The sequence below is a fragment of the Coffea arabica genome, chromosome 4c (genome assembly GCF_036785885.1).
Source record: "Coffea arabica cultivar ET-39 chromosome 4c, Coffea Arabica ET-39 HiFi, whole genome shotgun sequence".
Classification (NCBI taxonomy): domain Eukaryota; kingdom Viridiplantae; phylum Streptophyta; class Magnoliopsida; order Gentianales; family Rubiaceae; genus Coffea; species Coffea arabica.
The window spans coordinates 43,995,001-44,067,089 of NC_092316.1; the positions used below are offsets into that span (position 1 = coordinate 43,995,001).

A 72,089-nucleotide genomic window follows, 5' to 3' on the forward strand; every position below is an offset into this window, starting at 1 on the left:
ATTTTCCTTGAGCAACTCTCGATAATTTCACCAAAATCTGCATCATTCGCATATAATTCCTTGAGCAATTCAAATCCAAGTAATTTAGCGTCAAGAGTAGTTAGTAACCAATACCTGCGTGATAGTGCATCTGCCACTATATTACTCTTACCCCTTTTATACTTAATGATGAATGGAAAAGACTCAATGAAGGCATTCCAACGTGCATGCCTCTTGTTAAGACAATGTTGCGCCCTTAAGTACTTGAGAGACTCATGATTGGTATGACCCATGAACTCTCTAGGCCTTAAGTAATATTGCACGTAGTGCTCAAACCAATGCATATAACTCCTTGTTATAGGCTGAGTATTTTAATGTTGCTCCATTAAGCTTCTCACTGAAGCACTCAACTAGTCTACCCTCCTGCATCAATACAGCTCCAACTCCTATCCCTGAACCATCACATTAAATTTCAAAAGTTTTAGAAAAGTTAGGTAGGTTTAAAACTGGTGCATGCATCAACTTATCCTTTAACGCTTGGAACGCTTGCTCTTGTTCCTCTTCCCAAGTGAATTTCTCATTTTTATTGATAAGTGCGGTGAGCGGGGCTGCCAGGGTGCTAAAGTCCTTCACAAATCATTTATAGAAGCCCACAAGTCCATGAAAGCTACGTACATCCCCAACTGTCGTAGGGGTTGGCCACTCTTGAATAGCCTTAACCTTGGACTCATCTACTTGCATTCTCTGCACACTAATCACAAACCCTAGAAGGACAAGTTGGTCAGTGCAAAATTTGCACTTCTTGAGATTAGCGTATAGCTTGTCCCTTCGAAATACATCCAAAACAGCCTTTAAATGTTCAAGATGCTCTTCAATGTTACAGCTATAGATAAGGATATCATCAAAATAAACTACTACAAATTGTCCTAAGAATGGTATCAAAACATGGTTCGTTAGCCTCATAAATGTACTAGGTGCATTGGTTAATCTGAAAGGCATCACTAACCATTCATATAAATCATACTTAGTTTTGAAAGCAGTTTTCGACTCATCACCTTCCTTAATTTGAATTTGGTGATATCCGCTCTTCAAATCAATTTTGGTAAAAAATGACTACACCATATAATTCGTCAAGCATATCATCTAACCTAGGTATAGGGTGACGATAATTTACCATAATTGCATTCACAGCTTGGCTGTCAGTGTACAACTTACCAGCACCGCAAAAGGGTTCAAACTCTCTCTCGCCCATCCCTTATTTAGTAACTCGGCCACTTGGCATTGTAGCTCTTTTGTCTCCTCGAGGTTGCTCTTGTAAGTTAGACAGTTAGGTATGATTGTTTCAGGTATGAACTCTATCTGGTGTTCAATCCCACGAATAAGTGGTAAATCACTTGGAATATCCTCGAAAAAAACATCCTTGTAATCTTGCAAAATTGGGGCAACAATAGAAGGAAAGTTAGCAAATGTATCATCATTGGACAACCCTGCTTCATTGCACACAAGTACAAGAAGCGATTGTCGTTCACTTAAAATTCGCTTCACTTGTTTGGCTTTTACAAGCATCAAATGCTTTTTCTCATTTTTTTTTTCATCTTTTCTTTTCCTTTCCTCACTAGCCGAATTCACAATTGCCTTTTTATTTTCATTTTTCTTGGCTCTAATTTCTTTCTTTTTCCTCTCACTCTTTAGTTCGAACTCTTTTTGTAGACTTTCTTGGTCTGCTCGAACTAGTTTAGGTGATAGAGGTGCAAGAGTGATCTTGCGATCCTTGTACATAAAGGAGTACTTATTACTCATTCCTTCAAAACTCACTTGCCTGTCATATTGCCACCGTTGCCCAAGAATTATGTGAGTTGCATGCATGGGTACAATGTCACATAGAATCTCGTCTCCATAGCTACCAATCTTGAAAGATACCAACACTTGCTTAACTACTTGAACCTCCCCACTGTTGCTAAACCATTGAAACTTATATGGTCAGGGGTGCTCCATAGTTGGCAAGTTCAACTTCTCCACCATAGTGGCACTGGCAACATTCGCACAACTGCCGCCATCGATGATAAGGCTACATAACTTCTCCTTGATTAGGTAACGTGTACAGAAGATGTTCTCACGTTGCATATCATCCTCTTGAGGTCGTGCAGTTAAGGCTCTTCGTGCAACGAGACCGAACCCAACCTCACCCTCAATTGCACATTCTTCTTCTTCATCTGAGTCGTCCTCATCTTCGACTAATGGTGGCATGTCTGCGTATTCGGTTTCATCTTCTGTAACAATCTCCCCATTAGGCAAAACTAGCATGATTCGTTGGTTAGGGCAATGCTTTGCAATATGGCCACCCCCTTGACATTTGAAGCATCGATTATCTCTTCCTCCCGTTTTGGCTTGGTTGGTCACCATTTTCCCCTTATTGTCACCCTTAGGTGGTTTGATTTTTGCCTTGGTAGAAAAATCAGGTTTGGTTCGATTGAAGCTGCCTTGATCCGTGCTTCTTCTTTCACTACCTGGAGCGAATTTTCTTCAGTTTGGGACAGGATAGGGATAACTAATCCGTGTGTTACCCCTCCCCTTAAGATGGTGCTCCACTTTTTCAGCTTTTGCTACCAATTCATGAAACTCCAAATAATGCTCCAATTCTACCTTCTCAGGGATTTCGGGTTGCAGTCCATTTAAGAATCTTGCCATAGTCACTTCCTTGTCTTCTTGTACATCGGCCCTAAGCATGAGGATCTCCATCTCCTTGTGATACTTATCAATACTCCTAGTGCCTTGTGTAAAAGTTTGTAACCGTTGGTACAAATCTCGATAATAGTGGCTCGACACAAATCGGGTTCTCATCATGCCCTTCAACTCGATCCAAGACGTGATTTCCGGTAGCCTATTCCTTCACCGAGATGTGGTAAGTTGGTCCCACCAATGATAGCATAGTCATTAAACTCGATCATGGCCAACTTCACCTTTTGTTCTTCCGTATAGTCTTGACAAGTAAAAATCATCTCAACCTTTGATTCCCATTCCAAATATGCCTTAGATCCGACCTTCCTTTAAATTTTGGAATTTTCATTTTGATGCTTTTGAAAAGATCAGAAGAACGCCCTCGGGTCCTTTGTTGAGACTTAGGACACCTAATGAGTTCCTCCTCATCATTTGAGCTTTCAAACTCCATAATTTTGGACTTCCCGCTAGAATTATGAGGTGTACTTGGAGAGCTTTTGTTGCGATAAATCTCACTATGAATTGGTTCCAAGGCATCGTCCAACATCTTCTTGAACTTTGCCTCCAACGCCTCCGTCAACAATTTCACGTCAAATAGTGGGGTACTTGGTGGTGGATTACTCCTTTCTCCTTCTTGTGACATGATTGAATAACCTGCAATTCAAGCAAAGACAAGAAAACAAAGTGTTTGTCCTCACTCATTCCCTCCTGTGTATGCACTCGCGCTAGTGAATTCACTCAAATTTTTCCTCAAATAATTCTCACAATTATGTTCTCAAGGTCCTACTTCCTTCCCTTGAAGAAAGTAGAAAATTTTCCCGAAAAGTTCAACTAGTTTCGCACAAGAATCTACTCAAATGTGGCTTGTTATAAGCTGGAAATTTGAGAAGATATAAGACGAAAATGACTCAAAGAATTGGAAAAATCTGCTGGAATTTTCTGGAAAAATTGTGTAGATGCATGACACAAGGACTACTAGTTACGCGACACAAACACTTGGCAAATGACTCAACAAAAGAGCTGGAAATTTGGACACTAATCTAGACTTTAAGGATGAGTTTTATGGCTAGAAATTACTGGAAAAATAAGCTAAACAATTGACTCGAGAAAGATATAAAGATTTGACTCAAAAACAATTGCCTAAAGAGTGTACCGACACTTGTTCTTTTTGTAGCAATTTAGAATTAATGAACAACGGAAAATTCTTGGATTAATTCGGAACTAACCCCATTTTCCTATCCCAATAAGGATTTAAAAGGCTGTAAAAAATGAAATTTTAAAGAAACTTGGATAGCTTCATTCAAATTGGACTAAACTAGTCAAATCCAACTTGGACTCTAGAGTAGGATTGGTGGCTGTTTTGTTGCTTTTTTTATGTCAGCTGTTTGGAAAGCTTTGATCACATTCAATGCTCAATTCTAGAGGTTTTCAAGAATCAAATTTCGTGGCTGAATTTTTTTTTTATTCAATCAGCCAAGAGCTTGAAGAACTAGGGTTTTCGGCGGCTGGAATTTTTTGCAGTTTTGTTTTTGAGCAAGAATACGTTCCAAAATCTAGAAAAACTTCAAGATTCTGTCAAGAATTCAAGAAGTTAATTTCTAGATTTCAAGAAACACAAGATTGAAGGTGATTCCCCCCCCCCCAAACAGTCCAAGATTTCACGATTTGATCAAGACAGATTTTGGTTGGCTTCAAAAATCTCAACTAAAGTTCCAAGAACTTCAAGATAGTGGTTTTAAACAATCAAGAATTTCAAAAAACCTAAGTTTTGATTTCAGATTTCCAAGAATTTTGTAACGTCAGCCCGCTTTTTTTTTTTTTTTTTTGCAATGCAAACAACAAGAACACAAGGTGACGGCCAGATAACGACTCCAAAACCCTAGCTACAAGCTGATTTCTTTTTCTTTCTTTTTTTTGGACTAGACACAGAACACAAAAAGATAACATACAAATAGATTTTTTTTCGAATGAACAGTAACAGTGAATAGCAACGATGAACAGTGCCTATGAACAGTACCGATTTTTTTTTGTGGATTAGAACCGAATAGAAACAAGACACAAATAGAAACTAAGAATCAAGAATAAGACACAAAAAGCTGGAATTAAATGGATATAACCTGAAAACCATCAACTAGCTTTGATGCCAACTGATGCGAATTCCTCCACGATGGCGAAATTCATCCCCCACGACTCCACGGTCTTGATGGAATTTTTCAGGTTTCAAATTGCGGAATCCCCTTTAGACCCAATCTAACCCTCTAAGTTGCAAACAATCTTAAAACGATCTTAACCCGTGGCTTAACGAATTACCGAACCTAGGAATTTGGTAGAACGGCGCCACAAACAAATGCGATTCTTATTTGATAAGCCAAGATGAACTCTTAGGAAGTTTCTAAGATATTCAAGGGTGCTTGTAAGAAGCCAAAAGAATCTCTCTTAATTATTGAGAAGTAAAAATCTGCCTATTGTTGTTGGTTATGAAGTTATTTATAATTTTACATAACTCAAACCCTAAGAAGACTAGGAATTTGGAATTCAGCCCACAAGACTCTTTATGACTGAAAATAATAACCAAAATTATGACTAAAATAACAGCTAAAAATGGCTACTTTGCTTAAGTCACTTGCTTATTCTACTAATTCAAACGACAAAAACTTGCTAGACTTGAACACGTGAGGCTTGAATCAACTCGTAAATCGAAATGATTCATTCACGAGTCTTGATCCTCAAGTTGGAGTAAAGTCACGAACTCCGAGCTACCTTCAAACATCGAGCTACCTTCTTTAGCCTCTTGTATAGAGCGTACCACACATTCAATTGCTCCTTCATCCTTTTGGCACGAGCTCGGGTGATTGGTCCGAATGGTATCACCATGCCCTCTGTAGTAGATTGGATGACCACATCAAAAATATTATAAAAAAATAAATTTTAACATCATAAATATTCTTGTTAATATATTAAAATTAGTTGCTAAAATTTTTATACTAATAAAATTCATTCTTTGTAATATTTTGATTACAAATTTTTTAATTATTTGTTGTTAATTTTGTTTGACAGTGCATTCTAATACAATTATTGAGAAAATAATAAGAGAAGCAAAGAACTAAACTTTATTATTTTGTAAAGCTGATGCACTACTCATAGTATGAAACTGCTCTATTTATAGTGGTCAAAACAACGGATAAGTATTTAAAACCAGGAAGTCTAACTACTGATAAAGTGATTAAATGCAACAAACTCCACTGACTCCACTAGACTAGGTAATACAAAACAAACTAATAATAAACTCCTGTTGACATGGTCAACTAAAATCAAGTGAATATTTCTAACAATTCCTTCCTTAAATTGAAAGTTTTCAAAACATTCAATTTAATTGGACTTAGCAACTGCACAGACTCCAAATAGTTTCCTTAGTTTCTGAAATGTAAATAACTTCAATGGTTTGGTCATTATATTAGTAATATGATCTTCACTTTTGCAGTGGAAAAAATCAATTATTTCATCCCTTATGAGCTCTCTTAGAAAGTGAAATCTCACATCTGTGTACTTGATTCTTCCATGTAGAACTGAATTTTTAAAGATGTTGATGACGGAACTATTGTCACCATAAATTGTAATAATTCCTTGCTAAAAATGCAACTCCTCAAGAATATTTCTTAGCCAAATTACTTGACAAGCAGAGGCTATTGCAGCTATGAATTCTATTTCAATTGTTGATAAAGTAAAAATTAGTTGCTTCTTTAAACACCATGAAATAGCTGCTGAACCCATCATATATATATATATAATGGTTTCCTGAAAATATCAAAGAATCCTCTTCGCAGTTAGAAGATGTCTCCATTGAACTTTTCATGTATCTACTACTAAGACTTACAGCATATATAATATCAGGCCTTGTGGTTATCAAATACATGAGATTTTTCACAATTTATTTGTAAAGGGTGCTATCAACCCTCTTTCTTTCATATTTTTTGATGATCTTTAAATCCATTTCAACTGGCGTACTAACAAAATTACAATTCTTCATTCAAAACCTGTTCAGAATTTCTTGCACATACTTCCTTTGAGAGACAAAAATTCCAGTAGCAGATTGCACCATTTCAATACCCAAAAAGTAATGCATCTTTCCAAGATCAAACATATTAAATTCAGTTATCACAAATATTTTAAATTTCTCAAACATAGCGCTATCATTTCCAGTAAAAATAAGATCGTCAACTTATAAGCAAACAATAAACAATTTACCTCTATCTCCAATCTTTATAAAATGTGTATGCACATATGGATATTTTTAAAATCCCTCTTTAGAAAAATAAGTATCTATACAACTATACCAACCACGTAGGGCTTGTTTTAACCCATATAATGCTTTTTGAGTTTGTATATTTTATGTTTACTTCCAACCTTCACATAACCAGGAGGTTGACCAATAAATACTTATTCCTGTAGATCACCATGTAAAAATACTGATTTCACGTCCAACTGAAAGATAGGCCATGAATATTGAGCTACAAATACAATTACTATCCTAATCATATCATGCCTTGTGATTGGAGCAAAGACTTTTTCATAGTTCACCCCAAGCTCTTGCTTATAGTCTTTAGCTACTAAAAGTGCCTTGTATTTGTCAACTTTTCCATTCTCCTTCAATTTTATCTTGTACACCTACTTGACGCCTCTTGACTTGTATCCTTCTAGAAGATTAGTTAACTCCCATGTGTTGTTTCATTCAATAGCTGCAATTTCTTCATCCATCACCTTCTGCCACTTTAAATTTTTAATAGCCTCTTCAAAAACTGTAAGATTACAATAAAAAAATCGAGCAAATATGTAAGTGAGTCCTCAAATTAGTCAATTCCAGTTACCTCATAATCGATCATCCATGTAGATCTTTTTTTAACATGTTGAGGTCGTTCTTCATCTTCTATTACTATTTGGAAACTTGGAACATCATCTGAATCATCTGGTGAAATTTGTTCTGTTGGCTACTGCCTATTTTCTTCATCAACTCCATCAAAGTTAGTAGGTATTTGTTATTTAATAATATTGTTACTCCATGGACAAAAATTTCTCATCAAAATTACATCCCAACTGATGACAATTTTCTTAGTGATAGGATTATAAAGTTTATAGGATTTTGTTTAATCACTAACACCAAGAAAAATGCATTTATCTCTCTTATTATTTGGTTTTGTCCTCTTTTGGGCTAGAATATGAGTATAGGCAGTGCATCCAAAAATTTAGAAGTGATCCACTATTAGTTTCCATCCATTCCATGCTTCCTTAGGTGTCATATTTTTAATAGCAAGTGTGGGACTTCTGTTCAATATATGAATGCTCTAGATGACAACTTCAAGCCAAAAACTTTTTGGAACACCATTTCTTGTCAAAATGGTCCTCACTATGTTTAAGATTGTACAATTCTCTCTCTGAAACACCATTAAGTTGTGGCGTATAGGCTGTTGTAAGCTGCCTCTGAATTCCATGCTCCTCACAAAAATTTACAAATTCTTATGAGTTATATTCTCTACCATAATCACTGCGAAGAATCTTTATAGACTTGCCTACTTCCTTTTGACAAGAGTCATGAATTTTTTGAAGGCTGAAAATGATTCAGATTTTTCCTGCAAAAGATAGACTCAAGTTTTTCAACTATAATCATCAATAAACGTCATAAAATAACATTTTTCACCATCAGATGGTGAATTTATTGGTCCGTATTGTTAGGAAATTGGCTTAAATTCTTTTAGGTAGATTTCTTATCTTGTGTGGAAGTAACTAGTTTCCTAATTGGTTTTAGTTACTTGAAGTAGTAGCCAAGAAATTCTATTTAGTTTAGAAAATAGTATTGATTTTCAATTGTTATTTGGTTTTTTGGCAGTAATGTTCCCTATAAATAGATGGGTAGGCATACTACACAAATGCACACAAGGGGCATTATGTAGCCTTATACATGGGGTGTGAGAGAGGGTTCTTGGGAGATGAGAGATGGTATACAAGGGTTGGACTTGGGTTCAAGTTGTATTCTTGTATAGGGTTTTCCTCTCATAATAAAGAACAGGTTTCTCTCCGTGGACGTAGGCTCAATGGTGAAGCCGAACCACGTTAAATATTGTGTATCATTTATCTTTCATGCTTGTGGTTTGTTCCTCATTAAATTGTTGTTGACTTGATATCTCAATAGTTGTTTATTCCGCATTTGGATCCTAACAAGTGGTATCAGAGTTTGGTTGTGAGATTAGGCTGCTCAAGGTTCGTAGTTGGATCCTAGTTAACTATTGAGATCAAGTGGATTGATAGTTGTTACTAATTGAACAATTTAATGAGTGGTATCCTTGTTTTAATGATTTGGCAAAAAACATTGATGGTGAAGGATGAAAAGTCAAAAAGCATGGAGATGCTTGATGGTGAATCCAGGCAGGTGATTCAAGAGTCAAGGAAAAGGTGGAGTCCAATGTTGATTTTGGACATGAATCGTTGGAAACTTTCTCACACCTCCAACGGTTGATACTTCATCCCGGTGGATTTTAGATTTTGGTTATATTTTTTGGGTGGTGTGGCACGTGTCCCAAAGAAACAAAGAGATCTAATTTCCATACGCCAGAAGACTCTGACAGTTACGAGTTTTAAGTTTTAGGTGGAGTTTTGGAAACCACACGTGGCGAGACAGTCCTGAGGATGGGAAGAAGTTTGGTGAGTTTACCACTTGATTGCCTCAATGGTTAGGATTAGAGCTCATAGAAGGGGATCCCAGATTGCAAGCGGTTGTGAGAAGAAATCCTGCAAAGGGAGATGGTGAATTGAGGCACCTTCTCACGAGTCAACTGGAGGTTAGATTCGGGGTAACTACACATGTTCATTTGCCGATTGAATCAATTTGGTGTCAGGACTGTATTGATTCGGGTGTGTAGTTTGGTACCATATTATTTGGTAATTGAAAGCAAATGATTGCTAAAAGAAATTTTCGCCAAGGTGGAGATTTGTTAGGAAATTGGTTTAAATTCTTTTAGGTAGATTTCTTATCTTGTGTGGAAGTAACTAGTTTCCTAATTGGTTTTAGTTACTTGAAGTAGTAGCCAAGAAATTCTATTTAGTTTAGGAAATAGTATTGGTTTCCAATTGTTATTTGGTTTTTTGGCAGTAATGTTCCCTATAAATAGATGGGTAGGCATACTACACAAATGCACACAAGAAGACACAAGAAGCATCATGTAGCCTTACATATGGGATGTGAGAGAGGGTTCTTGGGAGATGAGAGATGGTATACAAGGGTTGGGTTTGGGTTCAAGTTGTATTCTTGTATTGGATTTTCCTCTCATAATAAAGAACAGGTTTCTCTCCGTGGACGTAGGCTCAATGGTGGAGTCGAACCACGTTAAATATTATGTGTCGTTTATCTTTCCTGCTTGTGGCTTATTTGCTATTAAATTGTTGTGCACTTGATATCTCAATAGTTGTTTATTCCGCGCTTGGATCCTAACACGTATAAATCATAGTGAACCAGTTCCAATACTTTCTTTGCTCTCCACAATTTTTCTTTTAAAAAGTGATCCCGATGTTATTTGCAAATGACACACTCCTCACAAACTTCTAAAAAAATTGTAATCTGAGATAGACTAGCCATCATATTTTTTTGCTACCATGTCTTTAATCTACTAAAATTTAGGTGTCCATAATGAAAATGCCATAGCCATGCCATATCTTTCGATTTTACGGAGAAATATGAATGAGTTTAATTCTGTAAATAGAGTGGGAACATACGATTTGCCGTCATGTTAACTTGAACAATTAAGCCCAACTTTGCATCTTGAACTCGACATACTCCATTTTTGATAGAAATCTCGTACCCCTTTTCTAGCAAATGACCCACTAAGCAAGTTTATCTCTAAGTCTGGAGCAAAAAAAAACATCAGTGATAGTTTGAGTAGAATTTCCTTTAGTTTGGATAGTTACACTTCCTTTTCCCATAACAAAAACTATGGAGTTATCACCAAACTTGACAATATTACGGAATGACTCGTCTAATTTTGAAAATGCCTTCTTATCTCCACACAAGTGGTTGCTGCAACCAATGTCTAAATACCACGTCTTGTTGAGTTTCTTCATTCATGTGACACATCATACAAAATGACACTTCTTCTTCTTTTTTCTACAATTTTGTCTATTCAAATTAGTTCGATATTCTAACTGATAATGGCCATATATATGACATTTGTAGCATTCAATATTAGATTTGTCTACTAACTTTGGCCTATGAGTTGCTGATTGATGGCCTCCTCAGTCTCTTCCTCTTCCTTGAACTTGATTTTCTTGATGCTAGTGTCGTTGTTGTTGGTTGCTACGATCATTGCTTACTCTACCTTTGACTCGATGTTGGATGACTTTTTGTTGAAGCTTTCAATGCTTGCTCTTTTTTCTCTTGCTGGTTAATTTTTTGCTCAGGAACCAGCAAATAGCTCTGCAACTCATCAATTGAAAGTGCATCAATATCTGTTGATTCCTTTATAGAGTATACAACAAAATTAAATTTTGGTGTCATTGATCGAAGAACCTTCTTGACAATGGTGACGTCCTCCAAACTCTCTCTATGGATCCTCATCTTCTTAGCGATTGCCATCATTTTTACGAAATAATCTATGACCGACTCGCTTGACTTCATGCATAAAGTTTCAAATTCGGTCTGAAAACCTTGAAGGTGCACCCACTTTGCCTTCGTATTCCCTTGATACTTCTTTTTCATGGAGTCCCAAATCTGCTTAGAGGTATCTTTCCTAAGAATTGTTTCTAAGATGGCTCGATCAATAGCTTAAAAAAGGTAATTCTTGGTTTTAAGATCCTTTAGTTTCAATGCTTCCAACTCCATTTTCTGTACCTCTGACAATATTACTCTGGCTTTTGGTTCTACTACTCCAGATTCGACAACCTGCCATACTCATTGGACTTCAGAAAATTCTCCATTAGCATGCTTCAATGATCATAGTGACCATCAAAAGGGGAAATTGCTGGCTACACAAAATTATCGGTGGCCATTGTGACTAGGAGTGTGCAAAATCGAAAAAAATTCGATTTACCGGCTGAATTCGAATTGAATTCGAAATTTCGAATTCAGTAATTCGGAATGGAAATCGGAATATCCGATTTCAAATTGGTCGAATTTGGGTCGAATTCGATAATAAGATTTTTATACATGGCTGGTTCGACCATATTTCAATTTTGTTTTATAATATGTATATTATATATATTATATCAATTGAAATAAATATTATATATTTATATATAAATATTAATGTTTTGTTTAAAATATATTTATAAATATATATATTTATATAAATTTATAAATATGTTTATTTCAAATTTTTTATAATATGTATATTAAAATATATTAATATGTTTATTTCAATTTGTATATTTCAATTATGTATATTATATTATATATATATATTATATTACTAGTAATATGTATATTTCAATTATGTATATTAATATGTATAGTATATATATTTTATCAATTGAAATAAATATATATATATTTATATATAAATATTAATATATAGAAATAGAGCCAGCATATATTTTTAAAAAATTTCAAAAAAATTGTAAATTATAAAAATACTCAAAAATATAGCTTAAAAATACCTCTAAAAACAATCTAAAAAACATCTATAGTAAAAGTTTTTCATATATACAGGTACAGTAAAGTCTTTAAAAAACACTTCCAAAAACAACTAATTCAAACGGAGCCATTGTTTTAGTTCTTATATCTAGGTATATACAACTCAAGTTAGTTTAATTGCTAAAAATAGATCACTTTCTTATGAAATATTGTGTATTTGAATCCTGTAGAAGAATAAAGCATAAGAGGAACAAGTAAAGAATTAAGAGGAGGAAAGTATAAAAGTTAGGAAGTGGGTCGCAGCCGGACTGCCACTAAGAAATATCCAGCATTCAAAATGGGAGCCAAACATCATCAAATCAGAATCAAACTAATTGGGAGTGGATCCCCGAGGAATCATCTTCAAACTGGATAGTAAGACTGGCAGTAGATTTCCATCCAACAGATGAAATTAATATATTTTAGATACATGACTACTCAACCTGACGGGTAGAGGATACTAAGATATTTATAAAGTTGTGGTTAGCTCTGATACCATTTGATTTAATTCTACTTGATGGATATTGTGTAGTTGATTATAGTTAATATAATCAAACTAGTTTTTAGATTTTTAGTTTTTAGTTTTCATCAAACAAAGGAGCTTGCACACAAGCTTCATATCCTTGTAAGTTCTCTTTTCTTTTCTGGTATTCTAATTCAATCAAATGGTCGGCTGAGCCGCCTTATATCCATTTTCTTATTCTTATTTTATTCGTTTTGATTATATTAACCATACATGGCTGGTTATACCGCCTGAGCTAACACTAACTTGTTTTTACATTCTGTTATTTACATTCTGTTTAAACATGACTGGTTCTACCGCCTAATCTAACTAGTGGCAGTCCGGCTGCGACCCACTTCCTAATTCTTCTAAACCAACATTCTTATCTTTTTTATTTTTTGAAAACAAACAAATATAGTTTTCCAGCATGGTTCGTGGCATGGTGGAAAGCACTTGGACCAAATCTGGAAATCCTTCCTTCAGATATCCAACAAAGCTACAAACAATTCAAAAAAAGGTTTGAACCCCCAAACAAATACATACCAATCAGCTTATTTCCATCAGGAAATAAAAATGTTTTATAAGAATGTTTTTGCAATAGTGAATATTAAGATTGCTATCGCATCTGAGATAGTGTCTCCATCTCGAAGAATTGGTTCACCATTAGTATCCACCTTGACGGCACTGAGAATGACTACTCAACCTGACGGGTAGAGGATACTAAGATATTTATAAAGTTGTGGTTAGCTCTGATACCATTTGATTTAATTCTACTTGATGGATATTGTGTAGTTGATTATAGTTAATATAATCAAACTAGTTTTTAGATTTTTAGTTTTTAGTTTTCATCAAACAAAGGAGCTTGCACACAAGCTTCATATCCTTGTAAGTTCTCTTTTCTTTTCTTGTATTCTAATTCAATCAAATGGTCGGCTGAGCCGCCTTATATCCATTTTCTTATTTTTATTTTATTCATTTTGATTATATTAACCATACATGGCTGGTTATACCGCCTGAAATTTCTTTTACTTGGTCATACCTTCATGATTATTTCCCAATTTCTGGGTTAACATATGATGGAACCATACAAACACTAGGTTCCATCATATGTTTTGATCTTTTGTCAAAACATTGATGGTGTGACCTCCTTCTTCTTTATCACTGATGGGTTGTGAGGAAGAAGATGTTGAAATATCATCCTCCAAATGGTTGAGATAATCTTCTTCTTCTCTTTCAGAATCAGTTTCTGAATCGATTAGAAGGTTTGAAATTTGAATTTTGACCTGTTCATCTAAATCCAAGGTACTAATCCTTTGGTTGAGTTTACAATAACGAGCTATATGCCCAGGTTTATGACATTTGTAGCAAACTGGAGAAGAGTTTGGGTTTTGAGGAGACTGTATGGGTAAAGGTTGTTTGGGTTGATATTTCTTTTTGTATATGGGTGGTTTTTCAAGATGTTTTGCAGGCTTGGGCCGTTTGTGGGGTTTTTTGTAACAATTGGGTAACCCAAACTGTTCACAAAAGGATCCAAGGTTTTTTCTCTTTTGGGCTCGATCCTTTGCTATTTGTCTGAGCATCTTGTCTTGTCTGCATACTTTGAGTGCAACTTGTTGAATCTGACTGGTTAATTATCCATAGGTTATTTCTTCCCATGGTACAGTTTCATTGTATTGAGTCCTTAGTTCTTCTCGAACAAGGTCTCGTAAAGATTTTGGAAGACCATCAAGGAATTTTTCTTTCCAATATGCCTTGTTGCCATCTGTCCTGGAATATATCCTGGTTAAGAATGTATATTTATACCATCGAAAGTCCGAAAGACTTTTGCATTTGAGATTGTTTAATAGTTCCGATGATTTTTCCCTGAATATTCCTGGATCACCAACGAATGTTTTTGCAATAGTGAATATTAAGGTTGCTACCGCATCTGAGATAGTGTCTCCATCTCGAAGAATTGGTTCACCATTAGTATCCACCTTGACAGCACTGAGAATGTTATCTTTATCTTCTGCAGTGAGGTGTTCATCCCACCAACCTTTTAATTGCCCAGTAAATCCTGTTATTAGGATATGGGCAGCTAATTGGTCAGTACAGCCATGTGATGTCCTGTAAATTGTTGCCACCATTGTCATTTGTTAAAGGATTGTAAGAATGTTGTATTCAGAAATCCCATCGATGCTCCATTCATATATGTTATTAGCATTATATGAATTTTGCAAGATGTTGTGTTTTTCTTCAAGAAGAATATCTAGATAAGTGGCTCTGGAATAATATAGTTTTTGTGTATTTTTCCAGTTGGTAATTTGGTTTTGTGAAGAAGAGGGTTGATGTAATTTGTTTAAGGTCAAAGACTCTTGAGGTTCTCCTTTGGTAATGGTGCAAGTTGTTTGACTAACACTTGCAGAACCTTGGTTATTTGACCCTTGTTTAGACAATGGGGATTGTTCTATTTTGGCTATTCGTTTTTCTAATTGGGTTAAGGGTTTGTTTTGAAGTTCTTTTTGAAATTTGGTTGGTATTTCTTGGTTTGAAAATTGGGTTTGATGAAGAAGTGGTTGTAGAAGGATTTTTGGGAATAGGCCGGGTTAAAAGATATTCTCCAAGTGTTTGGAGGTACTTGTTGGTGTAGTTGTTTTGCTCATAAATTCCCTGGATGTCCTTGCTATTGATTGCTCCTTCATCCTGGATATTTTTGAGCTTGAATGGCTTGGCATTAATCTCCGTTGACTTGTATGTGAAGGTGATTGACTTGGATGGTGGAAGTTGAGCTTGGATTTCTCCTTCAGCTGTTTGCTACCTTGTTACCACATTTGTTGTTTGCGAAAAAGGATAATCAATCCCTTTTCTTTGTGAATATACTTTAAACCAGTCGAAGAACTGAATATGTTGTTTTGTTCTTCTAAGAAACCCATAGAACTCTTCTTGTACCTTTTGTCGATACTGTCCCTTGTATTTGTCAAAGAACCACATTCTTTTTGAATAATTGTTGTCAGCATAAAATTCTGTTCTGATATTTTGTTTATCCAAAGAAATCACCCTTAACTCATCAAGTTGAGGATGATTTTCTATTATTGATGAATATGTAGGAGATCTAGAAAGTCCTTCTTGTTCCGCATCATCAGAGGATTCATCTTGGGCCTCTGAAGGAATAGGTTTGCTGGCTGCATACCTTGCCTGTGGAATCTTAGAAGAAAGATCTAGATCTTGTAGTCTGGTTGAAATGGAAAGACTCAGTGGTCTGTCTGAAACTGACCTTCTTCCTGTTGAGTATCTAGGCATATCTATACCAGTTGTTGATGAAGATGATGCCCTGAAACTCATAGATCTGTTGAATTTGATTTGAACGGCTCCAGAAGCAAATTGTTGAATGCTTGAAACTGATGTATTTTGTATTGGATCTGCCGGAGCTACTTCGGGAAGAACCCAGATTTCTAGTAGTGAGATTTGGTTCCAGGTGATAGAGATTGGAATTGTAATCCTAGATCTGGCCAAATCTGTTTGGAATAGGACTGTTTCTCCTTTTTGTAATGTCTTTAAGGCTCCTGTCCTGAATGCTGAATTCATAACTTTGTATTGAATTCTATAAATGATAGCCACAGGAAGAGTCCCAGTTTTGACTCTATAATTGGCAGTTTTTATGTTTAAAGTTAAAGTATCTAAAATATTTTTGTCTTTTAAAGAAACTGTAAAGTTTCTGCCATACCTAGGATGAAATCATTGAATTCTAAAAATCTGCTATCTCTAAGACAAAGGAGTAGGGATGTGTCAAGTCCTTCTCTTGTCAAAGGTTTAGCTGCAATTTGTACTAATCCAAAATGAATATAATTGTATTTTTCTTTATGTTTTTCTATTGTTCTTTTGGATGGTAGTTTAATTTCTTCATGGTCAGCATCTAAAGCTATAGTTTCTTCTACTGTTTTAATTGTATAATTCGAAGTAGAAAACATCCATTTTCTATCTCTTTCATATATATCAGTTTGAGTATATTTTGGAATTTTCCAATTGTCTATATCTTGATTGACATCTTGTATATGGATTTCTTCTTTTAGTTTGTTGTTTGAAGAAGAACTAGAAGATGCAGAATTTGTTCTGAAAAAGGATGCCATGCATAATGATAGGAAAAAAAATAAAAATAAAAATAAGCTCAAATAAATGAATAAACTTTTTATTCCTCTTCCCTTTGGCATAGAATCCTTCGGGATCCATGGAGGATAAACCATTTTTTTTAATCAGATTATGAAGAATAGTGTGAAACCTACAAGAAAAGATCTAACCTTTTGAGGAGAATTAACTATACATGACGACCATATTTTCATCATAATAAAGATAGTAAAATAAAACTACAAGAATAGATCTAAATCTTTTGAGAAAGATTAACTATGCATGACGACCATATTTCCAAACAAAATCATAAGATTGATAGTAGAAACCCATTTTTCCTGGATCTGATCTTGTGACACTTCCCCGTCCTAGAGTATCACACCCTAAGAACCTCAACGCCCCTATAGAGCCAAATCCCTCATGGTCTTACCTGGACCGGACGTTGGCACTTACTGGATCCATGTCATTCAATCAAATCCAAAGTCATGAAATCAAAACTATCAAAATTATAATAAGCTTGAATACATTATATGGTAATCACGAAGTTAACCAGTCTCATTCAATAAGATCTAAACTTGTAGATCTACACTATCAGTAGCATAAATAAAGAAAGATGGTAATCACGAAGTTAATAAATCTCATCAGGAAGATATAAGCTTGTAGATCTACACTAACAACATCATAATAAGCAAAGAAAGATAGCCATCACCCCACTTCCCCCTCTGGCTCTGATACCAGACGGGTAGAGGGTTAGCCCCTTAAACCAGGAACAAGTAAAGAATTAAGAGAAAGAAAGCATAAGAATTAGAAAGTGGGTCGCAGCCGGACTGCCACTAGTTAGTATAGGCGGTTGAACCAGCCATGTATAAATAGAAAATAAATAAATGAATGTAAAAACAAGTTAGTGTTAGCTCAGGCGGTATAACCGACCATTGATTGTTAGTATAAAGGAATGTAAAAACAGAAAGTAAAAACACGAATTAAATGGATATAAGGCAGTTCAGCCGACCATTTGATTGAATATAAGAATGTAAAGATAAAAGAAAACTTACAAGGATATGAAGTTTGGACAAGCTCCTTTGTTTGATCTAAAAACTAAAATGTAAAAACTAAGAAACTTGTTTGTAGAGAGAGGGAGGAGGATTCTTCCAGCTAGAGAGAGAATGAGACTTGAAGAAATGGTGTAAGAATGGCCTTGGGTTTGAGGGGTATTTATAGCAAATTTTTTCGTAGTGCTACAGTACCCGCTACAGTGTTTGCTACAGTACTGCTACAGTGCACGCTACAGTGCTTTATTTGTCTTTTGTTGCCGTGCATGCACAGTACTTGCCGGACTGCTACAGTAAAAACGATTTTTTCTATATTTTGTTCTGATTGAGCCAGCTTGAATGTTTCCAGAAGCATTTGTTCAGCAAATCATTGCTGACAATTCTTCTGATGCTTCTTTGATCCATTCCTTGTAATGCTGTGTATTGGCTCCCTATTTCTCAAGTAAGTACTTGTTGAGAACCATTCTTTGTATATACCTTTTTTGCATGAAGCATTGTTCCTTCAAAATTTGTACGGAATAGTTTGATTCTTTTACTCCGACGTGATTGTACCTGTGTATATGGTAGATAGGTATTCTTTCACCAGTGTCTTGGTTAAAGAATATACTATTAAAGTTTCTGATCCTGGACTCTTTATGCTCGTTTTCCAGGTAGTGATATTCTGTCCAGAGGTGTGAGAATTTATCATCTCTGAGTTTGATCTGGAAGGATTGAGTAGTAGAATCTTCAGGAATTAAAAATGGATTTTCATCCTTTTTGGTTTCCTGAATCCAGTTTATTGTTGAAAGCTCGTCAATTCCATGGAATTGATCTGAGATTGTTTCATTGGGCATCCAATTTGAAGTAGATTCCGCAGGTATCCAATTTGAGGATGATTCCTCAGGGATCCACTCCCAATTAGCTTGATTCTGTTTGGATGATGCTTGGCACTCATTAGTTTGATTGTCGGATACCCCTCCGTGAGAGGTTTGTTGCCAAGTAGAGTATCCATCAAAGAGATAGTTTTTCTCTTCTGGATTGTTTGATGATGAACTTCCTTCACCTGCCATGTTTCTGCAAAAAGAATTGGTTAGTTTAAAAAGTTGGGATATCATCCCTTTGTAGGTAATTTGGAAAGGAGTCAATTGGTTGAGGAATGATGCTTCTAAATTGATATGGTTAGTCAAATACTTGGTCAAAAAGGAAGGTATTGTATTTTTGAATTCAGTATCAAGTATAGGATTATTGGTTATTATGAGAAATTCTAAAAGTTGGATTGGAATAAGGTTTTCAGGTATATAGTTTTGATCTGACCCTATATCAATTAGGGCTTTTGTTTCGATTACATAATTACCAATAATTAGTAATCGTATTTGGATCGAATATTCCTGAAATAACTGAGAATTGCTATTCAGGTTTTTAGGGTTAATGGTTTCTTTTTGTAAGGTCATGGGTTGAATGAAGAATTTGTGAAGAATATCCCGGAAACTATAAGTTTTTGGTTTACAAGAATTTTGTCTAGGAATTTTTTCTAGAATGTCAAAGAAAAGTTCTTTCAAAGGATCCAAAATTTGGTTTAAATATGATTGTTTTGTTTCAAGAATGTCTTTAGTGATGCTGAAAAGAAGGTTTTGATTTTTGGTCATCATATGTCCTTCTTTTTCATCTTCATCACTAATGATTGGGAAAGAAGATATTGATATGTATTTGTCATAATCTTCTCTTCGTTCAGATTTGATAACATCTGATTCGATTAGAGGATTTGACAATTGGGCTGCTAGTCTCAAAATATTGAAATTTTGGTTGTATTGGAAATGTTGGGTTGTGTTTCTGGGTGGATGAGTTTTGGGAATAAATAAGGTTAGCTATTTTGTGGAAGAAGAAAGGGTTTTAAGACTCAAAGGTTTGGACTTTTTATTGGGCCTTGTATGGTAGTTTGATAGCCCAATCTGTTTGTAAAAGGGTCCAAGATTTCTCTCTTGGGACTGTTCTTCTTCAAGTTGTCTGGGAAACCAGCCTGCTTGTTGGTCCTGTTCACAAGTTGTTTCTTCCCAAGGCTTATCGTTCACATATTGTGAACCAATACGGCTTTTGGAGAAATCTTTGTTGTGAACTTTGTTTCCGTCTGACCTTGCCAGGAATATATGTTGATATCTTCTGGAGCTTGGGAATAGCTTTGATGAATCCCCTTCGGTATTCCAGAATCATCACCAGATGTGAATATACCTAGGATATATCCACTTGATGTGATATTGAATAACATTATTTCTGGCAGGATGTTCCCATCTTGTAGATCAGATTCATCCTTGTTAGTTGTGACTAGAATGTCATGAATAATATTTCTGTCTCCAATGATGAGATGTTCTTCCCACCATCCTTTGAATTGCCCAATAAATCCTATGAATAAGACATGAGCAATTAGTTGATTGCAGCCATGTAATGTTTGATTAAACATAGCTGTGGTTGTCATCTGTTGAGATGTTATAGGATGATTGTATCTGAATATTTCATCTATGCTCCATTCATAGATGCCTTCCTTATTGTATGAGTTTTGAAGGATATTGAATTTTATTCTGAAAATATCAGAATGAATTATTTGGAGGTGGTATAGTTTTTGGATGTTTTCTCGGTTGAAAGTATAATTTTGTAGAAAATGATTTGAATATGATTTATTTAGGGTAGAAAACACTTGGAAATTTTGTATGGTATTGATCAAGGAAGTTCTTTGAATTCCGAACTTTTGTTTGGGTAAAGGAATTGGGAAGTATTGTTTAATCCAAAGCTTTTGGTCTTCCAAAGGTTTGAAAAGCAAGTTTGAGAAGTAGGTATTTGGAAGAGAAGTTTTTGGGATGAATTGGGTAAAAAGATTGAAAAGGTATTTTTCTGGATAGATTGTAAGAATCTTCTTGGCAAGGATATAGGCTGCTTCTTGGTCAATCCTGATTTCAATTTCATGAATAACCAATTTTGTTGAAGCAGGTTCTGTGACTGATTTTGCCGAGAAAGATTTTGTATGGATTTTCCGTTTGATTCGTCTGATAGCTTGCCATTTATTTCTTGTTTGAATAGAAGGATGATTAACTCTATTCTTCCAAGAATATAAAGGCTGGATGTATTTCTTCTTGGATTTCTGGATTTTCTGACTCCCTTTGCTGGGTCTGATAGATCTTGGAATATTGATTCGAGATCTAGCCAGATTTGTCAGATCTGATTTTTCAGGTGCTCCTTGTATTTGAGGTTGTTCCTTTAATTTATTGAAGATCCACGTCTCCTCAGTTTGTCCCTTGTATTTGCTGGATAACCATGTTTCTTCTGTATAAGATTCCGCCTTGAGGCTTGGGTACTCGATACTAAGTACCTTTAGCTTATCAAGCTGCAACTGTTTGTAAGTTATAAAAGAATATATAGACAATTTAGGAATTTCTTTTTGATTATTTGCAGGAATTTCTTTTGAATTTTTCCGAGAAATATGTTTATCATTGGAAGGGATATTAAAATCACGAAATAAGTTTGAAATAAATATTTGTAAAGAATTTTGAATTATATCTTTAGTTGACTGGGTTTCAACTAACTGGTTTTCTTGTTTAGAAGAAATAATATTTGTTGGTGAATTTCTAATAACCATTGGTTTGGGAAAAGATTGAGAAGGAATTCCAACAGTTTCTATAGTAATTGTTTTCGAGGAATCAATATTTGTTTGAACATTTTTTATCAGTTATAGGTTTGATACTAGGTTGCTTTTTATTTAAGACATTTATTGAAGAATATCCTATGTCTTTTTCAACACTAGTAGAATTAACAGAATTATCAATCAAAAGTTTTGAAGTTTTAATAGATTCTTGGTTTGGTAAATCTACTGGGTTTGATAAATCTACAGGAGAATCTGGTAGATTTATATCTACTAGATTTATATGGTTTGATTTTGCTGGATCTATGGATTCTGAGAGTTTATGAGAGGATTGTAGTGTTTGGGTTGTTTGAGGCAGATCTATGGATAGATCTAAAGGGTTTTGAGATAGATCTATGGCTTTTGGCTTAGTTTGAACCTGATCTATGAGATCTGGTGTAGAAACTTGTGTTTTTATAGTTTTTGACATAGAAGATGCAGTTTTTGATATGGTTGTTTGGACTGGACTTATGAGTTCTGGTGAGGATGACTCCGGAGATGTTTGGGACTCATACCAGTCATAGAAATAAATATTTTGTTTTGTTTTTGTTAAAAAGTCATAAAAGTTTTCTTGTATATTTTTCCAGGCTTCTCCCTGATATTTGTCAAAAAATTGTTTTCTTTTAAAATGATTGTGGTTTGCAAAGAATTCAGATCTAATGTGTTGTTCATTAATCTGGAATTTAGGAGGTTTGTTTTCTAGTTTTCTTTGTATAAGGATTGATTGTTCAATTTGAGCAATTCTATTTGAAGTTTATTCAAAGATTTATTGTTTGAAGAAGAACTAGAATTTATGAAGTACGCTTTAACTGGAGAAGTCATTGTAAAATAAAACAAGAAATTAAATAAAATAAACAAACACTTAAATGATTTTGAAAACTTATAATCCTCTTCCCTTTGGCACAGAATCCTTCGGGATCCATGGAGGATAAACTATTTTTCTTAATCAGATTATAAAGGATAGTGTGAAACCCACAAGAAAAGATCTAACATTTTGAGAAGAATTAACTATACATGACGACCATATTTCCATCATAATAAAGATAGTAAAATAAGCCTACAAGAATAGATCTAAATTTTTTGAGAAAGATTAACTATGCATGACGACCATATTTCCAAACAAAATCATAAGATTGATAGTAGAAACCCATTTTTCCTGGATCTGATCTTGTGACACTTCCTCGTCCTAGAGCATCACACCCTAAGAACCTCAACGCCCCTACAGAACCAAATCCCTCATGGTCTTACCTGGACCGGACGTTGGCACTTACTGGATCCATGTCATTCAACCAGATCCAAAGTCATGAAATCAAAACTATCAAAATCATAATAAGCTTGAATACATTATATGGTAATCACGAAGTTAACCAGTCTCATCCAATAAGATCTAAACTTGTAGATCTACACTATCAGTAGCATAAATAAAGAAAGATGGTAATCACGAAGTTAATAAATCTTATCAGGAAGACATAAACTTGTAGATCTACACTAACAACATCATAAGTTAACCTTCCAAGTTGTGGTTAACTTATAATCATAAGTTAACCTTCCAAGTTGTGGAAGAGGATATATCAAAATTCCTGATGAGGATTTCCAAGTAGAATAAAGAGAAGGAAAGCATAAAAGTTAGGAAGTGGGTCGCAGCCGGACTGCCACTAGTTAGTTTAGGCGGTTGAACCAGCCATGTATAAACAGAATGTAAATAATAGAATATAAAAACAAGTTAGTGTTAGCTCAGGCGGTATAACCGACCATTGGTTGTTAGTATAAACAAAATAAAATAAAACAAATAAATGAATATGAATGTAGGTGGCTCAGCCAACCATTTGATTGAATGATATTGAATGTAAAAATAAAAGAAAACTTACAAGGATATGAAGCTTGCACAAGGCTAGCTCCTTTGTTTGATCTAAAACGAGAAATATAAAAACTAAGAAACTTGTTTGTAGAGAGAGGGAGGAGGATTCTTCAAGCTAGAGAGAGAATGAGACTTGAAGAAATGGTGTCAGAATGGTCTGTCTAAAGTGTTGGGTTTGAGGGGTATTTATAGCAGATTTTCCGTAGTGCTACAGTACCCGCTACAGTGTTTGCTATAGTACCGCTACAGTACTGCTACAGTGCACGCTACAGTGCTTTATTTGTCTTTTGTTGCCGTGCATGCACAGTAACTTGCCGGACCGCTACAGTACTTCCGGTGCTATAGTAAAAACGATTTTTTCTGAATTTTTGTCCCGATTGAGCCAGCTTGTATGTATTCTTAGCAGATTGTTGCGGATAACTCTTGCTTTGTTTCCTGAATCATTTTGTCAATCTCAGGAGCTTGTATTCCCCCTTGATGCTTGATCCAATGTTTGTGAAGAGTAAGCCTCTGAATTTTTCTTCGCCTCATGAAGCTTTGGTCCTTCAAGCTGCGAACTGTATTGTTTGTTGGTTTTGCCACAATATTGTCATGTTGGTATTGAAGACATGGAGGAATCCTTTGTCCAGTTTCAGTGTTGTAGAATACAATATTGTAGAATCTTATCATGTCTTCCCTGCATTGTTGTTTGTAGGAATAATATTATTTTGCAATAGAATTATTAGTAAGGTAACCGGGTATCCATTCGTTGACTGGTGCTGAGTTTGTCATTGTTCCTGCAAAACAGAATCTGTTAGTTTTTTAGAAAAAGGTAGGAGGGCATTAGGATCAAGAAGTTGGGGTATTATACCCTCATTTGTAGTGAGGTAAGGAATAAGTTTACGAATGAAGGGTATTCCCAGAATAACATTATTGGATAATTTTTTGGCTAGAAGAAAGGTATTTTGAATGGATAAGGAGGAAAACTGGATTTGGACATTAGTTAACTTGAAATTAATTTCAAATTTAGATCCATTAGCTCCTCTGAGAATTTCATTGTTTGGTTCAAAGAATTGAGGTGGAATAAGGCTTTTAAGAATACAATTTTGGTCGGCTCCAGTATCAAATAGAGCTTCAGTTTCGATCGCATAATTATTGCTAATTAGTAATCGAATCTGGACCAAGTAATCCTTGTCTTAGCAGGCTTGTATGTATTCTTAGCAGATTGTTGCGGATAACTCTTGCTTTGTTTCCTGAATCATTTTGTCAATCTCAGGAGCTTGTATTCCCCCTTGATGCTTGATCCAATGTTTGTGAAGAGTAAGCCTCTGAATTTTTCTTCGTCTCATGAAGCTTTGGTCCTTCAAGCTGCGAACTGTATTGTTTGTTGGTTTTGCCACAATATTGTCATGTTGGTATTGAAGACATGGAGGAATGCTTTGTCCAGTTTCAGTGTTGTAGAATACAATATTGTAGAATCTTATCATGTCTTCCCTGCATTGTTGTTTGTAGGAATAATATTATTTTGCAATAGAATTATTAGTAAGGTAACCGGGTATCCATTCGTTGACTGGTGCTGAGTTTGTCATTGTTCCTGCAAAACAGAATCTGTTAGTTTTTTAGAAAAAGGTAGGAGGGCATTAGGATCAAGAAGTTGGGGTATTATACCCTCATTTGTAGTGAGGTAAGGAATAAGTTTACGAATGAAGGGTATTCCCAGAATAACATTATTGGATAATTTTTTTGGCTAGAAGAAAGGTATTTTGAATGGATAAGGAGGAAAACTGGATTTGGACATTAGTTAACTTGAAATTAATTTCAAATTTAGATCCATTAGCTCCTCTGAGAATTTCATTGTTTGGTTCAAAGAATTGAGGTGGAATAAGGCTTTTAAGAATACAATTTTGGTCGGCTCCAGTATCAAATAGAGCTTCAGTTTCGATCGCATAATTATTGCTAATTAGTAATCGAATCTGGACCAAGTAATCCTTGTCTTCCTTTGGTTTCTTAGATAGTTGTTCTAGGAACTCAGAATCCTCTTGGTTGATGGGTTCTCCTGGGGTTTGATTTTGTAGAACAAGGCTGTTAAGGTCTTGTTTGGCTTTGATTGACCTAATTTCTTCCTTAATTAGATCAATCTCTGTTTGGAGGTGGTGAAGAGTTAAAGGTTTAACAGGTTTGGATGGAAATCTATCAAGAATTTCTGTGAGATTGTAGGTTTTGAGAATTCTAGGGTCTCTGGCTAAAGGATTTGAAGAATTTGTGGCTTGGTTCAAGAATTCTTTGAATTTGTCTAAATAGAGTTGTCTCTTCTCTATTTCAGGAGTATCTTCAATGATGTCAAGAAGAAGGTTTTGATCTTTTGTCAAAACATTGATGGTGTGACATTCTTCTTCTTTATCACTAATGGGTTGTGAGGAAGAAGATGTTGAAATATCATCCTCCAAATGGTTGAGATAATCTTCTTCTTCTCTTTCAGAATCAGTTTCTAAATCAATTAGAAGGTTTGAAATTTGGATTTTGACCTGGTCATCTAAATCCAAGGTACTAATCCTTTGGTTGAGTTTACAATATCGAGCTATATGCCCGGTTTTATGACATTTGTAGCAAACTGGAGAAGAGTTTGGATTTTGAGGAGACTGTATGGGTAAAGGTTGTTTGGGTTGATATTTCTTTTTGTATATGGGTGGTTTTTCAAGATGTTTTGTAGGCTTGGGCCATTTGTGGGGTTTTTTGTAACAATTGGGTAACCCGAACTGTTCACAAAAGGATCCAAGGTCTTTTCTCTTTTGGGCTCGATCCTTTGCTATTTGTCTGAGCATCTTGTCTTGTCTGCATACTTTGAGTGCAACTTGTTGAATCTGACTGGTTAACTGTCCATAGGTTATTTCTTCCCATGGTACAATTTCATTGTATTGAGTCCTTAGTTCTTCTCGAACAAGGTCTCGTAAAGATTTTGGAAGACCATCAAGGAATTTTTCTTTGCAATATGCCTTGTTGCCATCTGTCCTGGAATATATCCTGGTTAAGAATATATCTTTATACCATCGGAAGTTTGAAAGACTTTTGCATTTGAGATTGTTTAATAGTTCCAATGATTTTTTCCTGAATATTCCTAGATCACCAACGAATGTTTTTACAATAGTGAATATTAAGGTTGCTACCGCATCGGAGATAGTGTCTCCATCTCGAAGAATTGGTTCACCATTAGTATTCACCTTGACAACACTGAGAATGTTATCTTTATCTTCTGCAGTGAGGTGTTCATCCCACCAACCTTTTAATTGCCCAATAAATCCTGTTATTAGGATATGAGCAGCTAATTGGTCAGTACAGCCATGTGATGTCCTGTAAGCTGTTGCTACCATTGTCATTTGTTGGAGAATTGTAAGAATGTTGTATTCGAAAATTCCATCTATGCTCCATTCATATATGTTATTAGCATTATATGAATTTTGCAAGATATTGAGTTCTTCTTCAAGAAGAATATCTGGATAAGTGGCTCTGGAATAATATAGTTTTTGTGAATTTTTCCAGTTGGTAATTTTGTTCTGTGAAGAAGAGGGTTGATATAATTTGTTTAAGGTCAAAGACTCTTGAGGTTCCCCTTTGGTAATGGTGCAAGCTGTTTGACTAACACTTGCAGAACCTTGGTTATTTGACCCTTGTTTAGACAATGGGGTAGAAAAGGATTGTTCTATTTTAGCTATTCGTTTTTCTAATTGGGTTAAGGGTTTGTTTTGAAGTTCTTTTTGAAATTTGGTTGGTATTTCATGGGGTTTGAAAATTGGGTTTGATGAAGAAGTGGTTGTAGAAGGATTTTTGGGAATAGGCCGGGTTAAAAGATATTCTTCAAGTGTTTGGAGGTACTTGTTGGTGTAGTTGTTTTGCTCATAAATTCCCTGGATGTCCTTGCTATTGATTGCTCCTTCATCCTGGATATTTTTGAGCTTGAATGGCTTGGCATTAATCTCCGTTGACTTGTATGTGAAGGTGATTGACTTGGATGGTGGAAGTTGAGCTTGGATTTCTCCTTCAGCTGTTTGCCACCTTGTTACCACATTTGTTGTTTGCGAAAAAGGATAATCAATCCCTTTTCTTTGTGAATATACTTTAAACCAATCGAAGAACTGAATATGTTGTTTTGTTCTTCTAAGAAACCCATAGAACTCTTCTTGTACCTTTTGTCGATGCTGTCCCTTGTATTTGTCAAAGAACCACATTCTTTTTGAATAGTTGTTGTCAGCATAAAATTCTGTTCTGATATTTTGTTTATCCAAAGAAATCACCCTTAACTTATCAAGTTGAGGACAATTTTCTGTTATTGATGAATATGTAGGAGATCTAGGAAGTCCTTCTTGTTCCGCATCATCAGATGATTCATCTTGGGCCTCTGAAGGAATAGGTTTGCTGGCTGCATACCTTGCCTGTGGAATCTTAGAAGAAAGATCTAGATCTTGTAGTCTGGTTGAAATGGAAGGACTCAGTGGTCTGTCTGAAACTGACCTTCTTCCTGTTGAGTATCTAGGCATATTTATACTAGTTGTTGATGAAGATGATGCCCTGAAACTCATATATCTGTTAAATTTGATTTGAACAGCTCCAGAAGCAAATTGTTGAATGCTTGAAACTGATGTATTTTGTATTGGATCTGCCGGAGCTACTTCGGGAAGAACCCAGCTTTCTAGTAGTGAGATTTGGTTCCAGGTGATAGAGATTGGAACTGTAATCCTAGATCTGGCCAAATCTGTTTGGAATAGGACTGTTTCTCCTTTTTGTAATGTCTTTAAGGCTCCTGTCCTGAATGCTGAATTCATAACTTTGTATTGAATTCTATAAATGATAGCCACAGGAAGAGTCCCAGTTTTGACTCTATAATTGGCAGTTTTTATGTTTAAAGTTAAAGTATCTAAAATATTTTTGTCTTTTAAAGAAACTGTAAAGTTTGGAAAACAATCATAATATACTGGTCCACCGCAAAGGCTAGTTTCTGCCATACCTAGGAGGAAATCATTGAATTCTAAAAATCTGCTATCTCTAAGACAAAGGAGTAGGGATGTGTCAAGTCCTTCTCTTGTCAAAGGTTTAGCTGCAATTTGTACTAATCCAAAATGAATATAATTGTATTTTTCTTTATGTTTTTCTATTGTTCTTTTGGATGGTAGTTTAATTTCTTCATGGTCAGCATCTAAAGCTATAGTTTGTTCTACTGTTTTAATTGTATAATTCGAAGTAGAAAACATCCATTTTCTATCTCTTTCATATATATCAGTTTGAGTATATTTTGGAATTTTCCAATTGTCTATATCTTGATTGACATCTTGTATATGGATTTCTTCTTTTAGTTTGTTGTTTGAAGAAGAACTAGAAGATGCAGAATTTGTTCTGAAAAAGGATGCCATGCGTAATGATAGGCAAAAAATAAATAAATAAAAATAAAAATAAGCTCAAATAAATGAATAAACCTTTATATTCCTCTTCCCTTTGGCACAGAATCCTTCAGGATCCATGGAGGATAAACCATTTTTCTTAATCAGATTATGAAGGATAGTGTGAAACTTACAAGAAAAGATCTAACCTTTTGAGGAGAATTAACTATACATGACGACCATATTTCCATCATAATAAAGATAGTAAAATAAACCTACAAGAATAGATCTAAATCTTTTGAGAAAGATTAACTATGCATGACGACCATATTTCCAAACAAAATCATAAGATTGATAGTAGAAACCCATTTTCCCTGGATCTGATCTTGTGACACTTCCCCGTCCTAGGGCATCATACCCTAAGAACCTCAACGCCCCTACAGAGCCAAATCCCTCATAGTCTTACCTGGACCGGACGTTGGTACTTACTGGATCCATGTCATTCAATCAGATCCAAAGTCATGAAATCAAAACTATCAAAATTATAATAAGCTTGAATACATTAGATGGTAATCACGAAATTAACCAGTCTCATCCAATAAGATCTAAACTTGTAGATCTACACTATCAGTAGCATAAATAAAGAAAGATGGTAATCATGAAATTAATAAATCTCATCAGGAAGACATAAACTTGTAGATCTACACTAACAACATCATAATAAGCAAAGAAAGATAGCCATCACCCTACTTCCCCCTCTGGCTCTGATACCAGACAGGTAGAGGGTTAGCCCCTTAAATCAGGAACAAGTAAAGAATTAAGAGGAAGAAAGCATAAGAATTAGGAAGTGGGCTAACCCTACCCGTCTGCCACTAGTGTACATCTAATGTATAGGCGGTTGAACCGCCTATACTAACTAGTGGCAGTCCGGCTGCGACCCTATAAAAAATCTTATTATCGACCTGACGGGTCCGGCTTGGGCTAATCCATTCTAGATTCCTATTTCGATTTCAAATCTGTTTTTCATATATATATATATATATATATATAATATATAACATTTATATTATAATAATAATTTTTATATTCATGAATTGGATGAAATCGGAATTCCTATTTTGATTTCAATTTCGTTTTCACATATATATATATAATATTTTTGATATATATGTAATATAATATTTATCTAATAATAATAATTTTTATATTCATGAATTTGGTGAAATTGAAATTTACCGAATTTCGAATTGAATTCGGCACGAATTCGAATTCAAAGTTGGTGAATTCGAAATCGAAATCGGTCGAAAATTCTGATACCAAAATTTCGAAAAATTCCAATTTCAAAATTCTGAATTACCGATTTTGATTCTGATCCACACCCTTAATTGTGACTTACCAACACAATTCTCACAACTCACTTTTGTTTTTACTCGCGAACCTAACTCTGATATCACGGATACAATTATTGAAAAAATAATAAAAAAAACAAAGAACTAGACTTTATTACCTTGTAAAGGTGATGCACTATTCATAACATAAAATTACTCTATTTATAAAATTCAAAACAACAGATAAGTATTTAAAACTAGGAAGTTTAACTACTGATAAAGTGGTCGCATGCAATAAACTTCATTAACTCAGACTAACTTCACTAGCTATGTAAAACAAAACAAACTAATAACAAACTCCTGTAGATATAATCAACTAAAATCAAGTGAATATTTCAAACTAGTCCATTTAATATCCGTCACTCATGGGCCTTAACAATTTAAACAAGCCCAGATATCTCAAGCCCCAAATGGCCCACGCATGATAAACTGGAAAGTGGGGAATAAACCCGCCAGATTTTAAACCCTAACTCCCCAAATCCGTAACCCTTAACGCAGCCCCAGTTGCAGCGCGCGGAGAGCCTCGCCTAAGCCGCCGCCGCTGCCGCCGCCGAGAAGGAAAATGGAGTCGGCGAGGACCGTGAAAGATGTTTCTCCTCATGAGTTCGTCAAGGCTTACGCCGCTCACCTCAAGCGATCCGGCAAGGTACACCTCCTTCCTCCTCTCTTACATATTTTTCCATCTTCACCAGGCGTAAGTTTACTTGGTAATTTTATTGTTTAATTTTGGATTTTCTCTTCATAAGAGTGTGAAACATAGAAATAAAGGGAATAAAAGCTCTGAAATTGCATTTTTTTTCTGTCTGGAATATTGAAATGGGACTTTTGGTTTAAATTGTTTAAAGGTAAATTTCATCATTGAACAATGTGAGTCGGTAAATTTCTTTTATGCTGTGATATTGAACTGCTTGCTGAATATCCGTGAATTTTTTTTGTGGGTTATTTCTGCTTAGGTGAATAATTCGTGGCTGTGGGTTGTTTTGTGGTTTATCTGGTGGATATGGTGTTTTTGGGGAATGAGTTGTTGATTATTAGTAAGTAAAAGGGTTGAATTTAATATGATTTAGTGATTGTAAGGACCATTATAAGGATGTTTTAGAGGTGATGTAATGCAATACTGGTAGTTATTTAGTGGTCTATCTCTGCTTAGTTGCAGGGACCTTTATATATCAGTAAATGCAGAGTGTGATCCACCCATTTGTTTCTTCTACCTGCTTCCTAAGGGTTTTACGAACTGTTGTCTTACAGCTTAAGACTAAGAGGCTGTCTTTTGCTGTTATTATGAATCGATATAAGTTGTCTGCTTAGAGATGACGCACTAAACACACCAAAATGTATTAGGTGTGAGGGTGTTATAGCTTACCTCACTAAATACACCAGAATGAATTGTTGTTGGTGGAAAGTAATACTAGGAGACAGTTTTTACGCTTCAAGGTATGCATTGAATTTCTGGATCCTGCTGGAACGATGAAAAGTAAAGTCTGCCGGAACGATGAAAAGTAAAGTTAGTTCAAAACTTGTGGGCTGTCTGATGATTTGCTTGAGAATAAACTTTAAAATGCCACTCCTCCTATTCTGATAAAAAAAAAGTCTGTCTGCAGTGAATCTTCTTCAGTTATAATTTGTCGATCATATGTACTTTTAACTAGATATGCTCACTTCAGGAGGAAATGTTTGGTCATTTGCAGGCGTATTGACTCGTATGATAGATCAGTCCCTGAATTGCAAATTATTGCACAGATTCTTAACTAGCGGATTCTTAACTAGCTTCCCTGGCCATTTATTCTCCGTAATATATTACAAGTGTCTGAAAATATGAATTAGAAACTTAAAATAAGTCCCAATTTTGTGAAGCTGCAAACATGTGGAGTCCAAGTTTGCTTTTTGTTGGATTTAACCAGTTCATCAGCAGGTAGTGTGAAGATATGCATCTACTTCTTGTTGTTCAGAACAGGATGCTAGGTCATACTGAGTACCACTGGACTTATCGAGATTAATTAGTTCATGTTTTCTATATCCCTTATCGCATACTAGATAACTACTCATAAAGTATTGCAATGCAGAAAATTTCTTGTTGCTGAAAGTTGTTTTTGTGCTGTATATTAAGATTTTTGCTGCCTTTGTTTGCATGAGGTTTGGGTACTAATGTCAATATGCGCAATCTTGTCACTTGGAAAGATGTTTTTGAATATTGTGGTTCCTTAGGTTGTGCTTTGCAATTCAGTTCAGACATGATCTTCCCATTCTAATCCTTGCAGATTGAGCTTCCACCTTGGACTGATATTGTGAAGACTGGTACACTTAAAGAGCTTGCACCTTATGACCCTGATTGGTACTACATTAGAGCTGGTAAGTTTGAAAATTTTCTTTTTCACCTCTTGTATTGCGATTCAGTTCAGTCCTCATTTTGTTCTATATTTTGCTTATAATTCCATATCAGCTTCTATGGCAAGGAAAATCTACCTGCGGGGAGGTCTTGGTGTTGGTGCCTTTCGCAGGATTTATGGTGGTAGCAAGAGGAATGGCAGTCGTCCACCCCATTTTGGGAAGAGCAGTGGTTCTGTAGCTCGTCACATTCTTCAACAATTACAGGCCATGAAATTAATTGACCATGATCCCAAGGGGTGAGTTTCTGTAACTGTCAGTTGTATCCTTTCATGTAGCAAGGCATGGCATTGGGTCTCTTGAGTTTCAAATGCCCTAAGATGTAGCCCAAGTTTGACGACACTCATGAGTTAATATCCTGTTTTAAATAAGTTGCATGGAGTACGTTTATGCAGTTGTTGGGGCATTCAAAAGTTGGATATTAAATCTGGTCCTTCATGCTTGACCATATGGAGTCAGCAGCTCTTGCCACTTAGTATTTTGTAAATTTTATTTGGCTATTATCTTTGTTGGATTATGATTTTTTGTTGGTCCCTTTCGAAGGTCAAGATATTTTGATGTTAGCCTTCTGTTGGTTGTGCATATGACAAATTTTAGAAGTACCTTCTTGAAAGCATGTATACTTGCAATACGAGGAAAGGCGTTTTATTGCTTTATTCCAAGCATAACCAAAACCCAAGCATAGCTTCCAAATATGCATGTGTATGACTTTGGAATTCTAAGCTCTTTAGTAACAGTTATATTGGACTCTCTTAGCAAGTAGGTGAGCTTGAACAAATAAAGCAACTATGGAATTGCAGGCAGTGATGACAGTAAGAAATTGGTTATAAAAAAATGATGGTCTTTCTTTGACTCAGTCTAAGCGATTTATCATGTAACATGGAACGTGGTTTGCTGTATTTTCAAGAATTGACATAGTATACATGCATGTGTTTGAATACGTTTGAACATATTTGCTTGTGTATGTTTCTGGCCATATTCTGTCCTAGTTAACATGTTGGGAAAGTGTACCTGCATTACCGAAGAATTCGGTTTTTAGGATTGCGGCAGTTATTCTTCACACAGGTTGCATGCATGAAATTTTTCCTGTTGTGATATGTTGGTGGGTGCAATTTTATGACAACAATGTTTAATAATTTTGAACAGTGGAAGGAGAATCACATCAAATGGCCAGAGAGATCTTGATCAAGTTGCTGGAAGAATTGCTGTAGCTCATTAATGGAATTCAGATTTGGTGACCTCATGAACACCTCAAATACTTGTGTCCATGACCCCAGATGTTTGTTCCATTTGTAGATTCAGCATACTTCAGAATCATATTAAATTTCGGGTTTAAAGGGAAGAATTCTTGAATGTGCGACCCGATTTTGACTGTGCAACTTTTCCCTTACAATTTGATAACAGTGGTTATTTTTGCGTGGTTTCTTAGCTGCTTTTCTGTCTGATGCATTATTTTATGTGCCGCCATTATGAAATGGAATTTGTCTTCTATGAAATAGTTATGTGCTTGTGTAGCCTGTTGCAGTTGCTTGTGTTTGCAGGGGTTGACTGAATTCAGAACAGCCGAACGTGTATAATCTCTAAGGAACGTGTACATAGACAAGCTAACAATATCGACTTGAATGATCAATAAATTATAAAGATTTGTGTTTTTTTCCCTTGAAAAAATGGTACAATTATTGTCCTTGGGGGTTCTTTGTTGGTTTCGTTTGATTTAGTCCGACGTGAGGATGGATATGAGAAAGCTTGAATGTTATTGATCCTTACAAGTAGGGCTGTCAACGGTCCGGGTCTGGACCCGGACCCGGCCCGAACCCGCCAACATTTGGCGGGTATGGGTAGGAATATAGACCCGCGACCCGGACCCGGACCCGAACCCATATTATCTAATACATTTGCGGGTCGGAAACGGGATATACCATTCCGACCCGTATCCGACCCGGACCCGTTTTAATTAATTAATAATTAAAATATATATACCTATCTATCAATTATTCATACCAATACTACTTTCATAATTTCATTCCCAATTCTTTCGAACCCTAATACCCATCGCCGCACCTGCACCTCCCTTTTCCCCTCACTCTCTTTTCTCTTTTGCTCTGCCTCCCACCTCCGCTAGTGACCACTGACCAGTCCGCTCTTCCATCTCCATTCTCCAGCTCCATCTCTCCATCTCCGGCGACGCTCTCGACTCTCTCCAGCTCCAAAGAAGCCCAGCTATCATCGTTACCGTCGAGTCTGGCCAGCTCCAAAGAAGCCCAACCCAGTCCAGTCTCACTGTCTTCTCTCTTGCACTCTCTATCTCTGACGCCGGCGAGCTCTCTCCATCTCTGACGCCTGGCGGTTGCAGCTCCGGTCGAAGCCCAACACTTCCAGCTCTTCCAGGCTTCCAGCAGGCCAGCTTTCTTGTCTCGTCTGCTTTACCTTTTTTTATCCCCCTTTTATTTAATAGGGAGAAGAAAAATTAGAAAAGCCGAAAACAATTGTAAAGGAGAAGGCACGTCTCCAGAAAACGTCAAACCTACAATTGAAAGTGGACGATATTTGCATCGCATTCTTTCGGTAACCTCATCTCAAATGCAAAGTTTGCTGGATAGTTATTGGATTGTGCAGCAACTGGCTCTTTGTTTTTTTGCTACTACAAGATATGATACCATGACAATAAAGTAGGCAAGTGGATCACTCCCAAGCATTTGAGAGGTTCTTGTTGAAAGGAAAAAAAAAAAGAAAGAAATCCAAAAGCCCTGTTGCTCGGCCTCTAATTTTCACCAAGAAAATAATTTGTTATTATTTGGTCTCTGCACAAAGTTATTTGAAAGATTTTGCACTCCAAAAATCGAGGAGCAAAATTCAATAATAATGCGTCTAGATTATGAAAAATGGAAAAATGCGCTTGATTGCTATAACTAGTTATTAAGGTCAGCAGAAAAGGTGAAGATGATAGAAAGAAAGGATCTCAGGCAGATAATAAAATGAGGGCAAGGATAAAGATGAAGGTGTAAATCAGGTTTTTTTACTGGTCTTATTCGGGTAGGCCCGACCCGGACCCGGGACCCGTCGGGTGCGGTTCCAAATAGAGATTAAGAGACCCGTCGGGTATTTGGGTCGGGTCCGGAATTAATACGGTATTACGGGTCCGGGTTCGGATTTATTGATTCCGACCCGGACCCGACCCGTTGACAGGCCTACTTACAAGTCATCCGGATATAGGTCTGCTGATCAACCAGTTTAAACCGTAGAAAACTTTTACTCGGAAGCATTTCAAACTCCCACTGTACGAGTCATTTATTTATTTTTTAATCTGAAGTAGTACGTGAAGTAGTTTTTTTTTTTTTTTTGGCTAGTGGCTTAAAGACTTGGAGAGTAGAATCCTGTGTTTTTTTTTAAATATTTTTACAACTAGTCCTATGCCATGAGGGAAGGTTGCGGGGATGGATTCAACCAGGCTATGGAGAATTCAGAAGAAAATAAACTACCTTTGAAAGTTTTTCAAGAAAATTAATGCAGCGCAGGCAAGGGGTTTCAAATCTCTCAATCAGTAATATTTTGTGTGTAGAATCTCTCAATCAGCAATATTGAAGAAATTATTGTCATATTGCAATTTATTGTTGTTCATTTACAGAACTTTTAAATTATTAGTGAAGACTTTGCATGAACAGGAAGGTACCCTATTTCGTAGATTTCGGGATTATGTAAGACGAGTCTTTAAATAATTGTTAATGGCAAATTGTTGGGGAGGGGGTGAACTGGATTATATCACACTCCACTCTTTCAGCCTAACAGTCTTTTTCTTTTTCTTTTTTTTTTGTACGAAAGATAAAATGCATTTAAAGGTTGCACCATTCATTTAAAAACATACTTTTTCTTTTTCTTTTTCCTTTTTGTCCCTTTTGTAAATGTTGACAAGAATAGTAGAATACGTATTTGTTTCAATAGATACAGAGATTTTGTCAATCATATCCCTTGTATTACAAGGGAAAAGAATGAGCTAAATAATACTAGTGGAATGAGTATAAGTGAAAGATTTTAAACCTGAAACTTCCATTTACAGTAAAAAAAAAAAAAAATCATCGTATTGCGAGTTTTCAACCATTGAAAATTGCAAATCATTTTCACAATTGACCCAAACTGAACTTTTGTGGTTCATGAATGTTGAGGGCTTCAATCCATCCCAGATTGGTCAACTATCCTCATTGAGCACTAAGTTGTTTTTTTTTTTTCGGCGGGGGGAAAACTAATGAAGAATGAAATTGGTCAACTACATCAAGATTAAAATTCAATTTCACAATTGATGCAATAGAGTTTTTGGATGCAATAGAAGTTTTGGTTCTTTGGTGGGTAGTATCGGGTTCCGACTAGGGTTGCAAACGAGTCGAACCGCTCGCGAGCGGCTCGAGTCAAGCTCGAGCCGTCTCGAGTCAAACTCGAGCTCGAGTCGGCTCGAGTCAAGCTCGAACTCAGAATATTAAGCTCGTTAGAGCTTGGGTATATATATATATATATATTTTTTATTTAATGATAAAATTACGTATATTATATATATAGTTTTTTTTATTTTTTATTTTCATAGTAAAATTACGTATATATCCTTAATATTTTATTATTTATTAAGAAAAAAATATTATTTTATTATTATTTTTAAAATAAAATAATTATTTTTTATTTTTTTTCGTGCTCGAGCTCGAGCTCGAAATTTACCGGTTCGTCGAACTCGAGCTCGAGCTTGATAAAATTTAGTCGAAACTCGATTCGATTAGCTCAAAGTTCGACTCGATTCGACTTGTTTGCAGCCCTAGTTCCGACTCCTGAGCTCTCTTTACCATTCCCAAGTGCCCCACTCTTTTCTCACGTGACCTATTACGTAGTTGTTGTCTTGTAGACCAGAAACTTCATGATGTTTTGTGTAAAACAGTTGTATTGCTTGTTGGGAGACCAAAATGGCTTTTTACATTTCAATAGAATTCTTTTTTGCTCCGTTGCATATAAAATGGTGCAAAGTAATTAATCGCATATAACAAATGAATTAATTTGGCATCAGAACCTATTTTCAACTAAATCTCTCACCAAAAAATACACGTTCAAGCCACAAGCTTATACTTTCATGAACGAAATAGGAACAAAAGTAACATTTTTCTTTTGAAAAAAAAAAAAAATCCTCCCACTGCCAGTTCCCTTCCCTCCCATAAGTGGAGGTAGAAGGCTTTTCATTTTTTAGGAGAAAATTATTCTTCTCATATTTTGCTCCTGAAAAATATGAGCATGTGGCATGGATGTGTATTTTTTGGCCAACAATTGCTTGTAAATAGGTTATGGGACCAAAAATTGGTTTATTTGTTATATGTGAGGGACCAAAAAATAATTTTTTCCTGAAATTTAAGGGACTATTTTGGTAGTTTCCCTTATTTGTGTTATGCCTTTTTTTAATCCGATGTCTAAAGAGCACATGTAAAGTAGACAAAAAAAAAAGAAAAAAAAGGTGGTTTTATTATAAAATGTTGCTATAAAAAGGTTAAATTTTTTGCTAACAAAGAGCAACTGATCACACCTATTGCAAAAAGGAAAAGAAAATAAAGATTACATTTGTCTCTTTTATAAAAAAAGTATAAACATTTAAACATGTTGAACTTTGTTTACTTAGACAACATTTTTTACAACAAATGTGTTAATTATAAGGATAATATTTTTATGAATGCGACTATGGTGGGGAGAAGGAATTTCATCCTTAATGGGGAGAAAAACTTTGGACCTTGCCCGTATTGCCTCAAAAAATGGTGACGCAAATGACCGGAGTGCAGAGGCATTTTATGTTGACTGGAAACCGGGCAACAAGGTTAAAGCTTCTATTAATTTATGGGAAAATTTCATAAACGTCCCCTAAGGTTTTAGACACTAGCACTCACCTCTCTTGTGATTTAGAAAATAGTACTGACCACCTTTGAACTTAAGAATTTTATTGCAGATTCAGTCCATGCCGAAAAAGTTGCTATTAAAAGATTGTTTTAAGGAGTAAGATGTGAAATTTGTAGTAGATTTGCCCTTCACACCGTTTGCCAAGTTGTGTTAATAGAGGAATGATAAAATATGAAAAGCAATTAAGAATTAGTAAAATTCAAGGAGTGTAAGTGCAATTGAATGAAATTTACCAACAATACATGAAGCAACGGTGGATACTAACGGCTAGTTAAACAACTATATATTCAGATTCTTGTAGCAAAACTTATAAAGAATGCATCTCATTTTTAAAACTCTTTATTAGTAAGGTGAATAGTTATTTGTGAGAGTAACACAACTACTTATACTATATACTATATTGTCAGTATCAATATAGAGAGTAACACAATTCTCTATATTGTCAGTATCAATCATATACTATATATATATATATATATATATATATATATATATGTATATATATTATTGAGCAATCAGTTAATTAACAGCATACTTAAACATCATTAAAAGTTACTATGAGATAAACCTAGTTACAAGTAACTAGAAATGCACACTAATAAGACAAAGTTGTTTTTAGTAAGTGAAAATTTGTTCATTAAGTTTCTACAATTAGTTAGGGTATCAAAGTAAATTCATATAATTTATTATCAGCAATAGGTTTAATTGCCTTCTAGGGGAGGTCAGTGCTATTTTAAAAACCACAAGTGAGGTGAGTGTTAGTGTAAGAAATCTCATGAAGGTTTCTACAATTATCCCTGAATTCATTCGGTTGGGATGGTGATGGTGATGACTGATGGGTTGGTTCATGTGACTGACAGCAGAGATGGACCTTCATTGAAAAAAATAAAAATGAAAAAAGGGCCGATGAACATGAAATGAATAAAAAGAAATGGGCCAGACACAAGGGCGATGCATCCAATTTCTGTCCCAGGACAGCCACGAGGAGACGCATTTCACGTTGACCCGGGTGATGTTTACTAACTAAAACAACAAATTACCTGTTCCCAACTAAACTTTTGGATAAAATGGCTAATTATGAAAATAGTTTTCCATTTTTGCACTTAAAGCATTTTAATCATTAAATGTATATTGCATAACGAATTTTTTTACATCATATTTAGTTTTCAAATTTTTGGACAACAAATAGAATAAATTGTTGAATGTAATTCACAATCTTGTTAAATAGCATATGATGCAATAAATCAATATTTTAGTTGAACGACTAGACTTTAATTTTTTCTAGTCACAATTATATTTTTCATGATTTTGTATGGATTAAGTATTTTACTATAGTGATGTATATGAAAATTTTTAATTGTACATAGTCAATTATTTTTGGAAGGTATTTTTGAGAATTTTTGGGATATATTTTGAGGTATTCTTGAAATTTAAATTTTTTTGAAGTATTTTTAAAAAAATTTAAAACCACCACCACCACCATCCCCTATCCCCCATCCCCTCCCTCCTCCTCTCTCCATCCCCTCTTTCCTCCTGCTCTTGTTCCCCTCCTTCCTCCTCTTCCCTCTCCCCCTTTCTCCTCCTTTCCCCTCTTATCTCCTCCCCTCCCTTCCCCTACCACCCCCCTCCCCTCACTTTCCCCATCTAAATAAGATGGAAAATTTGTTTTGATGGAAAAGCTAAAAAAGCAATTCCTGAAATGTCATACTGTGATTTCAGGAATATAATTATAGCAAATTAAGAACATGAAAGTGAAAAAGGAGGGAAATCATTAAAAAGATGTGTTTCAAGGGTTACACCGCCAAAAAGAAATACTACACATCTAACTAATCCAACGAACAATTTATACTATACATCTATTTGATCCAACGTTTATCAATAATGTGGAGATCATTCCATATGAAATATGAATACTTTCTCTTGATTATAGTCCAATCAATTGAATTAGAAGAGATCAGAAAACGCCTCTTGGACATATTTGAGATTTTCCTCCATTATTTACTCTTCTGAACTTTAGCAAGGCACAAGGAATCCACCTTGTCAATCCGGTAATGCATATAAAGTGGAGGGTCTATCCCAGAAAATTATCTCCATTTGATTGTGAGTATCAGGGCAAGAGAGGGGATAGGGAAATAGGGTAGGGGAGGAGGAGAAGAGAGGGGTGGGGAATGGTGGTAGTAGTGGTGGTGGTCTGTGGTAAGTGATGGTGGCGGGTAGAAGAAGAAAATATCGTACGATTTGTTTTTTTTTTTTTTCCTTTTGGTATTTTTGTAAGTTTCCTTTGACATTACATGTGCTTTTGAAGTGTTACTGCAAACACAAAATACAAAAATAGTTTTTGAAAAAAGTCTAAATCCCTATACTTATTTGCACTAGTTATAAGGCACACACGATGTGTGTGCAATTTAGGAATCATTTTTTGTATGAAAGAATTTAGTATAAAATTTTCATAAACAAAAAAAATTTTGATCTCTTAAAAATTTTTTGAATAGAATTTTAATTAATTTGGTGGTTACAATGTTTGTAGGTGGTTATGGGTGAAAATTGGTTGTGATTACACTAGTTGGCTACATGAGCAAGATGCAATTAGATGATAAAGATATGATTAAATGATCATGAGGGCAAAGTTGAAAATTGAAAGGTGACAAAAAAGTTTCCACAAAATAAATGCTCTTCCTTTATATATAAAATAGATGTATTTTTGGTGCTAATAAGCTAATATATAAAATAATATGTCAATTTTTTGGATCTTTAGTAAGATTCACAATTCTATGATTCTACCTACAATTCAATCTTATAACTCCCAAGATGATTGAAGGTAGGATCATACCACTTTTGCATTTTATACCTTAGCGTTAATTTTGTCTCACTTTACCCCTAAATGTTAGTTGAGATTTACTTTGCTTGTGGAAAATTTCAAAAAAGCATTGTTATCCCTAATAGCTAGTTTGGGAGTTTAGAATAGGAAGGAAAATAAGAGAAATGTTAAGTTATGAAAGAAAAGAAAGGAACAGAAAAGAAGGAAAGAGATTTTAATGTTATTTGGAGGTTTAGTAAGAAATGGGATGATTTGGGATATATATGTTAATAAAATTTGTTCAATACACATTTGAGAATAAAATGAACATTTTAAAAAATTTTGTTAGGCTTTCTCAACTTTCCTTTGCTTTTTGGCCATATTTGGGTGGAAAAGTATAGCAACCATAGCAGCAACATACCATCCATCCAAATCCTTTGATTTCCTTTCTTTTCTATCTCTCAAAAAGTCCCAAACGGCAGAAAGAAAGTTTTTGTTCTCCTTTCTTTTCATTTCTTATCAAATCTAATCTTCCAAACTAGATATAAGGGTTAATTACAGTAAATTCTCTTAAGGTACAGTGCATTTTGCACTTTACCACTTAATATTATTTTTCTCTCTATTTGTCTATTTCCCAAAATCATTTGTCAACTTCGACATTTTGTACACGTAGAGGATAAAACGCTAAACAAGCTATATTGTAAGTGACTTTACTGTACTTAACTTTTAGAGGTATTAATTTTTTTTGATATTCTATTATACTAGGCATCATTTGATTAACAGTTTAGAGAATAAAGTGAGACAAAAATAATGTTAGAGGAGAAATTGCAAAAATGGTAATACTATATGGGGAGTTTTTGTAATGAACCCTTTGGAAAATTTCTCTCTCTCTCTCTCTATATCTATTATTACACAAAAAAATTGCCGTTTATACAAGTTTTTGAAGCTTATTCCCAAAATAATACTCTTTTGAAAAAATACACCCAAATTGATGCAGTTTCTAATTTTATTGCTTTTCTAATTTCTTATTTTCCACATAGACTTCCTATCAACCACGTCAAAAAAAAGAAGCACACTTTGCTTCTCCCTCCCCTTTGGATCTCTTCCCAATTTTCCTCTTTATCTTTCTACTTTTTGTTTTTCTTTTTCTTTTCATATCTTTTTTTGCCTTGACAAACTCATAACTATACGAAACTCATAACTAGTACTCCTTCCATTCCATTGAAAGCATCATACTTTCATTTCTTGACTCTTCCAAAATATTTGTCATAGTTGACATTTCTAACTACTTTATATTTTAAAACTTCCCTTATACCCTTCATTAATGATGCATAAAGACAAATGTGATGTGATTGCTTTCTACTTTTTACTTTGATTAGCACATGATTAAAGGCAAAAGTGGAACGGAAGGAAAAAAATTTTAGTGGAGTGTATTATGTATAAAAAGCACATATTTCCAAACATGATTAAATATATGGGACAAAGGAAGTAATATTTTTTGATAACTTTTAATATCATCCAATTTTTTGTAACATTTGTTGGTATTAAAATTAAGAATAAATCAATAATAATTAAAAATAAATGACCCAAAATCACTACCAAACTATGGTAGTTCCATCATTAAACTAGTCCATAATCTTTTATTAAAAAAAATAGTCCATAAACTTAAAAGAAAAAAACAAGATAGTACTTTCTTCTCTATTTTAAAAAGAATCTATATTCCCAATAAAGGACTATAAAAAATAGTCATTATATCAAAATATTTATTGTGATAGTTAATTATCAAACAACAAATATTGGCGTGATTATATCAAAATATTTATTGTGATAGTTAATTATCAAACAACAAATATTGGCGTGAAAAACTAGGGACCCTTTTTCTTTTATAATTGTGCCAAATTATTTTACAATTGTTTAGAAGAACAAATTTAAATTTTATAAGATAATGGCATTTTAGGGTATTCATTAAATTTTTGACCTTATTTTAAGGTTTGAGTATCAAGGGAGGTAAGTATAATTTTTAAAACTTCAACAAAATTAAGTGAAATAGTTAGAAACTTCAAGGGAAGTTTTTGAAATGATCCCATAATCTAATTGCATCAGTTGAGCTATTGAGAAATTTATATATATATATATATATTTGATTGGGTATTGGCCAAAAATATGGTGTACCTTGGTCCTCCAACATGTCCCTTTTCCCTTCCTTATTTTTAATGTCCAAAACGTTACTTTTTTTGAAAATTTTTTTTCCTTTGTAGCCCCTTGTTGAGTCTGCCACAAAGGTACATTGAGGTTATTTGGATATCTATTATTTGGAATATTAGTTCACATAATATTTATCAAATCCAAATAACTCGGATAACAAAAACTTGTTTGGATTGCAATAATTGGTCGGATATTCACTATTCACGTATTTCCAGGCGGGCTGTTCCACGTGGGTGCATTAGTTGGATTGCCACTTATTTCCATTAGCCTTTCCAACCATCTCATGCAGTACTTTTCCAACTTCATGTGCATGGACCTATCTCATGAAGTTGCAAATATATTTGCTCTTTTGAACAAAGTGGAAGTCGTCCAAACTTGTTGCTGAGAAGTTAGCAAGTCCGAGCAAATTGTAGATTTGCAGCCTTCACAAGGGACCATAAGCTGCAAAAAGGAATCTTGCAGCTTCAAAAGGCCAATATCCTTGGACCAGAGTATGGTGGCCAGCTAGAAAATTTCTGTCTCAATTTCGTTTTAAATGGTCATGCATCTATAGACGCCGAGGCTGGTTGCACCACATGCACACAACCAAGTCAGGTATGCATCACTGGACTGTAAGTGCGCGTGGTTTTGGTGCCCATGTGTGGGAGGTTTCGGTTAACTGGCCATGGTATTGGAGTTTCTAGAAGTGGGTTTGTGAGATTATATAATTTCTTGGGTATAGAAGAGAGAAGAATTATGAATAGGGAGGTGATGAATATGAGGGCTAAGGTGGACATGATGTCTTTTCCTTTGCAGATAGCTTTGTTTGAGCTTCAACACTTCTATGGACATTTGACATACCAAAATATTACCAGTCCATCTGACATACCAAGGAAGAAGAAACGTGTCATAAGTATACCAATCCATTTTGCTCAACAACTCAACCACAGTTCTGTTCTTTATCCGCTCGATTAGTACAACCCATTTTGTTGAAATTCTGAAAAAGAGTCAATACTAGATCAAGTTCTTTTTGTTGTTAGCCTGAACTTACTGAATAATCATACTATCTGGCTACCAAAACTAGGTAAGGTTGGTAGGAATAGAGATGCAACAGGAAGAGTCACAGCTCCCAAGAAACAAGAATGCCAAATACATGAATTCTTGGAGTGTCCACCGATTCCAAGGAAGCAAATGGATAGGAGAACCAAGTTAGAGCCATCCATACCAACGGTTACTTCCAACCTCTTGATCTTGACCAACTTTATGCTATCGGGTCAGGAACTAGAAGAATTGGTTTTCTCCAAGTGTAAATTTTACTAGTAGCCTTCCATGCATTTAGGAACATTTTAGGTACTTAAATGCTACAAGTAATTTTGGTATTAATAGATTTTTTTTCTCCTAACAAGGGACGGGTGGAAATAAATCACTATCTTTGGAGTGATGAATTAGTACCGAAATTCTCTAATTTCTAAGATCTTAACTTCTGCATTTAGTAGATTGAGATGGTCTGCTAAACTGTTTTAGTAAAATAGCACATTCAAATGCAAGTATATGGTACATAGACGCCAGTACACTAATTCAACACACAATACAAACTTATAATGCCGTAATACAAGTTTATTGTTGTCCCTATTTTGTAGTACGCAACATTTTGTCCTACTAATCCACCCCTTGGAATAACTACTAAAAGGATAGAAGTAATTAAGGCCACTGATATCACCATTTTTCTCTTCCTCATTCAACATAAAGGGTAAAACTTCCATAGATTCAACCTGGTCCTATAGTTGGCCATTGCAGTCATCCAACTATTGCCTTCACTGCGTGAAGCGGCATGCATTTGATTAGCAATTTCTTCTCTCATTGCCTGCCAAGCTTCTATCTCATGCGGTGACACAGCCAATGGTTGTATATGTGGGTATGGACTACCACCATTTTCGCCTTGGACTTGTATGTCCTCTTGTTCATACCGTAGGAAGTGATTATCCGAAGGTTGATTTTTCCTTAAGAAATTGTGCAATGCACAACACAAAATCACTACGTTGATCTGCTTTTGCATATAGGAATATGGTACGAGCACCTTCAAATAGGCAAATCGTCGCTTCAAGACACTGAAAGCACATTCAACTATGTTCCGAAGCTAGGAGTGGCAGGTATTGAATAGCGCCTTCGGCCCTTGGCCTCGTTGACGTCCTTGTCTAACTCCTGTATCATGCCCTCCCTTGAATAGTGCTAAGAATCCCAACACGATCTTGTATGCTGCGTCTACCAGGTAGTACTTACCTTTATAAATTTAACACCATGATTGATGTCAAAATAAATGTTGTACTATTTATGGCAATAATTTAGCGATAAATAAGTACACCAAATATTTTTATTAAATTCGAAATATGCTTCGATTTAACCCAATGTGAATATTAACCAAGGACAAAAAAAAACAAGAGTTTCACGAACTAATTGGACTAAAACCACAGCTATTGGTTTAAATAATTAAAATTGATAATATGTTAATATGCAAATCACGAATTATTCTATTTTTGGTAGTATATTTATTGATTTACATATTGCTTGTGTCCAAGGCCAAATTAGTGGCGGGTTTTTATCCATTAGTTTTAGTTCCAAGTTCCAACTTAGTTCCCAGTGACATTTGAGAGACCAGATTATTCCTTATTTACAACCATGGACCTGCACAAGTCTAACATTCATTTACCAAACTTACTTGGGTTTCGTTATTGATACCTACTGCTAGGGTCATGGTTTGATTTGGGTTGACATTTGTCATTCTATTCTTTTCACTATATTATCGTTTTACATATTCATGAAGCCTTGGCCTTGTATTTTCCCTACTTTTTCTTTCTTCTTTTGATGACAAAAATATATATTGACAACCACTAGATATCATAGTCAAAACAAATTTAAATGGAAGAAAACAAACTAATCACTAACATTTTATTCTATTGGATTAATTCTGACAGCTGTACCTTAAAAAAGAAATGGTAGTGAAAACAATAACCCGCAACCCAATGGAGAAATTTGAAGAGCCTACCCGTAGATGTGATAACTTCTAAAAAACTAGTATAAATACAAAAATACCCGCATGTTTATTTTTAGCACTTCAAATAAGTACTCTAGGATCGAATCTGGGGGCGAAACTGGAAAGTCAGTATGCATTCTCAATGCACTATCATGTATGCTATCTTCCCATCCGGCATACATATAAACAAATCGCATATCATGGTCACATATAGTTAAAACATTTTACGATTGAGTACCATGTCTATTAGTATAGGCAAGTTGCTCAATTATAGGAACCGAAGCAGGGATATGAGTGCCATCTATAGCACCTTTAGCGTCCTGCATTTTATTTAAAGATTTTGATAGTCATTGGAACCAAAAATTTGGTAGGCATCAAAGATGTAGTATGCCACTAGATTTGATTAGAGTAAGAGCTTTAAATATGTCATTTTTATAATTAACTTATAAGTACGGGCAGGCTCCATTTGTTATTTGCATAATTTGACATAAAAAAAACTTGACATGAAAAGAGGAACTCTTGGAAAAAATATTACTTATCATAATAAAAGTAGCAGGAATTTGACCATCTCTAACCTTGAACCAAGGATAATACTTGGTGCTATATCGTATTCGTGGATGCACAACATTTGCTTGTGTTGGTCAAATAATCCTTTGAGCAAATCTACAAAGTTCCAATAGTATTTTCGCTACATTTCTATGGATGGTTTTGGTCGAGTGTTGAAATCTCTCGACTACTACTCGGGTCCGTAAGCTATGACTCAACATAACTAGAGCCATGGCTAGCGACTTCTTAATTGACACATGCTTATGGGGATTTTGTGGGACGTAGTTATTTTAAACAAGGATTTCGTTAAGTCTCATGAAATTGTCGACTGTTATTTGACAATTCTCCAATATACATAGCAAGTGACAATTTATTAGCTCCTGCACCCATTTCCAACCAGGCATATCTCCGGTGCAGTAGAGCACTTTGATAAGAGGGCCATCCTATTGTTCTGCTTTAGGTGTAAATAGTAACATTGTTGCACTATTAAGAATTGTCTCATCATCATTTTGAGAACTGGAGCGATAAGAAGTAGAGATGTTTGGGATGAAGTTTGCCATGTAAAATTTGAAAGAATGTTCAAAGTAGCTACCAAATAAATCAGTCTAAAATGCAAGAACTATTGGGTTCTTATGAAAAGATGATGAGTTTAGAATATCAGGTGGATGTCGAATGCATAATAGGGCTATACTTTCCTGCATTTTAAAGGGTAGGTACAACTATGAAAGTAAAAAAACCCGGCTTTTGATATGATAAAATGCATAAGTTAGTCTTTGGAGTTATTCTCACTCGGGATGGGCTAGTCTTCTCACTTGTGGAGTTATTCTCACTCAAACCCCCTTTGGAATTATTATCACTCAGAGAATGCAACTTACAATAAAAAAACTCAATTTTTGATATGCTAAACATGACAGGGTAGCCTTTGGAGCCATTCTTACTCGGAGGGTGCAACTTACTGTCTAAAGAGCTTATCTTTTGATATGATAAAGATCACAGAGTAGCCTTTGAAGATATTCTCAAACGGAGGAGATTCGTTCACCGGTATATTACTGTGCAAAAATACAGAGGGAAATGGAACACTACTCAAGCGTTATTACTGTGTATTACTTTTTGGTATGAGTAGCAGGACCATCATTAACTCGTGCCAAGATGTTTCAGAGCCTTTTCAACCAAATTTATGATGTTCAAGATTCCATTGGAATACATGAAGTCGTGGAAATGATGGAGCACCAGCTATGTGACCTTTGAATTTTTAATTTCTTTTGTTTTGTTTGATTTTTTCTTGTTTAGTTGGTTAGTTAGTTATTATTATAAATAAATATGACCAGCTATGTGAGTTATTTGAGCCATTTAAAAGTAGTTAGGGAAATAAGTGACTAAATTCTTGTCCAAATTGGATTAGTCTTAGTAGTTTAGATTTTATTTATAAATAGACCTCTTCTATTCTATTGTAAGACAAATTTTGATAGATGAATTAATAAAAAGTGAGTTATTCTCCATTTATGGAGTTCTTTGATGGAACTTGAGTTTCTTCTTAAACTGTATCAAATATTTTGCTTGGATACTTGTAGTGTTCAAAATAAGATGATCACATCGTCTTGTTCTTTCAAATCAATAACCAATCCATTAGATTTCTAGAGACGATTTTTTTTAGATCTAGCAAGATAGTTATTGTTCTATAATATGATCAAAACAGGTCTTTCCGCTACCTGATCAACTTGATTTTTCAAGACAAGTTTTTGTTGGGTCGAGTTCGTATCATCTGGTATAAGAGTTTTGACTTTTGATTCAACTTAATATCCTTTTCTTTTCTTATTTTTCTATTTATTTTTCTACCAAAACTCTAGCCACCTTTTATTTAAAAAACAAACAAAATTTTTTTTATTCTTGTTTTATTGATTTTATTGTTTGAGTCTAACTCACCCCTTTAATTGATCGAGTTTGAAATTTCTTGGTGTGATTACATTTTTTAAAACAAATTTTTCAAGAGTTTAACTCTTATTAAATTTCTTCTAAGTGAAGTCGTAATCCTATGCTGAGTTGTCAAAAAAAGAAATTGGGTATTGTTCATGGGTACTGTAGTGATTGCTATTCATCCAAGTTACTGTTCATCTAAATTAAAAAAATTTCAGATTGTATTTTTGTGTTTGCTTCTTCGTTTTTGGTATCCATTCATGGTTAAGTGGTAGAAGAGTCGTTAGAATTTCCAATTTCTAGTCTACTTAAGATTAGTAAATCCTTAACTTTCTTTTCCCATAGTGCATAACTTTTCTTTGTTGTCCAATTCCTAGTATCTTTAGGAGTCTACCAAATCTGTTATTTTCAATCCTTAATTGTGTGGGAAAAAGAAAAATTTTCAGAAATTCTATCTTCTAATTTTAGCTATAAAAAAATCTGCTCAATTGTAAATTTCCTATGTCAAGTTTTCTAGTCGGATAGAGTGAATTTCTAAACTCCTTTAAATTTCAACATTCGTGTCTTGAGTTTTAGTCTTTAATTGCAATTCTGTCTACCAATAATTTGAATATCTGTGAGTCCAATTTTCAGTTTATTTCCATTACCAATTCCATCCCCCTTCACCACATGAAAAGTCTTCCATGATTGCTACACTTGTGTGTTTCTTTTGGCCAAATCTCGATTCGAGAACAAATAACTTTCAAAATGAGGGAAATGATATGAGTAGCAGGACCATTACTAGCTCGTGCCAAGATGCTTCAAAGTCTTTTCAACCCAATTCATGATATTCAAGACTATTGGAATACATGAAGTCATGGAGACGATGGAGCACCAGCTATGTGACTTTTGGGTTTTTAATTTCTTTTGTTTTGCTTGATTTTTTCTTGTTTAGTTGGTTAGTTAATTATTATCATGAATAAATATGGCTAACTATGTGAACTATTTGAGCCATTTAAAAGTAGTTAGAGAAATAAGTGACTAAATCCTTATCCAAAATTGGATTAGTCTTAGTAGTTTAGGTTTTTGCTATAAATAAGTCTCTTCTATTCCATTGTAAGACAACTTTTGATAGATGAATTAATAAAATAAAAGTGAGTTATTCCCCTTTTATAGAGTTTTTTGATAGAACTTGAGTTTTTTCTTAAATTGTATCAAGTATTTTGCTTGAATACTTGTGGTGTTCAAGGCAAGATGATCACATCATCTTGTTCTTTCAAACTAATAACCAATTCACTAGATTTCTAGAGACGGGTTTTCTTTAGATCTAGGAAGATAGTTATTGTTCCATAACCTGATTAAAATAGATTCTTCCGCTGCTTGATCAACTTGATTCTTTAAGACAGGTTCTTGTTGGGTCGAGCTTGTATCACTTTTGTTGTTATCGTTTGCGTGTATTATCCAAATACTGAGACTTGATCTATGTCTATGCTATTTCAGGCCACTTGATTTTCTTGATTTCATCTCTTCATGAATTAAAAGTTAGTGGCCAAGTGAACATGTAATACCAAATTCTTTTGAAAAACAGCAACCTGGACATATATGTTATCTAAGAAAAGACAAAGGGAACAACGACATTTGATAAGAGGTGATGATATGTTCTTTGGTGCACAGGCCACATTTTTTATTGATTCAATTAGGTCTATGATGACCCATAGCAAGCACCGAAACTAGTTAGTATAATTTAATTTTAAGCATCTTATTAAATTCGTCAATTAAAAAATGATTCATGCCTTTGCTATTCAAGTTATTGTAGTAATGCAAAACATGTGCCTTACTAATGCTTTCACTAATATTTAATATCTCGCTAGTGGGCTATACGTACATGGAGCCTTTTAATTAAAGCCACCGAGTAACCTGTAGATTGCATTAAAAAAAATGAACTAATCCCATGTATCCTACTACATTGAACGTCCAAATTTTCAAAAAATATACAATAGCAAATTAGCAACTGGAAATCAATAAACGTTCAACTCTTTCAACGTCTCATGGCACTTTGAAATGCCGAATAGAAAAAAAATCGGCACTACTTGTTCACTTAAATAATAATAATAAAAGCAGCTCGTGGGAGCATCACAACATTACTCTACATATATTTGTCATATATTTGGCCATAGCAAACCGAAGAAAAATCTGGTTGTATGCACAACCATGAATGGCCACAGCATTAACAAGTATAATTACTAGCCAATAACCATAAATTATAAAAGTCTTGCAACATAAAAATAATCCATTAATACAGGCAACAGAAGTTTTGTACTGTCTCACTTCCCTTCCATCTTCGAGATGATGAATATCTCAATCCAAGTTACCTGCTCACTGTCACTGAACCTAAGGAACAAAACTCGGAACTCTTCATCTAGCAACTTTTTCAATAGAAACATATGTAGCTGCTTCTCCAAATTTAAGCTCTTGACAATTTTCTTGTCTTTTAATATTGAATATTTCTCTCTTGCCTCTCTTTCATGTGAAACAATGGAGGAGAATCTATTAAAATTGCTAAGTGCTTCTTAGTAGTTATCCGAACGTGTCTATCGAGATTTTTAATCTCTGGATCCATCCTTCTCAGAATTGTAAGCACCACTGGACATCGAATGCTTCCTAAGATTTCATGCAACGGGGCAGCCATCATCGTCAGATGAAAGAAAGTGGTGTAGAGGGTTGATAACGGAGCTTGAAGCCACGCTTTTCTCCTTGGCATCACTATCCCCCCTACGTCTCCTCACTTGGGGAGACACATATTGTGGCGGGCGCTGTACTAAAAACTGAGCTCGATCGCCAGTGATATGTTTACCATTCATCACCTTATCCCATTGCATCACCAAATTAGCACTATTTGAATGTTGGAAGTCCAGATAGTGCTTGTTTATCTAAATGATGAAAGAAGCTGTGAGGTACACATTGTATATGGAATCGAGTACATTGTGATATGAGACAAAATAGCAATTCAAGTCCCACAACAATAGATGCAAGTGTGATCCCACAGCTTGGCAATATGTCAATGTACATAAAGTTGGGCAAAAAGAAATTAAGAAAATGATGGAGATTCGCAAATGAAATAAGTACATAGTCAAAACAATTTGGTAGAAGTTGGATGACAATTAACTGCATTTTCATAATATTAAACTAAGAATACCAGCAGCTGTGAAAATAGAAACTTGCAAAAAATTGACTATTTAACGTCCTAACCACAAAATACAAATGAACGTAGCACTCCTAACTAATAAGTGCAGATACAAGCAACCATAAGCAAGTAATTAAATGAATTGGAGTTGTACATGTGCCTTGCTTCAACATCTTCAATTATTTTATGAAAATAAAACTGCATACATCAAGGAGCTTAATACATGCAAAACCTGCCACCTCCAAACACACCACATTAGGCAAACGTAATGAAATGAATGCCTAAAGGAAAATGCATAATCATGTGTTGTTCCCTTCCCAACTTGTGGCGGAAAATAATTGCGTATATACAACCACAAAATGGAAGTGTAATTATGTAATAGTGTCGTCTAAGTACTACACAATTTTAGAGTTAGCATATATAATGGAGTATATATAGTGTAAAAACATCAAAACCTAATATAAATAAACCCATTGATCTATTCCGGCTAAGAAGCATTTATACTCAATATCCCACCTTATCTTAGTTTTTGGCTTGGCAGAATCTTCCCGGAGATGAGTGAACAACCTCCATTTCTTCACCATTCGATAGTACTTGGACTGGCATTGGCTTCCAGTGCAACTGAGGCCACACTCTTGGGTCAAGTAGTTAGCCAATGCAGTGAAGTTAGCCAATGTGCTAGGATTGACTCCCATTTCCTGTTTTTCTGCCACTCTATGTAGGTGCAGACATAGAGATCCATTTCCCAGTATAGCCAATATTTTTTCTCAAACATCTATAGACAAATTGATAAGTACCACAACTAGGCGAATATATTGTATGCACAATAACAGAGCTGCTAAACAAAGCATAAAAATTACTTATTTCGAAGTAGTTTTTGTTGACCTAATCAGCAACATCCCTCAGATCTCGACTCGAACGGACCAACAGCCCAACCCGTGATACCTAGGGGTGCAACCCCTCATGCTGCCCGAGCGTGGTACGGTGCTTTACACTACCATTGTGGTTAAGGAAATAAAATTGCGCCTTCGCTAAAAGCTATAGTTTTTAGTGCAATGGTAAGCGCTTGATTCTGACAAGTAATATCAGAGCGAGGTCGCGGGTTCGAATCTCCCTGGCTGTTGCTGGGGGAGGGATTGTTGGCTTAATCAGCAACATCCCTCAGATCCCGACTCGAAAGGACTAATCGCCCAACCCGTAGCACCCAGGGGTGCAGCCCCTCATGCTGGCCGAGCGTGGTACGGTGCTTTGCGTTGCCATTATGGTTAAGGAAATAAAGTTGCGCCTTCACTAAAAACTATATGTTTTGGTGCAATGGTAAGCGCTTGATCCGAACAAGTGGTATCAAAGCGAAGTCGCGGGTTCGAGGCTCCCTGGCTGTTGCTGGAGGAGGGATTATTGGTCTAATCAGCAACATCCCTCAGATCCCGACTCGAAAGGACTAACCGTCCAGTCCGTGGTACCCAAGAGTGCAGCCTCTCATGCTGGCCGAGCGTGGTACGGTGCTTTGCGCTACCATTGTGGTTAAGGAAATAAAGTTGCACATTCACTAAAAACTATAGCTTTTAGTGCAATGGTAAGCGCTTGATCCTAACAGTTTTGTAGGCTGACGTGAAAGTCGTTAGAGACACAAGAGAAATGGGCACTAATAGAAGAAGCAAGGCTGGAAGGGGATTTTGCAAAATTCAGGAAAATTATTAACAGAGTTTTACTTATTGGTTAGTGTTTTGGAGAAATGATGTGTACTAAGCTACTGAGATAGGGGAAAGACTCACTGACGCTTGAACTCTATTGCTTTGATTTGCTCATGGGCATGAAAACTTCTATTTGTTCAGACATACAACTTCACAATTTGGGAGATTATGGGAAAAAAATTAATATAAAACAACCACAGCAGGATGACCATAAGTAGTTCATTAAAGCGAAACAATTAAATACTAGTCAAAAACATAAATACAATCAACAATCTTTCTGTCTTTATCCAGAAAGAAGCGAAATTATTGAAGTTGCTAGTCAAACGAAGAGATGTGAAGCAATATGCGAAGTGGGTGTCTAAGTACATTATCACTTCATAACACAGGCAACACACTAGAACACCGATTAAATTTTTGAACATATGAAAAAATTTCTCTGTGTATGTCAATTGTATACAATTTTTGTCAGTTAAGTTACACTTTATTCTATGTGTATGTTAATTGTATAAAATTTCACAGGCAAATTGTTTTGAAAAGCCAGCATGCCTTACAGCAAAATTAAAACTACTTATCCAACCAATTCTTCAAGTGCAAAAGGATGGTGAATAAGAAACTGGAGTCACAAAAAAAATTACACAACCATGAATATCAATTCATGATTCATGATTAAAATATAAATGCATACAATAGGGAGAATGTCTGATGCTAACCCTAATTTCATGTGTTTCCGGTTCAACACATACGCAGCAGCAGCAGCAGTAATTGGTTTGTTCTAACAAGAAACTACCAAAATCAAAGTGAGCAAATTGTAAAACCAATATAACTAGTCCATTTGAAATTGCCAACCACAGTAAGGCACAAAATTGGGTTAGTGTTAGGACAAGGTAATTGGAAAATATTGGTTGATTAGCTCCTTCCCTTCCAACCACAGGACAGAGCTCAAAAAAAGCAAAATAATGGATGAAAGTTGCGACCAATCCTAATCAGAAGAACTCCTTCTCCAGCAGCTCTTGTGTATTTTTAGATCTAAACCCAACGCCTCACCTTTATAGCACTCATCGAAATCCCAAACTCACTTTTGAATGTCAAATATGCTATCACTACATGGCAGAGGAATCAATTCCTTAGGCATATGTTGGTAGCAGCAAACTCAGCTTGGTTGATAACGACAGCTTTTGTAGTTGTTGCTCGGAGAAGATGAAGTAATTGCTAAGTGTAGGTTTCAGTCAGTGGAATAAATTCTTTGAAAGCTGGCTTGGTAGGAGCAGCTTTAGATTTGCTTTACTTAGACAGAAGGAGCAACGGTACAAAATTTGAAATTGTAGGCCATCATGCAAAATTTGTTTGGAATGGGTTTACCTAGTCATGTCCGCATGGCCTTCAACCTAAAGCATCCGTTGTTTTGGTTTCCAAAGAATCTCTATGTTGGGAGTTTTGTTGTAGAAATGTACACAACATTATTTGGGTCTACTTCTCTATTATCCAAATACTAATTTGACATATTTTGTGAAAAAATCCAAAAACTGCCTATCCAAACACTCTCATTGTCTTTTGTGTGCATACTTTTCCTAATGTGACTATTATATTTCAAATATATCCTCTTGCGGCGAAAGAGGTTGATTACCAGCTCTCTCTCTCCCCTCATTTAATATCTTATGTTGTGTATTGTTATCCTCCTGTTGTTTCTCCCATTAAGAGCACAATTCTTCCGGTGTATAATTTTTTCCTACATTAGTAGGTTTAGATCATATGACATAATGTGAATTTAAATTTTAAATTCAAATCATACACATATGACATATATTCAAAATTATTAGTGTAAAATAATCACTACATTGTCAGTACATAAAAAGTTATTCCTATTTATAGTGTTCCACTGAGTTTACTTCTATTAAATATGGCACTATAACATTGAAAAATAAATAAATTTGCACATCCAAGTGTCACAGACCGACTATCGTAGAAGATCACTAGTTTAGCCTTAACCCCTCGTGTGTCCAAGTAGTGTTGGTTGTGCGGAAGCACTAGAAAACTTAAGTAAAGTGAAGACTATGAAAGGAAAGCTAAAGAGAAAGGTTTTTACTCAAAAGAACTCATTATTTCTTGATTGCTTGAATGGTTTACTACTTCAATAGCTATAAGTATAGAGGTCTTCCCCTATTTATAGGCAAGCTTTCAAGATTCAAAATTGTTCTAGACTTTTCTACTCCTAAGTTACACAAGCTTGCTCCCTAGAATATTCCGCTATCGTCTTAAATGTTCCTTGATCTTTACTACACAAGTGAAAACTTGTAGAAGGTTTCGCACTATTCTAGTCCCTAAGTTTTTTATATACAAGGCTTCTAGACTCTCTACAATGCCTGGAGCATTCTATAGATTATTTATAAGACACTAAACACTTAACAAACATATCAAGGCTCTAAAAGGAGTTCCATATGTTGATCTTAGCCTCTATGGCTTTACTCTTATGGGTTGCATCAGGTAAAGCCTCTATTTTTTTTGGTCAAAATCATATTTGTTTTGCGTTAGCTTGATATCACAAGGTTTGATACAATACAATTGCTTCCTCTATAATCATTTTGTGCACCCTCATGGAGTCACATGAGACAATTTCCTTCCCATTCAACATTCCTAATTAGTTGGATAACAAAATTTCCTCTACTACCGATCCTAAGTTTTCACAGCACAACCCTTATGACATTGCATGTCTTGGCTGATCAGGTGCACGAACTCGTGTGGACCGATAGTGGATTTAGTTGATCATTTCTTGCCAAGAATTCTTATTTCATTTTCTTTTTCTTTGCTTCTTCATCACGACGAGTTATGGTCTGATTACCCAGTTGAAAAGAAACGATCTATTAGTCGACAAAAGACAATAATTATGATCAATAATTCTTGAAATCTAATGGCAACTATCTTTTGATTTTAGAAAAGTTGACGATGTCTAAACAATTAAAATGGATTAGCTGATAGTTTTCAAACAATAGGAATGCATTATACATAATTTTCACCAAACTTGCTCCACTTAAAGTATATCTTCTTTGATTGCCACTATCTTCGTGAGGTTAGTGATTTGTCACTTCTATTTGCTATATACATATATATATTTATTTATTTATTCACTTATTGTGTCTATCTTGCCCATTAAAATCTAGTTCAAGTATTAGATTTTTTAAAAAATAAAAGTTAAGTAGAGAAAGTATACAAATGCACGAGATAAAATTAATTATTAACACTTACCATGAATATATACATAGTATTTTTTTATCGAAATCAATAAATAACCCACACACACACCCACATAATTTAAACAAACGCATGAGTTAATCGAAAACCGGCCCTCAAGCAATCTAAGGGGGACCCACAAAGGACCACTGTTCAGCCAATTGGTAACTGAGTAGAGTATATATACATAGTAGATGGGGTGGAACTTAATTGCATTAACAATTGTCCATTACCATTAGAAAATCCAATTTATTTTTCATTTAAAAAAAGAAAAAATTTTTTTATTTGTAAATCTTTTATTATTGCACACACATTGAATGCAATGTTTTCAGAACCGGACCGGACCGGCCGGTTCAACCGGTCCGACCGCGAATTGGCCATGCTACCAGTCCAGTCCAATATCAAACCCGGATGGTAATGGAAACCCGCTACGAACCGCGCGAATCGGACGAACCGCTAAAACCCGTATGAACTGTGAACCGGCGATTCTCAAATTTTCAAACAATATAACCTCAAATTCAAAATAATAGCAAGAATGGAGATTGCCAGATTCAAACTCGGGTCTCTGAGCCAACAATAAGGTACGTTGCCACTACACCACAACCCAAGGACGAGGTATTGTTGTGTAGAATGATACTTAACTAAAAAATAAAATCAGATTAAATAAAAAAACCCTAGCATTAAGAAAGTGCAGACGGCACATTTCATTTCAATTTCACTTCCTCCGTTTCTCACACTCGGCTTCTCCAATTCGCATCTTGATTGAATGTACCATATCCAATTTATCCATTTATTAAATTGGTATAAATGGATTGATCCATTTTAACTCATTTATTAAATTGATATAAATGGGTTGACCTCATTATACTCACTACCCGTTTAAATCCGTTCAAATCACCCATTTTGATATATCTAATCATAACTCTGTTGGAGTCACACATTTTGACACCTTTAACCATGACTCATAGGCATTGAAAGTTATAAAAAAAATGTGCTATAGCAAAATTTTTTGAAAAAATACCCAAAAAAAAAAACACAACACAAACAATCTTTTACCAAAAAAAAAAACCATACAGGTTAGGAGCTAGGGGAGTTAGGATCCAAAGAGACGCCAAAGTTGATTCAGACACTGGGCCCCACTTCCTTCACTTTACGACCCTCCTTAGGTGCCACGTATACATCTCAGAATCTGACGAGCTCTCCGTCCTCTAGACTTTAACAAAATGAATCTCAACTCTCGAACAACAAAAGCAGAAATAAACAAATAGAAAAAAAGAAAACATTTGTTAAAATAAAATAAAATAATAAATGTTCTTTTGTTTTTGGATTCCGGTTTTGCTTTGCTTCAAAACCTAAAAAATCTTCATAGAGACACACAATTCAAACACTATTCCAATCAGAACTGCACATTTTTCTTTCGATTTTTGCCTTTTTATTTCTCTGTTGCAATTATTTTCGGATTTCTGCGGTTTTAACCGGAGGGATGTGATCTTTGCTCTTCGGATAATACTAGACTGCCGTGGCGGGCGGCAATATAGGTATTTTTTTCTGATATATATTTCTTTTATTTGCTTTTCTACGATGTATTTAATTATTTTGATTTTTTTGGAAGTTAATTAGACTATCTTTTATGGTGTATGTGATCAGATAAAAATTACTTATACAGTAGCATGTTTTGTTCTTAATTTGCGTCTTTTTGAGGTGTAAATAAGTTTTTTTTTTTGGGGTTTTTGAGCTAGTGGTTTGTTGCTTTGGAAACAAGTGAGTTAATTTGTTGATTGTATCTTTTGCTCTTATTTTGTTTTTTCGGTTGGAAATTTATGATGTAATTGCTATATTTTTATTTGCACTATGGGTTTTTGTTCTAATACAAATGTTGTCTCGGGCAATATATATTGTCTAGGAGGTCCAAATTTTTGATAGGGTGTTGCATTTTTTTGCCAAATTTGGATAGTCACGAGGCGGGATTTTTGTCGAGCGGTACTGTGTAGTTTGATTTGTCAAAATTAGGGGAGGTAAGATGGAAGAATTGAAATAGAAACTAGTTCTTTGATTTAGAATCACCTGCAATTCATATTTGAGACTGGCTGAAACATAAAATCAGGAAAATCCGCTAAGAAATGTAAGTCAAGTGTAAGTCTTGTAGTTGTTCATTAGATTCAATATGAGAAGACAAATTTGAACATGGCCCGTGTCCAAGCGAAAAATAAAGAAGGGATCAATTAGAAAAGCCCTATATCTGAACTGAGGCTTGTTATTTTTCTCTAATGTGATTTAGACACATTTTTGCATGGATTTATTTGTTCTTTCTGGTGTTTATGTTGATTTTATGCGTTTTTACTTGAATATAAAATGACAGAGATGAACTGTGCAGGTAATATCTGCTTTTTCGTCATCCGATTCGGGAGCTGATAATGGGTTTTGGGTTTTGCTGGAGTTATAGGTGGTTCCAGAATGCTGAAGAAACGAACTTATCTGTGTGGTGTCCAACCATGGAATTTCATAAATTAAGTTCTGCTGGGATCGTTTCTATGTAGGTTTTGCTGGATTGTATAAGATTGTGGTCGAACTTTAATGATATCATACTACTTTAGGATTTTGGGGTTTTGCCATGTGACTAGTATTTGTTAGAACCAGCATAGTTCATGTCTTGTTTTCACCATGAGAATATACTCGAATTAGTTACATAGGATATAAAGAATGGAGGACTATAGGGAGTCTGAGTTCCAGCTTCCCAGCTGGATCAGCAAAAATCCGACCGATATGGGAGAGTCTCGCCTCTTTGTCCTCTCTTGCTTTATTGCTGGTTTGGTAGGAATTTTGACAATATTCTACACAGCTTTCCAGTGGAGAAGAAATATCAATTTGAGTTGGATGAAAGCCATTTCCAGGTCAAAGAAGAACCCAAAAGCAAGAACCAAGGTTCCTGTGGCTCCTCATACATGGATTTTGGAATCTGGATATCGTGGGAAAAGTTTAAACTGCTGCGTGTGCTTAAAATCCATGTCACCTTCACAAGCTCTTGGTCCCATTGGGGCTTCAGATAGTTTTATTCATCGTTGCAGCATATGTGGTTCAGCAGCTCATCTTAGCTGCTCGTCAAATGCACATAAGGATCATCTTAGCTGCAAGTGTGTGTCTATGCTTGGATATGAGCAAGTGATGCATCAGTGGGCATTGCGCTGGGCAGATGTTATGGATCAACCTGATGAATCATCTTTCTGTAGCTATTGTGAAGAGCCATGCAGTAGTTCTTTTCTTGGTGGCTCCCCTATATGGTGTTGTTTATGGTGTCAGCGCTTGGTACATGTTGACTGTCACGGTAGTTTCTCTAATGAGAGTGGTGACATTTGCGATTTGGGCCCTTTTAGCAGACTTATTCTATCACCTCTTTTTGTTAAGGAATTGAATAGGACTTCTGCAGGTCGAATTTTAAGCTCTATTACACATGGTGCCAATGAGATTGCGTCATCTGTCCGTGCCAGTATAAGAAGTCAAGGTAAAAAACATAAACACAATCATGAAGCCACTGCAGACAAAGGTAATAGTAGTGTTATCAGTGACGCATCCACAGAAAGCGCAGCTGATAGTCCACGAGTTAATGGTTTGCACGGAGTGGAGGAAAACTGCAACAATGGTGTAAGCCCAGACAGTGCAGATGTGCAACAGAATGGTGGAGTAAAAAAGATGGAGTCCCAGCCTAGCTTTAAAAGAAGTTCGTCAATCAATCAAAAGGATGAGTTGCATTTAGCTAGGATGAGACAAAGCTATGAATTGGTTGATTTGCCTTCAGATGCAAGACCATTGCTAGTGTTCATAAATAAGAAGAGCGGAGCCCAAAGGGGAGATTCACTGCGTCAGCGACTGAACATTCTACTGAATCCTGTTCAAGTAAGAGTTTTGCACTCAGCTAATCTCTCTTCCGCTCTGTGCTCTGTGTACGTGTGCATGCGTTTGCTTGTGGGTAGATCGAGTTTGTCCAATTTCATCTTAGTATGTATAAAGCCTAAAAAGGTTTTGGCGTAAATGGTTTTCCAGATTACCCTTCAAAGAATTTGGTGTAAATGGTTTTACATATTTATCCACACACTATCCTCTTTTTTATACCCCTACTTGCCTTTTTTGACTACCCGCTTCCTTCCTTTTAAGCATACTGTTGAAGTGTGCCAAATGAGTATTTCATTGAATAAGAACATGATTTTCCCCCTTTATTTGTCCTTCCACTGTTGAATCATATAGGGCAGCATTTGACTGAAAAGAATGGAATAGTTGAGAGTTAATACTGTATAAAGGTTCACAAACAAAGTGGGAAACATGTTGGCCGTTTTATTCCATATTGGATCTCAATTTAAAATTGAGTTTCCAAGTTTATGACCATCTTCCATTGGAAACAAAAAAGTTACAATATGCTGACCAAGCTGCTTTTTTTTTTTTTTTGGTCTAGCTTTTATGCGATTGAAAGCTAAAAAAGCTGAAACTCATTAGTTGGGTGGTACTAGCTTTTCATAATTTTGTTTTCTGCATTCATACAGATTACAGAGAATGAAAATAGGCTCTTTATTTTGTGGCTACTCAGTGTTGGTGGTGGTATTTTTCATACCCCAAAATACCATGTGGTAAAAACAGGGTTTATGGAATATTTAGGGTTGTAGATGTTAATGAATGGCGATGTAGTTTAGTGAGCAAATTGTTCTGTGGCAACTGCAATTGCTCAGACATATTAAATATTGGATCACATGAGAAAGGAAGAATGCATAATTTTTTTTTTTCAATTATTTGATTTCTATTTTTTTTACTTACCATCATAGAGCGTTGCTTTCCAGTATCTAAGACTTTATTTTAATGATGATTTATTGGACTGGTGCTCGCCAAGATGTTAAGACACTTTGTCAGTCTGGTAGTTGAAATGATGTGTTGCTTTCCTCTTTTCCTGCCCACCCAAACTTCCCCCTTTTTTCTTTCCATAAGATACAATTATGCTGTATGGTTCTCCATGATCTGCTACAGGTTTTTGAGCTTAGCTCTGCACAGGGACCTGAAGTTGGTTTATATTTATTTAGAAGGGTACCCCACTTCAGAGTCCTTGTTTGTGGAGGAGATGGCACTGTTGGCTGGGTTTTGAATGCCATCGACAAGCAAAATTTTGTTTCTCCTCCGCCTATGGCTATTCTTCCTGCAGGAACTGGAAATGATTTGGCTCGAGTTCTTTCATGGGGTGGGGGTCTAGGTTCGGTTGAGAGACAAGGAGGCCTTTGCACATTATTAAATCACATAGAAAATGCGGCGGTTACCATTCTTGATCGATGGAAGGTTTCAATTTTAAACCAACAGGGAAAACCACTGCAAGCTCCAAAGTTCATGAATAACTATCTTGGTAAGTTGGCAGCTCTCTTTGTTGATGAGTTTATGTTTATGTATGTGTTTGATAGCATATAAGACAGTTAAAAAATGAGAAGTACTACATTATACTCTTGGGCTACTAAATGAGTAGCTTTGTTCACTGAATACCATGAATAGCTCCAGACACGATGAATTACCCATTTTAGGGATGATAGTATTGCTGATGCTACATCTGAAGATGCAACTCATCAAATTTGCATGGGAAGCCTACTATTAATCCTTTCTGTCTCTTTCCCTCTCTTTTTATTGGGTTGTGACTGGTGACATCAGGTTTTTTAGATGCTTGACTTATTTCTTTTAGTATCAGTATGCCCTTGTGCATTAATTGTTTAAAGGTGATTTTGTTTTCTATTTTTATCTTTCTATTTCTTTTGAAATTGTGGCTGGGGAAAAGTAGGAATTTCATTTGAAAAGAAGACATTGTGAAAGCTCAACATGTGTTATAAATCTTATTGGAATTTTTTAGGTTCCCCTGCAACCTGGATTGTGTATTTGGTTTGTGATTCTTCAAGGATGTTTTCTCGTCTTTGTTGTTTGAACTTGGGCTAGTTTTGCCACAGGGGTTGGTTGTGATGCTAAGGTTGCCTTGGACATACATAATCTGAGAGAGGAAAATCCGGAAAAGTTTTATAACCAGGTAAATTTGCTTACATCACACTATAGCTTGCATTAGCTACTGAACTCTAGATAAAGATCCAAGTTGCTGGTTTGTCTCCTAAATTTGTTTTTACGTAGCATAAGAATGATGTACCAATCACACTGATTATATCTAATGTGGTAGGATCATGCTGATTATATCTAATGTGGTAGGACTAAGTGATTATAAACTTGAAATGGTGTCTTTTACTTTTGTACTTTGGCCTTTCTTCACAAAGAACTGACCATGCTAACTGCATGATTATGGATCTTTAACTTGCAAAAATCATTATAGAACTCCAAATAAAGATGGACTTTTATGTTCGAGTGGAGAATCTGTAGTGCTGTTTGCTTGGAGTAGTCAGCCCCTTGAAATAGGTTAGTGTCCAACAGATTGCCATATTTGATTACAAGACTCATAGGAGTAGTACTTTTGTGAAGCAAGGGAACTTCCCACACCACCCCCCCGGTGGGCCCCCTTCTTCTCCTTTTGTCTGACATATTTCATGGGTATATAATGGCAATGGCAGTATGCATGGTATGCGGTGCTGCAACAGGGCTTTATGCCTAAATATGCACAGATGTTTGAAGATTAATATTGATTGGTAGAAGTTGATTTGGACTTGGTGATGCAGCTCCAAGAAACACCAGTGGATAAAATCTGATTTCAGAACCCTTAGACGTAGAAAATTTAACTGATAGAAAGTTTTGAGAATCTAAGATAGGAGAGGGAATTGGTTGGAGTTTAGGAGGAAGCAATAGTAGAATGAAAACTAAGAGCAAGAAGTTGAACTCATAGGCATTCCACTTAGATTTCATTAGGATCAACCACCCAGTGTGAGCATTTCTCAAGCTCACAGAAGGCAAAACAATGTATACTCCAAAAAGAATTCGATTGCCTTGGCTGGTGTTTTACTTCTTGTTCCATTCTGCCGCCTTTTGTCTCTTCTCAACAATTACGGACAAAATACTTGAGATATTGCCTGTATTAAGTATCCAGAGAATTTTTGCTTAGAAAAGCCTGCTTTTTTTTTTTTTTTTTTGGTGGTTACATCTCCAAACAAATAAACTTTGCTGAATCCCTTCTTTTGCCCTAAGGTTTTAGTCATTCTTTGTCCTTGCCCACTTTTGACTTCCACAGGATTTTTGGTTTTATGAATTATTATTTTATGTTTTGATGGTAAGGGAGTGGAAAGGAGGAAGGAGGGATTAGGAAGTGAATGGAAAACTGATGTGAAACTTCTTTCCATTGTCATGTGCTGATTCCTTTACTTATGCTTCTTCCACTACGTATGTGAGTAGATTTAATTATTTGTTCTATTTTGTAAAGTACTTTTCTGTATTCAATTACGGTGATTTTTTTTATGGATAGATTATCATTTGTTGTTTGAAAAGGATAGTGCTGTGTGAAAATCATTCAAGTCATATCCTACTATGACTATCATTTGTTCTTGATAATTTTGTGATTTTGCATTTCCCGTGGAACTAAAGTTATTGCCTCTGTAATTCCAGTTCATGAACAAAGTTCTTTATGCAAGAGAAGGGGCAAGAAGTATTATGGACAGGACCTTTGCAGATTTTCCCTGGCAAGTTCGTGTGGAAGTTGACGGTGTTGAGATTGAGGTCCCTGAGGTGGGTACTAGCTTGCAAATGATGAACTTGCTTCAACTGTTTCCTTTCTGCCCTTTTATTCTAGCTTGTGGTTCTTGTCTGCTTAATTAGAATTTGATGTAATTTGTTCATCCTTTTTTTTCCTCTTGTTTTATTTATATTATGAAAATGTGGTGTTTTATTTGTGATCATTCGCAGGATGCTGAAGGTGTTCTAGTTGCAAACATTGGAAGCTATATGGGTGGAGTAGACTTGTGGCAAAATGAGGATGAAACAGAAGATAATTTTGATCCTCAATCAATGCATGATAAGATGCTCGAGGTTGTAAGCATTTCAGGAACATGGCATCTTGGAAAGCTCCAGGTATGGCAGTTGTGACTTGAAGTCTGTATCACACATGCAGACGGAAAATGTTGCTGCCCAGTGATAGGACATTTTGACTTGCATATCAGATTAGGACCAATTTATTCTCTTTTGAGACCCTCTTGGAGTTCGAATTCTGGTAATGGATCTAATCCTTATCTATAAAAATAGGTTGGTCTTTCCAGAGCACGGAGACTTGCTCAGGGGCAATCCATCAAGATCCAGCTGTTTGCTGCATTGCCTGTACAAATAGATGGAGAACCATGGTTTCAGCGAACGTGTACATTGGCTATATCACACCACGGACAGGTTTCACTCCTTGCATTTCCTCTTTCCCTCTTCTTCTCTAGAGCTCCTTCAGAAAGAGATTCCAGGTCATTGTAACTTGAAATCAAAGCAGCTCCTACACATGGCATGCAACTCTCCCCCCAATCCCTTCCCCAGCCCCACTCCCTTCTTCTACAAGAGGAAAAAACTAACGACACTTCCACCCACCACACCCCCCGCCTCTCCAAAAAAAAAAAAAAGGGAAAAGGAAAGGTAAAATCTAAAAGCAGCAGGGGAAGTTGTAGCAGGGCCTTGCCTGTAGAGGGGTATGGCCTATATGATAAGCTTTTCTGGATTCTGCATTTGGCAACATACGTTTTGCATGTAGGGAAATTGGACCAACAGGAACGACTTTTTTGAACACCTAGAATTATAGAAGTCCATGCAGAAACTATGGTGGCTTCTTTAATCAGTGCTTTCTCAAAATTGCGAAAGAAAAAAATGCATGTGTGCTGATGTTTAACATAGTGTTGGATAAGCTCCAATTTCTCAGGGGAAAAAAGAACAGTGAGATTATTACTTATATTGCATTCCCCTTTCTGCTGCAGGCTTTTATGTTGAGAAGAGCAGCAGAAGAACCTCTGGGTCATGCGGCAGCCATAATTACTGATGTGCTTGAAAATGCTGAATCCAACCATGTAATTAATGCATCACAAAAGCGATCGCTTCTTCAAGAAATGGCACTGAGACTGTCCTAGATTTATATACACGTAAACATGTTCAGCTATACAAGCATACCTGCTTCGTGGATCAACGTTTTCACGAGAATAGTTGTTCTGATTTTGTAATATAGGTTTCAAAGCGTCTTATCACCTTCTGCATATATGCACAGATACCATCTTGTGTAAAATGTAGTTTTAATTTTTTGAATTGTTAATTGCTTCTAGCTTGAACTTGTTTGTGTACCCCTTTGATTAACATTCTCAAGAAGAGGCATTTTGTTGTGGCGGCTTTGCGATTGTACCTATTCTCGTGTACTACTATCTAGCATTCGAACCTACACTTCAAACATCTCTTCGCATCATGATTGTGCATTGCATGTCTAATTCCAGAACTTTGTATACTGTACATTCATTTGTCACAATCCAAGCCCCCGTGGTTTTAGTTGGAGGGATGGTGGATTCCGTCGGAATTTCCCCCAAATAACTAGAAGTTGAGTTCTCTTTTTGTTGTCAATCACCCTGCTGGCCGGGACTGGGTAATCTCTCAAAAGCTCAAGCTTAAGAAAGGACTCAAAAAGTGCTTTAAATAGCAGAATCTGGGTAAGACATTGAATCCTTTAATGTTCCTTTTGAGATTGTTCAACGGTGATATGGCACAAAAACACAAACACTCGTACTGTATTCGAACTGTGGTTAGGGTATAAAAGGACTATTATTATGATACAATACAAGAACCCTAGAGCTTGCACAATTTGCTCAAGAAATACAGGGACCTTCAACTTTCTTGAAATTTGGTTCTCGCAACAAAAGTTTGTTTCACCTTCCTCCATAGGTGCTGCAGCCCCTTACAGTTTCTTGCGGTTGTCATCATCTCGACACCTCCATTGTTGTTCATTGAACCTGATATTTTCCTAGGTGCTTTAGCATTTTCTTTGTAGATATGGTCTAACCGTCGTCTGTAAAAAGGGGAATTCAGGTAGTAGGAGGTAGTAGGAGCTGGGAGACAAAGGAGCCTTTGAACCCTCAATGGCACGGTTAAGCTGTTTCATAACAGCTTGAAGCTCGAATGAGTCATAGAGGTCGCTCCTATCGTTCTTAGGGTTTGTTGTGGTGATGAGGGGGTTTAGAATATGAGCATGAGCCATATTTCCCTTCTGTTGCTCAGCTGGAATCTCCACGAACACTACTGGCTTCTACACTAGTGATTTTCTATCTTCGATGAGGGACGAAGTTTAAAGCTTTACAAATCATGAGTTCTGCCAACTGCCAAGCTGATGAATAATGTGGCATGCTTATTGAGGAAAAGGTCGTTGTATTCTATGCTTTTATTTGTCATTTTCCTGCATGGATTTTGTGGGGTTATTTTCTTCTCAATGCAAGATGTCTTTGGAGATATAACGTGCATCTTATTCAAGAATTAGTTATCTTTGTATGCATCTTTGATTTCTGGAGCTTTGCTTGTTATGCTATACTATAGCTGAAGGAATATTTTATAATGCTTTCTATAGATAATAACCAAGGATAAAGTACATTATGACCCACCAACAACATGTTAGATCAGATTTCTTAGTTGAAATATATGTTGCGGTAAATCAGTCGATTGAACCATGTAATTCGAACCAAGAAGTCATTTGCTATTGAAATTCTTGAAGAAGCATTTTTTTTTCCTTTTGCTCCCTCCCACTTGCCACCCAATCCAATCCTCCACCTTGAAGAAGCATCTTGAAACACTTGGTATTTGTGAATATTTACCTCTAATTTTGTTGCTTAGCTGAGTATGATATATGCATATTAGTACAGGTTGAGCTGCTGGAAATAGAAAATGCAACGAGATATGGTATATGGAATAAAAATGTCCACTTCATGATGGTGATAGCATATACGGTTATTTTGATTAGTTCAAAGTAGTTCTCTGCACATTTAAATGCTATTTGGACAACTTGAGAGAAGAATTTTTTTTTTTTTTTTTGTTTTTTGGGGTTGGGGATGGTGATAGCAGATACGGTTATTATTATTATTATTATTATTATTATTATTATTATTTTGATTAGTTCAAAGATAAGAACTAAGATGTAATTGACTACCAATTAAGAAATGGTGAACGCTAATAACTTTACTTTTTCCTTTTTAATTCATCCTCCCACTACTGCAAAATGATATTGCCCCTGCCATATTTTCTTTCTTATGCCTGTTGTTTGAGCTAACTGTACCTGCTCTCACGTCAAGATCAATAACCCACGCATTTATATATAGGGTTTGTTATTGATTGATTATTTTAATTGATTGTAGATTTTGATTTTGAATAATCAGTTTTTGTGATATTATGCATTGCATTTGTATTTTGATTATAGATTTTTTTAATGATCGAAAAGCTAAAATCTATAATCATCCAAAGAGTAACTTTTACTTTCTATAATCAGATTTTGTAAATTTAAAACAACCGAGAACAAGACCAAATAAATTGCCGATTTAAAATGGCTTAATCAATAACCCCATGAAAATATCCACGTCTCAAAGAGTACAAAAACCTCAAAATATTCACAAAACAAAATTCCTCTAAATAGGACAAAAATACAAAAGTTAAGCACTAGATGCAAAAAAACAAAAAACCCAAATCATGCTATTCTTTTATGGGTCAACTGATCGTCCCTGGTGAGATTTTGACACACATTATTTGAGTGGTCAAAATCAACAATTAGGTACTGTCCCAAAACATTCTTCTCGTTCCAATACCGTATCTATCCCACACTTACATAAGGATTAAAAAAATTTGATGAATTTGGAGATTGTTTTTGTATTATTCTTTTAAAACTATTTCTTTCCCCTGATGTCCTCTATAAATTATTACCCTTTCAAGATTTAACTTTTCTAGTGTTAGGCCACATACCAAAAAAAAAAAAAAAAAAAAAATGATCTGCGAAGTATTAACAAACAATAATAACAATATAGCCAATCCACTTGAAGTACGAAAGTGTGTGCATCCCAAAATTTTCACAATGCATCTTCATTTATAGACTTTAATAGGAAGCAAAGTGCTTATAAAAATTGAAATGGTGTAGACTCTTAATGGATTTGATCTGGTCACAAATCTTGCTTGATTCATAAGTATCTTTTATTGAAATATCGTCTTTCATGGTTGAAATAGAAAGCCTTAAGTTTCTTATCGAATAAGAGATTAAAAGGATTTGTTTACCCGAAGTACGAGTTGCAGCTTTAGTCTCTCATTGTTGTTTTGGAAAGGTCAATTTATGGATATTAAAAAAAAAAGGGTAAAAAACAAAAAAAAATTCCCTGTGGTATAACTATCTTACAGAAAAAGCCTCTTCTGATTTCAAATCATACGTGTCGGTACCTCATGATTTGAAGTAATCTGAAACATTAACGGAAACTATTAAAACAAATGGTTTGGAGTGAAATGACAGAAATGCCCTAATAATATAAGCAAAAAATAGCTTAAAACAAACGGTTTTTGATTCATTAGTTTCATTCACTAATAATATAAACTAAAATCGTCGATTTCCACAAGTTTGGAGCAAATTTGCAGAAGAATCGTGGTTGTTTTATTAAGATATAAAGGGCAAAATAGGTATTTTAGCTCCAAATTTGCCTTAAAAAACTATTTTTTTGGAAGAACGACGAGCTGGAACTGCACATTTACATCAAATGCTTTAAATTTAATGATTTTCATTGATATTTTACTTTACTTTAAATCATGAGATACCGATGTATATGATTTGAAACCACAGTTTGCTTTTTTGTAAGATAGCTATACTTCAGGGATTTTTTTGTTGTTTACCAAAAAAAATAAGAATAGGGAAGGGGTATTAGAGTGTATTAGAGTACATACCAAACATGTTAGGAGAAGTACTAATAACAAAAAGAGAAGTATCACTAACATTTTTTAGGAGGAGTGCCAATAACAAAGAGCGAAGTATCACTAACATTTTCCTCAAAAGATAATTTTATAAAATCTCTAACGGTTACTAATTGGAATAATTCATACAATTGGTATGGTCACAAGGGATTCAACTCGCATTGCCTATCCCAATTCAGCAGTTAGTTGGACATTGTCCATGGCTTTAAGATTAGTTGTTGAAATTCATAAATCTTGTGAGGAAAAAAAGGACCTTCTTCATGGTGGATTGATTATTTTATTTTTGGCACATATGCAGGATTGATAAGAAAACAAACTTGAACTTGCTTTTCTTGCAAAACTTAACATTGTGTTTCTTGTTCTTTCTTTTCTTATTCCTATTTGTTAATGCTACTTTCTTATTTCCCTTTCTGATTGCTTTTATGGTGGTTGATATTGTCCCATCTGTTGATTTTGTAGATTACTAAAAGATTGGGTTAACGATTTCTTGCTTAAGTTTAGGTAATCATATAGCAACATTTGAACTTTTGAGAGAAGCACAAACTTTCTAGAGCTGGTAAAGTACCTTTACTGTGATTGTGAATTTGTGATTGAAGAAATGACAGCTTTGGCAAGGACCATTATCATAAAGTGCTTATTATCAAATCTATGATGACCCTACGATGGAAATATGTTACCAGTTGGACCAATTTAAAGTCTAACTAGATAAAGCTTTAGCACGGTTTTTTTTATTGTGAATTTATACAAATATAAATAATTAAATATGAAAATTAACAACAATCCTATATATTCATTCATATTAACTTTAAAAAATTAATGTATTCTAAATGCTTAATTATTTACTAATTTTTAAAAATTTGTTTATATAATATTATAGTATACATCAATTAATGTATTTCATATAAAAAAAATTGGTAGATATTCTTTTTTTTTTATAAATATTCTTTTAGATAATTTAAAATTTTGTAATGACCATAAACCTAGAAGTATATATTCACATTTAATTAAGTAGAAATGATCCAGCAATCTACTTTTTTTTTTTTTTTATCAATAAATCAACTATATTGGTAAATCTATTGGTGTAATAGTTAATTCTTTTTTTCACTAAGTTAATTCAAAATTAAGGGAAGAGATGATGAACAATTTTTGAATACCAATCAACGATATGGTGGTAAAAGGAAGTAATTTATGAAATATGTAAGATTTTAATAATTGTGATTTAAAAAAGGTTTTACTATAGTTCTATGTAATAATTTGATGGAAAACATATATCATTAACATAAGATTAGTTAATTTTTAAAGTTATTTTAGATATCATTAAAATAAGATTAGTTAGTTTTTAAAGTTATTTTAGATATCATTCAGATAAGATTAGTTATTTTTAAAGTTATTTTAAAATTAGGTATAATTTTTAAGCATATAATATAATATTCAATATGGCTAAAACCCAAATGACCCATAAACCGTTAATTCTCTTCAATTAGGCATGCCACATAGGATTGAGACACACCATTGCATTTACCAAATGGAACTTTATATAAAATTTCCACCAGACACAATAGTTGGTCAAATTCAAATTTACTTTTTATGTCTAATAGCAAATAGAGTAAATTGCTTGGGCGGCCCCCTGAATTATTACTATGATCCACTTTTAGACCCTTCACAATTACATAACTTTTAAGTCCTCAAACAAGTTAGTGCATATCTTTTTGGCCCATATATATATATATATATTAATAGTTCACATTTGGGCTAACTGGAACAAATGGACAATTTTACAAAAATAAACGAAGGAACAGAATCTAAAAGGATCAAACCATCATATATTTTTTTTTTATCATTCTAATTGAATCTCACAAAAATTAAAAGGATCCCAATTAGAATGACAAGAAATACGGTAATCTAATCCCCTAGTTGCCATTCCTTCTTTTGTTTTTTGTAGTGAGATAAGATTATCCCTTCATTTCATTTCAAATGGCAGAAATTGACATAAGATCCAAAAAATTAGGCACTAAGTTATTTGAAGACTTAAAAGCTACATAATGTTGTTAAGGAGCCAAAAGTAGACTACAGTAATAGTTTAAAAGCCAACTGAGCAATTTACTCTTTATAATATCAGCCAT

General features: G+C 35.1%; 2 protein-coding genes across 2 annotated transcripts; both read left to right on the plus strand.

Annotated features, from left to right (window-relative positions):
• The first annotated feature begins 30,697 nt into the window (after positions 1 to 30,697).
• On the plus strand, positions 30,698 to 34,049 carry LOC113738539 (small ribosomal subunit protein eS19x). Its single transcript, XM_027265770.2, has 4 exons — positions 30,698 to 30,887; positions 32,500 to 32,590; positions 32,682 to 32,865; positions 33,773 to 34,049. Exons 1-4 carry the CDS (start codon positions 30,804 to 30,806, stop codon positions 33,843 to 33,845), a joined length of 432 nt encoding a protein of 143 aa, XP_027121571.1. The 5' UTR covers positions 30,698 to 30,803; the 3' UTR covers positions 33,846 to 34,049.
• A 24,290-nt stretch (positions 34,050 to 58,339) lies between these two features.
• On the plus strand, positions 58,340 to 66,397 carry LOC113740202 (diacylglycerol kinase 1-like). The gene is made up of 8 exons (XM_027267736.2): positions 58,340 to 58,631; positions 59,468 to 60,984; positions 62,101 to 62,467; positions 63,054 to 63,130; positions 64,642 to 64,761; positions 64,939 to 65,103; positions 65,275 to 65,412; positions 65,979 to 66,397. The coding sequence occupies exons 2-8, from the start codon at positions 59,794 to 59,796 to the stop codon at positions 66,126 to 66,128; spliced, it is 2,208 nt and encodes a 735-aa protein (XP_027123537.1). The 5' UTR covers positions 58,340 to 58,631; positions 59,468 to 59,793; the 3' UTR covers positions 66,129 to 66,397.
• The last annotated feature ends 5,692 nt before the right edge of the window (positions 66,398 to 72,089 follow it).

What these genes read in the sequence shown, in the direction of transcription:
- LOC113740202 (XM_027267736.2), top strand. Translation starts at nt 59,794, where the DNA reads ATGGAGGACTATAGGGAGTCTGAGTTCCAGCTTCCCAGCTGGATCAGC. An exon ending in CGGAAAAGTTTTATAACCAG is followed by an intron (nt 63,131 to 64,641) that starts GTAAATTTGCTT and finishes CTGTAATTCCAG; the next exon opens with TTCATGAACAAAGTTCTTTA. An exon ending in TTGAGATTGAGGTCCCTGAG is followed by an intron (nt 64,762 to 64,938) that starts GTGGGTACTAGC and finishes GATCATTCGCAG; the next exon opens with GATGCTGAAGGTGTTCTAGT.
- LOC113738539 (XM_027265770.2), top strand. Translation starts at nt 30,804, where the DNA reads ATGGAGTCGGCGAGGACCGTGAAAGATGTTTCTCCTCATGAGTTCGTC. An exon ending in TTGGTACTACATTAGAGCTG is followed by an intron (nt 32,591 to 32,681) that starts GTAAGTTTGAAA and finishes ATTCCATATCAG; the next exon opens with CTTCTATGGCAAGGAAAATC. An exon ending in ATTGACCATGATCCCAAGGG is followed by an intron (nt 32,866 to 33,772) that starts GTGAGTTTCTGT and finishes AATTTTGAACAG; the next exon opens with TGGAAGGAGAATCACATCAA.